We start from the raw sequence: 72,089 nt of genomic DNA on the forward strand, positions 1-72,089 counted from the left end.
TCTGGAGGAAAGCATTTAAATTATGGTTCCCTCGAATCAACCTAAAAATTGCTTAGCGACCCTATAAAGATAAAACTCAATCAGTGAAAACAAATCCGATAAAACCTAGCTAAATAGGTAATACTCTGACTAATGAAATTATCCAAAACAAATCAATTTCAAGAGTACTGATATAACTTCTATAGTGTAGTGTAATAGTAGTAGTAGTAGTGCAGTAGCTTAATTCGAATTTTGAAGAATTTGACCATGTCAACACTTAAAAAGAGAACACATCCTGTTCAATGATTCAGATGATCTTTTTAAACCGAGTTAACCCGAGAAAAAAGTTTACGTTCCCATTTCATAACGCTTGCTAGTATTAGAAGAATTGTATAGGTCTTATAAAATTTTTAAAAATTCATCTCGCATTAGAAAGGAAGCGTATAAAAAAAATTTACGAAAATTCGTATAAAACTTAAAGAAATCAAATAAGAACTTGATTACAACTCAAATAATCTAAAAAGTGCAAGAAGAGGAAGGTGCAAGGAACATGATAACTGTTTCGACTAGCAAATATGAAAGGAACGATGAAAATAGATAACTTGTCACCAATGTTGACTCCCTTATTATCGGACATACTAGCTTCTAGTATACAGAAACCTAATTTAGCAAAAAGATTTTTAACGTTAAAATAACATTTCAAGATGACAGACAGGAAAGGAAACGAGAGCCACTAAATCCAAAAAGGGAAAAAACTTTTCGAAGAAACCAAAACTAAAAAACATCAATGTCTCGAATGATGTTCTAATTGCCGAAAATACGTTCAAAAAGCGTTCGACAGCGTTTAAAGAAAATTCAAAAAAAAATTGGAGCGAAAATAAAAAAAATTGTTGCCAGGAAAAATTTTGAACTTTTAATTCTATTCTTGAGATTTTTAACGTTTCGTGCTATCCGGAGGAAAGCACAAAAATTCTGCTTCCCTCGAATCAACCAAAAATTTGCTTAGTGATCCGATAAATATAAAACTCAATCAGTGAAAACAAACCCGATACAACCGATCCAAAAAAAAATCAATTTCCAGAGTACTGATATAACTTCTATAGTGTAGTGTAATAGTAGTAGTAATAGTACAGTAGCTTAATTCGAATTTTGAAGAATTTGACCATTTCAATACTTAAAAAGAGAACACATCCTGTTCAATGATTAAGATGATTTTTTTAAAACCGAGTTCACCCGATACAAAGTGTAAATTCCCATTTGATAACGCTTGCTACTATTAGAAGAATTGTATAGGTCTTATAAGTTTTTTAAAATTTCATTTCGCATTAGAAAGGAAGCGTATAAAAAAGTTCTACGAAAATTCGTATAAAACTTAAAGAAATCAAATAAGAACTTGATTACAGCTCAAATAATCTGAAAAGTGCAAGAAGAACAAGGTGCAAGGAACATGATAACTGTTTCGACTAGCAAATATGAAAGGAATGATGAAAATATATAATTTGTCACCATCGTTGACTACCTTTATTATCGGACATACTACCATCTAGTATTCAGAAACCTACTTTAGCAAAATGATTTTGAACGTTTAAATAACATTTCAAGCTGGCAGACAGGAAAGGAAAAGAGAGCAACTAAATCCAAAAACGAAAAAACCTTTAGAAGAAACCAAAACTAAAAAACATCAATATGTTGTCTCGAATGATGTTCTAATTGCGGAAAATACGTCCAAAAAAACTTTCGACAGCGTTTAAAGAAAATTTAAAATGCAAAATAGATGCCCTTTAAGCTGTTTGAATTGCTAAAACAATTTATGATTGGCGCTTTTTTGATAAAAATTAACCTAACTTGAGAAAAAATAAATTCCACTTTCGAAACTAGAAATCATTCACAATTTTTTGCGCCATTTCCACGTTCGTTTTTGGAGAGTGCTGTTTACGAAACTTTTAGCAGATGAATTTCAATTGAACTCAAAAAAAGCATATATACCTAAGTGCATTCCTAAATGCATCAATATGTATGAAAGTACATCTGTAGCTATGAGAGCATTTTAAGACTTTTTCCAGGAAAAAAAAATAAAAAAAGAATCAGGCAGACATATATAAGAGTCTTCACTACGTTCATTACTCTGAACAAAGAAAAAATACTACGCAAAATTAGTAGAATTACAAATTGCAGGAGTAAACGACAGATACAAAGCAATTAAAACAAAACTGCATACAGCAAAATAATTCTAATTAAGATGTGGCAACTAAGCCGACAAATCATGAGCAGACAAATCATAATCCAAATTTTTATTTGAAATGAAATATTTCTTCAATTTCTTAGACTTTACAGGGCAGTTGGAACAGTCAGATGCGGGCAGTCTTGTTAATTCGTTACCAGACACAAAATCTATCACTTTCAACTATCCGTAGCTTGAATGTAAATAAAAGTAGACTCGAATGAAAACACTAGCGTTGCTTGTGTAATTAACTAACCAGAACTGAAAAAAAAAAATACGTTGACTTTAAACTCAGTTTTTATGATTTTATCAAAAATCAAAGGTATTCATAACGCGCTAATACATTATTTATAGATTGATTGCTAAATTCCTCTATGAATATTCGAATCTTAGAATTTTTGCCATCGATTCTTGTCATTACTATGTAATTGACCAATAAACCATTTCAGTCAAAATTTAAAAGGGGATTCAGTTCTATGCAATAGGTAGCGACTAATTTGTTTGGCGTCTAATTTACCATTTGCCTCTTTCCGTTCAGTTCACTACTGAATAATACGCGCGCTCAATTCAATAAATGTGTTCGAAGTTAGAGCATTAGAAAAGTTTTGTTTCAGAATATTAGAATCAAGCGGAGAGAGAAAATATACAAAAGAAAAAATTTCATACCTGATAGCTATTTTGGGAGTTGCGATTGCGTGAACTGAATGATTTTTGTATTAAAACTACCATTTATAAAATTGTCAATTGACCGGATAAAATAGCAAAAATATTATGCTCATTGATAGCTCTGAATGCACAAGCGTATTAGTTTGATTTACAGGTAGTGTGACGGCGGCGGTCTAGATGGCGTTATTTTAGTTTCTATGGCCTGATGATTATGGCAATTATTATGCAAATTACATCCGCTTTTACTCGATGGATACCTCGCTTGTCTAGTTGCAACTGGTGAAATGGGCGAAAAAGTGGTCCCAAAAGAGGAACTTAAACTCACCTGCATTGAAGTTGTTCAAAAAGCGGGCAAAGTGAATAAATTCGTTTGAAATTGAAATAAAACATTCAACAGAGGTTGTAATACTCATTTGGATTAGACGCCGCACTTGAATTGATTTAATTTCATTTCATTTCAGACTGGGCTAGTATAGGGATGAGAAGATGAATTAAAAATTGCGTGACATTTTGGCGACTAATTTGGGACGGGAAGAAGCCTGAAATGTTATTAAATTAGGCAGCAGACAGAATACATTTGGAGAGTCGAGTGGCCGAGGTGGATTTGAAAGGAACAAAGTAAAATGCCACAGCGCTCTGCAGAAAATCGCACCGTCGGGTAGGAATTACTATTGGATGACCATACCTACCACCAGGCTAGCACTAGCAGGAGAGAGAAAAATAGCAGCAAGTCAAGTTACCAACCAATGAAGCAATTGAAGACTCAATTGAAAAACAGGAAGAAAAGACTACCGAAAACGGCCAAAATCACCCTTATCTACTTTCATCATCTACGCGTAATCCAATCTCACCAACCCGAATCGCCACATCATTAGTATTCGAGTCAAATAGCAGACACACACGGCCTAACAATCGAGAAAGAGAATGCGTCAAATTAAAACACCCAATTGCAATCTTGGGGTGCAATCACGATACTGAGAGCAATATTGTCGGAAACATTAAAAATTTCAACAATTAAAATGATCAGCAAAATAGAAACTTAGAGTTAAGTGCCAAATCAAATTACTCTAAATGGCAGTTTTTAAATGCTCTTCACTACTCAAATATACTAATCACCTATAATAATCGCCCTTTATGCTGTACCGTAGACTGTGCACACACGTAACAACATTTCAGCTGGGGAATGAAATAAAATCGGGTCAATATTTGTTCCAAAGAGAGTTGAAATTGGATGCAGAAGAGCAAAAAGGGGAGGGATGAATATTTGAAGAGGAAGGTGAAAAAAGTGCATGCGCAAGAAGGCGGGTAGGGGGAGAAGTGAAAAAATAATAGCAATTGACTTGATCACTCCTAATTTCCGCCTAAAATGCGAACAAATCAGGCTAAAATTGGAGCAAAGCCACCACGTGGGATTACGAGGCTCCATTTTTATTGTTCAGGGGAAGTACATGAAAGAAGAAACTAATGGCACCTATAGCACCCCTCAATTAGAATACAAAAGAGTTAAAATTAGAAAGTCAAGCCTGGGAAGGAAGGCAATTGTTTGATCGGAAACATTTTCACCAAAAAGGTCATCGAGGAAATGTTAGAGCGGTCATCCTACTTTTATGTATCATAGTCAGTAAATAAAGCACACCACAAAGATGATGCAACCTAACATTCACCGATTTTTCCAGCCAACACCAACCATTTATTTCAGTATTCCCACATTGATAATAGGTAACCAGCATGCGAGAATAGCCCCTTTTAAGGTAAAATCAGAGAATCTGTAAGACTATTTCCGTTCGAGTTCCATGTCACGCTGATTGTGGCCAGATCTGAATAGTCCTCAGACGCCGGTAAAGGTCTCGTCATCGCATGGAACCCCGCTGTGAACGGAAAATCAATTCCTAATCTAAAGCCAAACCTGACCTTCAAGTCAGAAGCAGCCCGAAAGAAAGCTATCTACATTCCGGTTTTTCGGACACAAATTAAGCCAAGAAGAAAAAAGGGAATGAGGCAAATTTAAGACTAGTTGTTGTTCAAATCCTCAACTCTAACGTCCGGCTCGGTGAGGTCGAGGACTCAATAATGTCTGTCTGGCTTGAAAGGAAATCGGCATCAAATGCAGTACTATAAGCTTGTTGTAGTAGATAGCGATTAGTGCAATTGCAATTGAAGAAGAATGGTCCAAGACTATATATCTGCACTGCGAGACGAGATGTCCTGCAAATGATATCAAGTTCCTCATCAACCAATGAACGATTTGACAGGCAAACAACAACAACAACCAAACAAGTCCAGAAACGAAATGCTACACAGATGCGAAACTGCACTGGGTATATGGTACGAGAGGTTGAATTAAAATCGTACAAAGAAGTATCATATTAGACTTGCTCAAATAAAACAAAGGAAAAAACTTTTGCATATACGAGATTCGGACTCATTTTAAATTTCAACAAGGGCGAACAGCTGCGCCACCAGCTGCGCCAACAAGGCGAACAGCTGCGCCAAAGGGATGCTATCAAAAATATTTGCTCAATTTCAAAGGTTTCTTTTGTCAATACGAATTAACTCAACGCTAACACATTGGGAAAAATGAACACTGTAACTAAAATGAGCTAAATTACATGATACGGGATGAGGTAATTTCAAAAATTTAAAAAAGGCTTCACTCGAAACCTAAGTTGTTCTCTAATACAAAAACAGTGCAATTTATAAAGAACTTGGAATTTTATCATAGACATTTTGTTGTATTTTTAAGGCGTATCCGCGCATGCACTGATAAATCCGAAACCTGTTGCCTCGATTAAACCTTGATATCAGCTTCGGCTGGTTAGTGCTCAAGAAAAGTCAAAAAGTTTCAAAAAAAAAAAACGGTCAAAAAATCAAAAACTAGACTTGTCCAAGGGCCAAAATTTTTTGTGTAGAAAATTTGTTTTTGGTCGCTTTTGCATGGAAGCTTCACACAGATTGAACACAAATTCTCGGATTTGGTAGGATAGTTTTCGAGAAAAGCCAAAAAGTCAGAAATTTCAATTTCCGATGCCGTTACTTTTTGCGTTGAAAATTTTCCGCGTTGCCGCTTTCGCAGAGTCACGTTACACAACCTGTTCTTTCAATTGAAGGACAGTTTCAATTGAAAGATCTGACAGGACAGGTATCGAGAACCTAAAACTTCAGATTTGAGAGGGTAGTTTTTGAGGAAACTTTAAAAAAATCAAAAAACTTCTTTTTCCGAGGGTAGAAAGTTTTCGTGCAAAAACAATCGGATGAAGCCGCCGATACAGAGGCGCTTCTTACAACCCGTACTTTCGACTTATATCAAAAATTTAGATTTGGTAAGGTAGTTATCGAAAAAACAATTTTAAAATAATGGCAAAAAATCAAATATTTGATTTTTCGCAGGGCCATAACTTTTTTGTGGAAAAAATTATGCGCATGACTGTTTATGACCTTCAGTCAATGGAAACCAAAATCTCAGATTTTAAAGGGTAGTTTTCGAGGAAACCTAAGACGTTTTTTTAAAACAGTCAAAAAATTACAAATATGACTATTAGGACAGTAACTTAGGCCACTTATTCATGGGAGTATCACACAATCTCTTCAATCAATTAAAACCGAAATCTCGGACTTCAGATGATAATTTTCGAGACAAGTCAAAACACTTTAAAACACGGTCGAAAATAATATTATTTGACGTTTACGAGGGCCATAAACTTTTGTGAAAAAAAAAATTGCAATTGGCCGTTTACGCAGGAGACATTCACACAAACTTTTCAATTGATTAATCAAAACCTCAAATTGGGCGGGCACTTTTCGAAAAAAGTCGAAAAGTTTCAAAAAAGGATCTAAAAACTAAAAAAAAACTTTTCTGAGGACGAGAACTTTTTTTGAGAAAATATTTGAGCCGCTGATGCATGGGAGGTTCAAACAATCCCTTCACTCCATTGAATCCAAAAACTTAGATTTGGGAGGGTAGTTTTCGAGAAACTTCTAAAAAGTTTGAAGAACGGCAAAAAACTCAAAATATTGATTTTTCCATAATTTGAATTGAGGGCTATAACTTAAATTGAGAAAAACTTAACTTTTGAGAAAAAAGAAAAAAATGTTCGAAGCTTCTGGAAAAAGTAGAATAAAAACACAAAAAAAAAACAAAATACAATTTCATAATACTTGTTTTTATCAAGCAGGAATCAACTAAAGGCATCCACACCAACTTTGCATGTAATAACTTGGAAAGCATCAATCAAATTTATTTTTAAATTATGTATTTCAAAAAAAACTGCCAGGCACATTGAACTGGAAAATTTCTGATATGCAATTTTTATTGTGTACTGTTGTTTGAAATAAAAAAGTTTTTTTTTCAGTTCATTTGATGAATTAAAATTGCATCAGCGGTGTTAACTTATTACTAATCGAAAGTCAACACACATGATATCAAAAAGACTTAGAAATGCCACCAAAGTGGCACCAATATTTGCGGCTTACACTGGAAGAAAAATACTCGTACTCTTACACTACTCTAGCAAAAACTCGCATGCGTAAATAAAAGTCCGAAATCAGCACTCGGCCAGATCTGAAACAGTACTGTTACTGCATTGCATTGTTTCTCTGATTTATCTCTGATCAGAGCTAAAATTTCACTTGCCAGAATCATAAACAGAGCTGACACTTAATTGTTACTCATCCCATACTGATGAAGAGTTGTGGTACCTAATTACGCGTGGAAATCAAAAAAACAGGATAGCCGCTTACTGTGCAAGTAACAGAGAATGTTCGACCATGGACTTTAAAAAAACTGCAGATTTGTTTTTCAAATTAGTGTTATTTATTTGAGCAAGGTGTGATGAAAGGACTAAAAAAAAACCTGAAATTTAGGTATATTCAACAGTAGAGTAAAATAGGCAAAAATGGCAACGGTTTTATTCAAAAAAAATGACTAGAAACAAAAAATTGAAAAATTAATTTCTTTTCTGAGATTTCGGTTTCAAGTTTTTTTTTCTTCAATTTTTCGTGCAGATATTGTTTTGAATTTATCATTCATTGGCAATATAAACTTGAGAAAATGTAACTAAAACTTCATGGCTGATCCTCCTATAATAAGCCTGCTCGCTTGCTTTAATTGCTCTAAATTATACTAAAACTCAAAAATTTCAAACCGTTTTTTCTCGAGACTGGGACAACTTTTTGAAAAGTTTTTCTGTCGTTCGAATCAGTATTGAAAAAGTTTTAATAGGACACATCATTCCCTCCATTACAATATTTGTTTGTGGTAAATGTTTTGGTTGAAAAACAAAATAAGCCTGCTTGCTCACCATATTTGCTCGAAATTGGACTAAAAATCGAGTTTTTCTAAACACTGAATTTTTTCCAAATTATTTAATGTCGTTCGAATCACGACTGAAGGGTCTATAATATGATATATAACTCGATCCTTTGCGATGATTATTTGTGGTACTGATGTTGAATACAAACCCGAATAGAAACTTCCTCCCCATTTTTCAATGGTCGGAACAATTATTATTTTCAAATTTAGGTACCACAAAGAAACGCCGAAGAGGGTCAAGCTTTATATCATATTGAAGACAATTCAATCGTTATACAAGCAGTTGCAAAAATCAAATTTTCCAAAAAAGCTATCCCATTTTCGAAAAAAAACTTGAAACTAGCCAAAAATCATTCCTGGCAGAATCTTTACGCGCTTTCTTCGAAAGCCGGAAAACAAGCATCCAAAAACTTTCGTCGATTAATCCAGGCGTTTCAACAACTCTAATCAAAAGCAAAAATTTCACTCCAGACAAACTGAAATTCAACATGGAAAAAAGAATTTTTTAGAGGTCATTAAAATAGTTTTTATTTTGAACACAAAAGCCGTCGCAAACATCTGTTGAATATTTAAACCCACACATAAAAATTGATGTCAAATTTCTTGTCAGTTCCAACGTTTAAAAAGCGGTTGTTTGACGCAATGTGCAAAGTAAGCAACAATTTTTCACTTTTACGGTCATAGATGTACTATTTTGTGCGACATCGGTATATTAACAAAGAACGATAAAACTTGGACTCAAGTTATAAAAAAAACACTACCATTGCTTCTGATATATTCAGTATTGTACTTATTCCATTCAATAATAAATTTCAATCTTTTAGAGTCTCATTGATCAATTTTATTCTTTCTGAGCCAAGTTTCAAACTTATAGTTATAAATGATCAATTGATGATTGATCGATCAAATTCATTGAGCTAACAGACGCTTTAAAACTTGACAACAACATAAATACTAATGCATTAACAAAATATTTGGCGAAAAGTAGGCTAACAAAGACAGCTTTAGTTATTCTCTATTCAAATCCCCTATTATATGAACAAGATTACCAGGACCACCTCCAGTTTAGTTCATCCTCAGTACAATTCATCCAGTAATGAAATAAAAGTAAATGATTCTGAAGACATTAGTCAACGGATCTCAAAATCGATATCTGAAACTTTCGCAGATACAAATCCAGCTTACCAATTTAAAGGCCAGTTTAGTTTAAAGAAGAGCAAATTTAGGTCACGTACCTTGGTAGAGAGAAGTAACCCTAAAATGTCGACTGAGGAACCTGAAGTTACTTTTCGAGGCTCCAATGATTCCAATCCTGGGAAGAGCACGCACCGAGTAAACAATTCCGACCGCCGAAGAAGCGAAACTCAACTGTCGCCGATGCCTGTAAGCGGTGGCCAATTAAAATTCGAGGTTGTCGTCGATGAAAATCCGAGTCAAGTCCCGGTATCCGAAGGAAGTTCGACGGGAACCAGCGAGATAACCGCGGAGCAAAAGCAGAGCTCGGATTACAATGTACAACAAGTTAAAGACAAGAGTAAGAAACTTGCCAACAGTGCACTTGAAAAGCTGAATAAACTTGGTAAGGAAAGTTTGGGTTTGGAGCTTAGCAAGGGGAATAACTTAGGCTGTTTACAGGAACTCGGAGACTCTCAAGCGAACTTATACTTTGCCAACAGGCTCGACAGACTAAATCGGGCTGGGGATATTATTAGAGATCAACTACTGGATCGGGAGAAAGATGGAAATATCATTTCACTATTCGTGCTCACACTTGTTGACAATTGGAACCACGAGCAGGAGCGAGTGGTAGTGGTAAACCAAAGGTCAATCTGTGTTATCAACTACAACTTTATAACCGAGAAAATAACCGGCTCAAATACCTTCATTTCAAACTCTGCCAGTGTCCACACAAATGAAAGCACGAGTTTCCAGGACAGCATAAAACGTATTCAATATTCTGAATTAAGCAGGGTTATTTTCGGGCCCATGATTTATCCCGCTAAATCTTTGCTATCTGGGAACTGGAAAAAGTTCCCCTGTTTGAAGTTAATAACTTCAGCCGGTGTTGGCAATAAAACTAAATGGGGGGATCTGTGGATACCTTTTAACAAGGAGCTACCGTGGACTGTACTAACAAGTCACCCTCTGGCTTGTAAAGTAAACGGCAATAGAGGTGTGTACCAAATCGAAGAATTGCACCAGACTCTTTGCGGTCTTATTTGCACCGACCTGCAAGCACAACAACGACCAACTTCAGAAACCACTGTAACTGTTGCTAATATAACTACCACAAATAACGCAACGCTAGACCCCTCTCAAACTATCAGTCACAACTCGCAAGGACAACAAAATTCTTATAATAACAGCGAGCAGATTGACAACAAAAACCAAGACGCGGATCACGAATGGGCGCCAGCTGATCCCCAAGACACTGACAAGATTACTTCTAACAGTCCCCATATTGACTCTAGCTCCACAGCACAGCAAGTAGCTCAAATTATAGAGGAGCCAATTCTCATGGAGAGCTACGTTGGCTTCACTTCTGCCATTTTTAACCAGTCTAAACTAGCTTTCGCAATGGACCGAAACGGCATATCGTTTTAGAATGCTGTCCTGTTATAAAAACACCATTACAGAACGAGAAACGTGAAAATCACACCAAGCATAGTTGTAGCCGCTATCTGAATTTAATATTCTACTACTATCGTTTTTGTTTTCAAAACATTTAATGCAATCTGTGCTTTATTTGAACTTGAGCACATTGATTGCATTATTTTCTTCGGTTAGCAACCGAAACAATAAATTGGGCTTATCAATGAACAACTTTGAACAAGGAAAACAAGAAAGAGAACTTTTGCTTCAGGGAATTTTAACAGTTCACTAAGTATCATTAAACGGAGAACTGATTTTGAGCTAAACTGTAGAAACAAAATCATAGCACGAAAATAATTTCAGTATCACAAAATAGATTTGTTAAATTAAACACAAGGGGCGTAGCGGCTAGGTAAGCTCAAACTTATACCTATTTTGTGAAAATCCAGATTACTTTAAAATTGATCAACATTGAATACTGAAGGAGGAACCAGATTGATCCATGAAGATATTTGAAAGATTAATTCAATCAAGACGATTAATTTACAAGGACAGCACGCTCATGGTACCTTAAGAACAGAAAACTTTCTTCAAAAACCAGCAACTTGGGTCAGAAAATAAAACAAAGCCAAAGCGGAGCTTCGCACCATTTTTGACACAAAAATTTTTATGGGAAGGCGCTATTTATTGCTTTCATTGAAGAATGGAAAGAAAAAATTCCGAAAAATGTTTTTAAAAAAATCAGCACCATAACTGGAATAAATTAACAACAGCCAAAAGAAATAGCGGAGAAACAAAAGTCTGACAACGAATTTTTGTCACGCGGAAAAATTTCCTTTTACAAAAAAAAACTAAGTCCTACCAAAAAAAAACAGATCCGAAATTCCAAATATTTAAAGCACGGATCCATGTTTTTGCAGGCATGTAAGTTACATCTATGCACGGTGAACATAAGCGGATTGATGCCCTGATCTTGAGATGTCGAATAATTCAAATGATTTTGTTTCAACTTTTTAATAAATTGGCCATTTAATATTATGCAGCAAATCAACAAAATACATTTTTTGAGAACTATACAGAGATATTATTGCATCTCGGAAGAAACGATTGCCATACACAGTAGCAACGCTGTTCAACATGACCACGGCAGCTAAAGCAAAAGATTATGAGGTGCCTGAAACTAACAAAAACAAAAAAAGGATATCCGGTTGCTGTGGAAGTAGCACAGAATGTTCCGACCACATTAACAGAATCTACAGAAAAAAGTTTTTCTTCTTCAAATTATGGTCATTTCTTGTGCGTAATGCGATGAAAGAACCATAAAACAAGCAAAAATCTAGTAAATTAGAAACAGTTGTCTCCAAAAAATGAACGAAAAAAAGTTTTTCTTTAAAAAAAAATTGTTTTTTCGAACAAAATTTCAAACTTTCTTGGAAAACTTTGATTGCTAATGAAGCGCAAAACCAAATTTCCTAAAGAAGTTTTCGTTAGGTAAAATCAGGATATCGTAGCCTAAATGACAAATTTTCATAAACAGCGAACGTTACTATCGTTTGTAAAATCAAGATTTCGTAGCTTAAATGACCAATTTTCATATACAACGAACGTTACTCGATCTCTTTTCTCGCTCAATATTAGACAACAACTCGAACTAATTTTTATCGACACTGCCCTTCGCTAACATGCAACAAAACGGCAAAAATAGCCTTAAAAAGAGAAAAAAGAAACAAAAAGGCAAAAATAAACCTTGATATATCACCATTTAGCTCGCACATGCCGAAATCGAAACCTGAACTTAAATAATCAGTCTCGCTTCTTCGAATCTGCGCCACGTCCTTTTGAATAAGACTGAAAATAGCCAACAGATAAAAATAAAGATGCCCTTAAAGCTCTTGAATAAAAGAGATGCTTTTGAAGCTCTTTGATTTTCTAAACCACTTTATGAGTGGCACTTATGCGATAAAATTGACCCTATTTGAGAAAACTGGGTCAATACGTAATTTTTTTTATTTCGCTGGAAAATCTGGAAATTAAATTCCACTACTGAAACTAGAAGTCGATCACGTTTTTCATCACTTTTACACATTTGCTGCTCGATTATGTAGTTTGCCTTCCTTTTAACGATTAAAAAGAACTGAACTGAAAAAGAAATCAAAAGTCAAACCGCGAAAAGGTAAATTTGAGCTTGAATAAATTTTAAGACTTTTCCTGGAAAAAAAACGGAAAAACATAATCGCAGCCTATATAAGAATCTTAACTACGTTCATCCACTCTTAAACACTAGCCACCAATAACGCAGATACACATGCTTTTACATTATCAATGCTCTTAATGATGATATGCAGCTAAGTTCCACTCAAACGAGCAGTATTTTCAACGAGTTGGAAGCAGACTCGTAATAAAAACACAAGTCTCTCTTCTGTACTGAAATTCATGTATAAAAAATAGCTGCTTCTGACAAAAAATCATGAAAAGATTCATAAAATAAATTACAATGCATGAAATAAATTACAATACTGAAACCATGTTCTAGCAATATGAAAACCTTGATGTCGACATTTAAAATTTCTGCTGAGAGTAACTGCTACCAATCGAATAACACCATTTGCTACGTATTTGTCAAAAACACGCCTTTTAAGAAAGCCGAACTAAATATTGTTTCAGTTAAAAAACGGTCATTTCCAAAAGATTTCAAATGTCAGAAAAAAACCAACAACATACTCCAGTATTTCAAATTGAAATCATAATTCTTTTCTTAAATTGACGCAAATAAAATACATGCAAGTTTTGGATGAATTATACGCCAATATCACTAGACATACAAAAACATATACCAACTTTTATACAAAAAAGCAAAGGTGCAGTTCGCAAACACAAGCAAGAAAATGACATAAACCAGCTCTAAGAAAAATGAAATATTAAAAGTTAAAAATATGCTTGAAAAATAAAAGTATTGCTGTGTCGCATTCAAAGCCACGGCCTGGTGGAGACTGTGAGTCACACTTCCACTCGGCGGCGCCCCTGGAACTTGAAAATTTACTTGTAATAAGCACTTATAATGCAGTTATAGATTCTTATAATCGCGAGTGCTATGCACCAAAAGTGCCACCAAATAAAAAAAAACTATTGCTAAGCGCGGCATTGAACCCCTACCCTTTAGATTATGATTCTGTGCAAGGCTGCTTGGCAATCTGCAAACACAAGACAGCAATAAAGCAGAGAACAAATGCTATTTACTTGTCAATGCTAGAAATCATGATTATACAAAAAAAACTGCAGCAAATGAGCATTTGTCTTTGCTACTTTGGTTGGAAAAAATGCTTCATTCTATGACACTACGCTCACTAGTATATCGTTAGACTAATCGTTTATAGGAAAAATATATGTTTTCCTTTTTAAGGCTGATTAATCGAAAGCGTAAAATTAACTTACTTAATTTAGAGAAAATGCTTTGAATATAAAATTGACAAGGTTCTTATAAGCAAACTGAAATTTTATTAAATCAAAGTTAACAAATTTACAATCTAGGAATATGTCCATTTCGCAAAAAAGCTCAAAACAATGATGAAAAACATTATTTACTGATTGATGAAAAAACAGTTGCCGAAAGAGCTCAAGAAATGATTCAGCAATTTTGTCGAAAGTATTATATTACTCTCTAATGCTGGCTAATCGCAAGCGCGAAATTTTATTTTGTCTCACGGTTAACTTCTAGCAATCTAGTTTTGAAGCACCTACAAAATTTGACCAATGTGTGTTTTAGCCATCTCATTCTCAATAAAGGGTGGATCGCTATTCCAATTGTAAGCAACCGCATCATAATCTGTGATTGATCTGCCGTTAGCAAAATCTCGCTGCGTATTTCACCATTCAATTCGCCTGCGCGGTGATTATCAAAAACACTGATCTACTATGTCGCTCATGGTAATTCTGAACTACAAACTAAATCTACAGTCATTTTTTAACCTATGAGTTTATTTGAAGTTGGGTACAACGTCTTGATGAGAAAAATTCAAACTTTATTCATTTATATTGGATCAAAACAAAAATACAATTATTTCCATTTCCAAGTCTGTAAAATATACTCTTCGTCTTATTTTGCAGCATTAGAAAACATTGCAACAAAATTCATTGACGTTTTGAGACGCTGGTATTGAAAAAGAACTAGATTATGAAAAATCATCGAATGTCTGGAGGGTGGCTGAGAAGTCGAGTCCTCTCTCTTTGAGGAACTTCTGTCGTGCCTTTTCGGCTTCGATTTTGAGGAGCTGCTGTTGTTTCTGCATGATGAGGATCTCCTCTGTCTTCATCTGGTGTTCCGCACACAACTCTTCCTCTTTCTTCTGATCTACCTCTCCTATCAGCACTACGTTCTCACCCCTCACTATGTAGATCCCTACACAGACATACATAAGGTTGACCATATTCAATAGTCGCTCCATAAACACATCATAAAAAATGGGGAATTAAAATGGAATTAAATTCCCACCTTCTTTTGAACTTCTATCAGTAGAAGCTTACCTCTTTCTATGTCTCCAAACTTCTCTCCGACATAAATTCTCTCTTTGGTGTTGGCAAGGAGCAGATTTGCAAACTGGTCTATCGACTGCAAATATCCGATGAATGTCTTGCCATCTCGCAACAGAATTGTCAGTCTTTTCTCCAGGTAGGAGAGGATACTGATGCAGCCAGGCAAGTAGGGCTGTCCGTCCACTACACATTGCGGGTATTGGCTTTCCATTCACTTCAAGTTTGGGTATTTTCTATTATGACCCACCAGCATACAGCTTATCGCTTATCAGAATCATAATCAGTTTCTTGAAAAATTAAAGCATACTTTTTTGAAATCGAAAGACCGATTCCAAGTAAAACCAATGGAATGTTCAGTTTGCGCCACCATCCCAGTCGACACAGACTCATCGAGCCAATCGAATGGACTAGAGAATGCAAACTGCAATCACGTCAACTCTTTCAATAAAAAAGGGGAGTGAAGTTTTATTTCTGATGGTGTAATTCAGACGAGCAAGAAACTCGACAGCGACTTACTGAGAACGTGGTAATGACACGAACCCAACATCAGAGAATAAATTAAAAGCAGGGTGGATCAATATAAAATCGCTTTTGAAAATTTTGACCGAAAAAATGGCGTTTTTTTGGCGCGCTCCCCCCTCAAAATTAGTCATATTGGCACCAAAGGCGCCTTTAGAAAAATTTTGAGGTTGTTCAGCGAAAAATGGATGTCATAAAGTTATACCAAAGAAGGGAACCCTTTGGCAACCAGAATTGAGGGGGGAGGGGGGCGGTCGCTACTATATTTGTCTCGATTCGCCAAATGGGACATATTAATTGACGTAGAGCTAATAAGTCTTGGGCTATTATTACGGTTAGGCTATCGTGGAATGCGATATACTACTATGGGATAGAAAAGCAGGGGATAATATGTCATACAAACGGACTATTTCACCTGCAGAGAAATTTAAGCTTTTCAGTCAAAACGCTGAAATCTTTGTTGTTTGGAAAAACGTATTTAAGAAAACTTTATTCAACAAGATCATTTTATAGCCATTTTATACTAGTCAAAATTTACATTTGAGTTCATGGGAGGTCTGAGATTGTATTTATTTCAAGAAAACCTTGACGCGTTTATAGTATTTAAAATAAATAGATGAAAACGTTATCTAGTTCATTTTCTGGGGATAAACATGAAAAACTCGTATTAGAAACTGTTTTCTATTATGGACTTTGAATTTATAAGATGAATAAGAATAACAAATTATATCCGGAAAAAAATCAGAAGTTTGTCTCCAATTATGTTCAATTTTAGGTACCCATTCCGCAAAAAAAACATTATCGTTAGCGTTTAATTACTATTCACAAATAATTATCGAGCACCACTTAGCGCGACAAAACGTTAGTAGACGATAGTTCAATCGAAAACAAACATTTAAGGCTATATAACTTTGTGACTAAGATCTACCCCCATCTGAAACACACAAAACCTATAAACCTTTTTTCCTATGAAACGACGCTATTTAATGTGACTAGGTCCATATCGCATTTGCCGAAACTATTAAGCCTGAAAAAACCTTTTGAGCAAAAAAAAACGAACAAAAAGAAAGAAAAGGAAGTAAGCTTTACAAACTCAGAGGTCACAAGCTTACAAATTACAGAAACAAATCAAGATGGCTAACAATTAAAGCAAAACTTGCTTCAAGCAGAAAAAGTTTGCGTAATTTGGAATATAAGCTGACATAAAATAAGAAATCAAACAAAAGCCCGATAATTAAATTTTACGCAGAAAAAAACACGCAAAAACTCATCCTAAGTAGTATCGAACTCATAACCCTTGCAGTATCGATAATGAGTGTTGACTTCAAAGTAAGCGAGCCAAATTAAAACCTCAAACTTGATATACTATCAAGAAAATTGAGCAAGTGGTTCAGTGATCTTGTAAAATAAAACAAGTGGTTAACCCGAACAAAATATCTAGATTACGATTGTATAACTCAAGCTAATCGATTAAAATTAGTTTGCAACTATTAGAGTGCAACCAAGGCAAATATCCAGACAAATCATTAGCCATTGTTTTTATCATTTCAGTGTCTATAAAATATACTGACTACCGTTCCGTCCAATCTCTGAACAAAGTTTTTCATGGGCAAAAAGTCTAGTACCCGGTTGCTTGCAACAACCTTGCTCATCGCTTTGCTTGGATAAAAGATTGAATTGCCAGAGAGAACACAGCGCACAAAGAATTCGAAAGCGTCCGTGAACTCGCGAAAACCAAAAAAAAACATACGTGGAAATCAATCTCATTCTGACTTTTTTGGAAGATTGAAGTCAAGTCAACTTTTGATACTGAAATTCTTCCACCGTTTTCACGCCATTCAAATGTTTTGATTAAAGAGTGTAATTTGCTTCCACTCAGCATATGCAATTGAAGTGTCCTCAAGAAGAAATCAATTAAAACTTGGGCGAGAACAACTTTTTTGAATTTTTCCTGAAACAAAAAAAATCACTACAAATACGATCGACACCAAAAATTACCCCTTTTTGGAACTAAAAAGAAGAAAACTTCACATCATAAATTCAAGCACTATGCAAAACCATTACAAGGATACCCGGTTGCTGTACAAGTAGCACAGAATGTTCCGACCATTCTCAGAATTTTTTTTCTTTTTTCTTGAAGTTAGTGTCTTTTTTTATACGTTGTGTGATGATACATATATACGAACACGTAAGAATTTAGTGAATTAGGCATAAACGGCTCCAATTGTCTTCAAAATTTAAATAAATAAAAAACACGAAAAAAAAACTTTCGAAAAACATTATGGCAATAAAATCAGGTTTTTTCAGCCGAAATTGCTAATTTTCATATATAACAAACGTTACTCTATTGCTTCATTCGTTCAAAATTAGACGAAAAATCAAAAATTTCAAACCGGTTTTTTCGGCAATAGAAAAAATTTTGGGGATTTTTTAAGTTGGTTCAAAGCAAGAGTGAAAGGGCTTTAATATGATATATCGCTCAACCCGTATTATTTGTGGTACCTGATTTTGCGTCGAAAACAAAAAGAAAAACTAAAACACACCCGAACACAAAGTTTCTCCTCATTTTCAATGGTCGCAACAATAATTCAGTTTTCATTTTTGAACAATGCGAAACCATTGAATCGATAGAAAGCACAATTCTTAGAATTAACACATAGCTTTCGAATTGAGCTTTATGATAGCTCTATCTATACTTAAACTTTTTCATCAATTAATAACGGCTTCTTTGAAAATCCAAAAATGTTTGTGAAAACATCTATAACACAGACGCGAAGGTACGATTCGCAAACACTAGCGAGAATACGAAAAAAGAGCATCTCTATCAATTGCAATAAGAAAAAGAAGAAATAAACCTCGAAGTAGTAGAAATTTGGCTACGTCTCGGATTCGAACCGTGACCTAAAAATTATCAGTCTCACGCACTAACCACTCAGCCAGAATTAAGGCAGAGAACAGATAATATGAAATTTCCAATTCTAAAGAGCGTGATTATAACAAAAGTGCCACCAAATATGTCAACACTTTTATTTGCAAGTTAGGTTGGGAAAAAAGATTCATACTAATACACTACGCTGCCAAGCTTGCTAGTGTAAGCACAGGGTCAAAGCTGATTTCGCGCCACCTGCAATTTAAAAAAAACTTCTTCCTAAATACAAAAATGTGTTTAAAAACAACTATAAACACAGATTCGAAGCAGGGCTTTCGCGCCACCTGTAATACATAACTTAAAAGCCAAAATAAAAAGCCACCTGCAATAAAAATAAAAACCAACATTCAAGAACCTTGACTATGAAAAATGACTTCAATATCTTCAATAGATTTTCATTCATTTTATAATCACAGCATTCAACGAGAACAACCACCCATGCTCGAGTAAATTTACAACTCAAAAAAGCGCAATGGAAAAAACACATTTAAATTATTTATTTTGAAACTGGTTCAAAACTAAAGCGTCGAAAAGACTAGCATTATTCAAAACCAGTTTGAAATGCTGAGTATCTTTGACTGAATCAACCAAAAACTGCATCATTTCTTGGAAGTGTCTTTGAAACTCCAGTTTGAGAGATCTCTTTCTGTACTTAACAATACATGCTCCAATAATATGAGATTGAATCAACTTCCCTTCGTCTGGTAGAATCTTTAACAAATGCAAAATCGTTCTGAACGTCGAGATTGATTTCTCCAACTGCTCACACTCCGGAATTTCTTCATTTGAGTTCATATCAAGTTTTTTGAAGTTCTCTTCCAGATTATCTTTCTTCTGTTCATCTCCCGACGATATGTCATCATTTAGATTAGCGTCTTGCTGGTGCTTTCGTTTTCTTTTACGATTTTCTTTACTTTTTTTGGGGGCAACTTCACTCTTTGAGAGCTTCTTGGTCGAGCAAAGCGTGAACAAGTAGTCAAAGATCCGACAAAGTGTGATAGAAAATACAATCGGAAAGATGAAATTTGGGCGCTCTTTCAATAGGTTGAGCAAAATGATCATCTCAGCGTCTAACAGAGCCTTGTCGACTAATCGGGACTTCGAATTCTTGATGTCCATGCACTGCATCACCAACCTCGACTGATCAGCTTCGAGAATGAAGTTGCCGTATCTATAAACAGGTCAAGAGTATAAAGCCGGTTACCCTAAGTAGCTCAGGATACTGCTAGGATATAGTTGTGTGAAATAATAGCTCTGCCTCCTAAGAGTACAAAAGTAAATGGACCAATAGATAAATCTCTCGTGCCCATGGGAGAGGGGTTCCGCAATAGGTAGTTGAGGCATGTTTATAGCCACTTCAAACTAGTTTCAACACAAAGGCGATACTAAATGGAATAACCATAGTTACGCGCAAATGAACCAACAAATCAAAAAAAAAAATCCATCGTTTTATTTAACATTAAACTCAATAACAGGCACCATTAGAACTTAACCACAGAGCAATTGGAACGTTAGAAAAAAGTCTGTGGGATGTGGGAACCAGGCCGACAAAAAAAGCTGACGAACCATAGTACAAAATTGCAAAAAAAATTTCAGTTTGCAACAAAACAAAAAACTGGTTACGACTGGAATAGAACACTACGCCTTCTCGTGTCAAGGAGGTTATTTCCACAGCGCCAAATGCGCAGAACCATCTTTGAATTTAGAATTGAAATTGTCGTTTTACTCGAAATAAAGCAAGTAAACCGAACAAACAATTTTTTTTTCAAAAAAATATCGAAAAAAAATCAAAAAGGCGCTAAAACACATCAACTTAAATTCCTGCAAGCAATTTAAGATGTGAGCAGCATGAAGCTCAAAAAAATAGCTAAAAGGATATAGAATTACTTATTTTTTCGAAAATCTAAGAACGTGTACCAATAAAAAGTTTAGGTTTGGTATTCTTCGATGTTTCTAATAGCTGAGCTGTCAACAAATTGCATGCCGAGGGAGCTAAGCCGACAAATCAAGAAATTGCCTGATAGTCAGAAAATGTGATTTTTAAAACATTGAAAAATCATTACTTAGAATCATTACTTTGAATCAAACTAAAAGAAAATTTCTGAAACTTGTGATTTAATGCATCATTTTGAATCAAACTTATAATTTCTAAGATTTAGTGAGAATTAAAACGCTTAATTACAAGAAAGAAAAAGCCAAATGAAGACAAACAATTAAACCCAAGCAGTGGACTGAAAAATAAAACATCTATTTCGATTTTTTTCTTCACTAACAGAGACGTTTGATGGGTAAAAATCCAAAAATGTGAATTATATTTACAATATTCAAGATAAAACAAAAAGAAATAGGGCATCATAAAAAACCACAGAAAAGAACTCTTTATTTTAAAATTATATTGCATTATATTTTCATTTCAAAACAATAAAATCTCATAACTTAGAAAAATTTATCCAATTTTTTTTTGATCTGATAGCAATTAAAGCTTTCTTAACCCGACAATAGCTTAAAACGGTAACCGTTGCAAAAAAAATCAGCTACAAACACTCAAACCAATATAAAAAAAGTTCACAGAAGCTTGATCGAAAAATTATACCAAAAAAAACTGCAGACAAGCTCATGATTACATTTAACTTCACCAACTTACAGCATAACACAAAAAATTATCGATTGAACTTTTGAGCCGACTTGAGCTTTGTGAAAAAGAATTAAGTGCACAAAAAACTTTATTCCAAAAAAAAACTAAAAAATACAAAGAGGGTCGGAGATGGGGATTTCAAGGTTTTTATAATACATTGTTTAAGTTATGACCGTTTCATGAAAGTTCACCAGAAATAAGTAGAAAAAATTAGGCAAACAAAGCTACAGCATTAAAGGCAACATCCAATTAGCAGAAAATCATCCGAAACATTTTCGGTAAAAAAATCTCATTAGAAAAACTTGTAGGTACCACTTATGAACAGATAACGAACTTAATATAGGCGGTACATGAAGCTGATACATAGATGGATGCAGGTGCGGTATTTGTAAATTGACCATTTTTCAGTTCCTTCCTAAGTGCCTATTGTGTGAACATAATTATTTACGGGAAAAAAGTGTATCACCGGTTGCAACACACTCGCTGATCGCAAAATTATTAATTACGTAAATTATTAAGCTGCTACACGCAGAACTATTGCATTTGGATATCAAAGTAGAGCTCCTAGAATGGTAATTTGCTCTCCCCGATACAGTGATCTCCTAGATAAAAAAAACCTGGTTTTCCCCAATACTAGAAAAATACTTCTAACGGCCAACTGATTGCGTGCTGGACCAGCTTGCGTTTGATAACGCCTTTTGATGTGTTTTGCCGTTTTTGCTCAGTATAAATTGATCCTAATGAATTCAAAACAAAGATAGCGTACCTCGCTCCAGCTAGCAAGATTTTCATCCACAACATTTTCTTGTCACTGGTCAAATATGGACTTGCTCCATAAAAACTGGCGACTAATTTTCTGTAAAAGCTCTTTAAATGGTTCTTCCCGAATTTCGATATCAAAGCTTCCAATAAAGCCGCATAGTATTCTTTCGCTGGACAACTTGCGGATTGGAGGAGTTCTTTTTCAGTGAACTTTTTGAAACAGTTTTCAGATATACTTCCAATCTGATCTACGCTAAAGCAGGAAAGCAGTTTGTTCGTAAACTTCCGACACGAGTCGTCAATCGAAATTTTCGCTAAAATTTCCATCACATCTCCAAGACAAGACTGCGTCATTTCCTTGCCTTTCAAAGAAAACTTCTTTTTGAAAAAGACAGTTATCAACTGAATATGAATAAGACACACCTTGGTAGAACTTTTTGTAATTTCACCACAGATTTTTTCAAAACCATCATCATTCGGCAAATCATTTTTGAGTATTAAATCGCACACTACACCCAGTAAATGTTCACTTGCGAGAAAATGCGAAGACTCATGTATCACATTTTCTCTTTTAGTTAGAAATTTAAGAGACTTTTTGGACAACCAAGTGTCCTTTTCCAGGTTTTTTTTCTTTAGTTCCATCTTCAGCAAAACCATTGCAACTCCTATCTCAGCCCGCAGCCTTACACTTTCGCTGTTATCTTCACTCTTAATCTCTTGTATAAACATCGCTAACAACTCGTCAATTTTAGCGCTCAAATGAAGGTCGTCAAATTTCATTGTAGCTTCAAGAACTTTTTCAAAGGATTTCAAGAACGAGTCTTCGTCTACTTCAGTATGTTTCAAAACAACTCTGGTCAGAAAAACGAGGTCAACTGCAGACTCATTGGCTTTCACAAAAGCATCATGCAAAATAGCTCCCAACACTTTCAATGGGAGACTTTCAATTTCCAAAACCTTGGTTAAGTTTTCATCAGTCAAACCAACAGTATTTACAGACTCTAAAATCACATGTCTAGTTTTTGTCAAAGATGTTCTCGATTCTTCTTTTAACTTCCTAATTACAGCATTGTGAACACTGGGGTCACTGAAAACTCGGGGGTGTTTCATGAAACATTCAGCTTCATTACAACTCAGTTCATCAATTTCATTCAATAGCTGCTCGGCCAATAATTCGAGCATGGTTTTCCGCTCTTTTTTGCTACTCATACGACAATACTGCTCATATTTCGCAAACAAGACTGAATTACCCAGACCTTCTTTACACTCTGACGATAATGCAATCATTTCAGTCAGATGATTACCACAATTTTTGACGACAGTGTTTTTTGATTGCGAAGTAACAATTGTAAAAAGTGTCACAAATTTCTCCAATATTTTGTTATCTTCAATATCAATTCCATTTAGCAACTCAATTTTCTGTATAACTTCTGTCAAATTTTCCTCATACGCATCGACAATGGTCAAGTTTTCTTCACGTATGTGCCCAAATGACAAATTTGATAACTTAAGGACAACCTTCAAAACTTTTGGTTTCGTTTCCATATTCGCATTTACAAATGCATCAAAAAGAATGTTCACTAAATTGAATGTGGTTTCCATGTTAACAGAAGTAACTTTATCCGACCAGTATTGCTCTATCAAAATGAACATTTCATCTTGAAACGCGTCAAATCCGATTTGCTGTAGGCTTGAGATGAAGAATGATTTGAAGTATTTGTTAATTTGGTAGATACTGTCGTAATAGCGGAGCGAAATTAGGATAAAGTTAGAGTGCTTCATGAGTAATGCACAGGATGTCGTTTGAATCATGGCTTTCGACATGGCATGTCCGTCCAGGAGCATCACCAACGTCATCAGGTCAAGTTTGGCCTCTGCGAACAGACAAGTTGACAAATTATAATATGTGGACAAAAAAAAAACACGCGCCACAATCAGATTTACACGCAAAAAAATTACCAAATTTTAAAATAATATCCAGAAGACTGCAAATTTAGCACAGAGGCGAAGTTTCGCTTAGCAAATACTGTCGATAACACGGCAAAAAAGCAGTTCTATAAAGTGCAATAACAAGAAATAGAAATAAGCCTCGAATTAGCAAAAAATTCGGCTACGTCTGAGATTCGAATCTGTAACCTAGAGATTAAGATTCTCGCACCCTAACCACTCAGCCACGGAAGCTGAATAGTTGCTAGCCAAACACTAGTCACAAATAAAGCAGAGAACAGGTGCTATGCAATTTCCAATGATAGTGAATTTTCCAAATAAGTGAACACTTATAATGAACACTTTCATTTTCGAGTTAGGTTAGAAAAAGAAGAAGATTGGTAACAATAAACTAACCTGACGCTAGCGTAAGCAAGGACAGCCAGTTACTGTGCAAGTAGCACAGAATGATCCGACCATAGTCATAAAAAATTACAACCAAGTTTTTTCAAATTATTGCCGTTTTTTTTGTCGTGGTGTGATAAAAGGAGCTGAACAAAAAAACTGGGAATTAGGTATAATCAACAGTTATAGTAAAATAAGTAATTGAAAAACATTTCTTGAAAAAAAATACTTTTTGCAGTTTTTTGAATTTTTGATTTCAAAAGGGCCCTAAAATACTCAGAGTAAACTAATGTTACTCAAGAAAACTGAGTTTTTACATTTGAAAATAAGCAATTGTAAGCGTTTAAGCATACAATTGCTGATTTCAAATCGGTTTTTTTCGACACAGAGAAAATTTGTTTAAAAATTTCTAATATGGTTCGAATAACAATTTTCAGGGCTTTAATATGATATATCACTCAACCCAGTCCAATGATTATTTGTGGTACCTGATTTTGCGTGGAAAAAAACTAAAACACAACCGAATACAAAGTTCTTCCTCATTTTCAATGATCAGGACAAAAAAAATTCTTGAAAGTGACACATGAAAAAAAAGAAAAAGAAAGAACATGATTATCCGAAATCATGTTGAAACAAGGATAGAACAAATGAAAAAAGTAGCCCAGAATGTTCCAATAAGTATTTTAAAAAAATAAAGTTTTTTGAAAACAGTGTATTTTTTTTCTGTGTGGTGTGATTAGAGCCCCTAAGTAAGAATTAGGCATATTCTACAGTCATGGTAAAAAAAGGCAAATTGGGCAACAGTTTTTGTAGAAAAATGACCGGAAAATTTGACCGAATTTTTTCAATTTTTGATTTGCAAAATAGTCCTAAAAGTCCAACAATTAACTTTACTCAAGTAAAACTAAGTTTTCACCGCTCAAATCCAAAAATAAGCTATTGTAAGCCACCTCGCTCCCTTTATTTGCTCAAAATTATCCTAAACTTCACAAATTTCAAACCAGTTTCTTTCGACACCGGGACAACTTTTTGAAAATTTTTTCATGTTCGAATCAGGACTGTAAGGGCTTCAACAAAATATACCATTCAACCCAATCAGCCATATTTTTGGTACCTAATTTTGCGCGGAAAACAAAATAAAAACTGACACATCCGAAGACAAAGTTCCTCCCGATTTTCAATAGTCGGAACAACAAAGTATATTTTCAACTAGTTACAATCAAATGATATCAATACGTTTAGTTATGTCTATCCGCTGGTATAATTTTATTTAAACTTATATGAGTGACAAAGTCTATGAAAACGGAATGAGACGGAAATCGGAAAATTAAAAAAAGGGGAAAATGAAAATAATTTCAGAAAAACAGTGATTATCTGAAAAAATCACTTTCGAAACTAGAAGTCGATCACGTTTTTCTTGACCTTTAAACTTTTGCTGTTCAATAGTCCAATTTGCCTTCCTTTCAAAAAAAGAACCGGTTTTAAAAGAAAATAAAACTCAAACCCCGAGAAAGTATATTTGAAATCATTTAAAAAAAAAATCATCACGACACCTATATAAGAGCCTGAACTAAGTTCATATACTCTTAAAAAATTTTGAGCAATTAAGTTTCAAAACTACATGAATTGAAAAACAAACTTTCAGTTTTTGCTCTTGATGCGACACAAAAATATTTAATGCATCACAAAAATATTTTGATGCGGCACTTGACTTGATGTGGCGAGCAAGCCGACGAAAGATAAGCAAGCTGACAAAAGTCCGACAAGACAATTTTTCAACAGAAAAAATATGGTCCGGCGTTACCTCTCGGCCAAATGGAAAGAGCCTCGAAGTTGCTTAGGTTCTCTAACAAAGTAACTTCAACTTCAACTTCTTCCAGATTTGTAAAAGTTGTTTACGGGATAAAAAGTTTTGTTCCCGATTACAAGACACTTGCTCGCGTGGGTGTAATTAAACTAAAATGAATTGTGAGTGGTTACACAGAGGCGAAAACGTATAAATATGATCACCAGCAAATGAAGAGCTTAATCAATCAATGAAAAAAAAACTTCAAAATAATGGTTTTTATTTGGTCAAAAAAGTAGTCAAAATTGAAAAGGACAAAAAATCCTGATAAAATTTTTTTTGCACCTTTAGAAACTTTACAAAGAGCTTTTAAAATGCTAAACATCAACCGAACCTTTCTGCGGGACCTTAGGAAGAGAAAAATTAGCAGACACTAAAGTCTATAGAAAATTCGAAAACTTTCAGTTTCCACAAAAAAAAAAACAGGTCCCAATTGAAATCGAATTTCTGAGAATTGTCGTCTGAAGCATGGGTATTACCACTGCACTAAACGCTCAGAACACTCCTTGATATTATTTAAAAAAACTTTGAAAATTTTTCAAATGAACACCATGAAATTTTTTTAAAAAAAAGCAAAAAAACAGGCAAAAGCAAAAAAACTTCTTGGAACTCAATTACTTGTCAAAATCGCAATACATTGAAGTAAATTTTTAAAATAAAATCGAGTAAAAATTCTCAAACTTTAGGAAAATTAGGAGCTGCTGTAACTAAGTCGACAAAAAAGCAGACAATCAGAAGTCCGACAAAGATGGTTTGACGCGCGGATAATTTTCCGCTGACAAAAAAAAACAGGTCCTGGTCACAATCGAACCATTGAACTTTGTCTAATTATATTTTTTAGAGATTTGGCACAAGTCAGTAGCATCCGGCTATGCTACTATCGAAGACACTATACGATGTTTCAAATACTACAATAACCAATGGATAAACAAAAAGGAAAAATAACCAATAAAAAAATAGAAATCGATTTTTTCAATGCAATTATTTTAAAATTGCAAAAAAAGCACAAGGAATAGCAAATTTACATAAATAAACATCTGGCAAGAAAAATATGCGAGTAAAATAAGCTTTTTCCAAAATAAAAATAATGATTTATCTTAAAAAATACAAAAACATTTTTTCAGGCTAGACTCGCAAACTTAAATTGATTATCTGATAGCATCTAAATAATGGCTAATACTCAAAAACTACAAAAAAGCAGGTTCATTTTTTTCAGGCTAGATTTTCAAACCTAAATTGATAATCTGATAAATATAAATAATGAGTAAAACTTTTCGAAAAATTGAACATCTAATGAAATATGTGCTGTACGAGTTCGTGATTATCAAGTACGAAATTTTTTATAAATTTATGAACAAAAATATGCGGAATATTATTAACTATTCCCCCTTGCAAACAAGAGGGGAAAGAGATTCGTTACTAGGAACAAAATTCACATAGATTTTACCGTTGAATAATTTCATTAATGGGGCTGCTGGCAATTCGTTACTAGGTACCAAAGGGGGAAAATCACTTAAACGATCCTACCTGCGTTAGCATCCTCTTCAAACTTGGAGTGAATTCCCATTTCGGCAATGATACGTCTGAAACTCTTCCTCAGTCTAGAAGCTGGTTCGAAACTATCACTCCACCTATTGGCAAAGTGAAATGATTAAAAAGGTGACTTCGAAAATCTTTAATTTGGGTAGCCAAAGATTCAAAGAATAATACATGCAAAATACCAAAATCACGCGGTTTTGACAAATAGCTGACAATTTCGCCGTTGCACTTACAATCTTTTCGATTGGAAAACTTGGCTGCATATGTGTTGCCTTATTTAATGTCCATTTCTGTTTCTTCGGCTACCCACGTAACACACCCAAGTAATAAGGCAACATATATACTTGCAACATACCGAAATCACGCGGTTTTGACAAATAGCTGCCAATTTCACCGTTGCACCAACATTCTTTTCGATTGGAAAACTTGACTGCATATGTTGCCTTATTTAATGTCAATTTTAGTTTGTTCGGCTACCCAAGAATTCAAATGTGCCATGTCGATTCAGACACACCTAGACTAATGGTATCAGGGCAGATGCCTGAAAGTTCCGACTGTCCTAAAGCGTTTCTGGGGTAAATCGATGAAGTTTAAGAAAAAAATTTAAACAAAAAAATCATATTTACTGGAAAAATTTCCCCTCATCCCCATTATGATGTATCCTCAATTTGCAACATTCAACCCCCATAACTTCAAGAAAAAACAATCATATGTAAAATATCGTTTTGAATTTGAACGCAGTGCATCAATATTTTCCGAGTATTTTCTAAAAAATCCATTAGAAGCGCTTCCAAGCATAAATATTCCGTCACTTTTTTCAAAGTCGGATCACAAAATTTCAACAGAAAAAATTCATATTTTTCATAGCAACTTTTCCCTATCCTGATGAAAAAAATGAAACACCTTTTGATTTTATGTTTCAGGGTACCTGTATCTTCTAGATGGCATAGAAATCTAGCAAAAATATCATTTTTAATTCAGGGTAATTGCCCTCTTTTAACCTATTTTTTTCTCAAATCGGAGAAAAATACGTTTATATGAAAGCTGACAAAGACAAAACTTGCTTAAACTTTGCTAGTCTTGAGATAGTACAAGATTTTATGACAAAGATAAGACCTGAAGTGCATGAAAAGCACGTAATGCTATAATTAAAAATTGCTATCAGTGAAGTGCTGATTGTTTTGACGCCCTTAAAGTTGTTCGAACATTTAAAAAATATGCGATAACACTATATGTATTGTGCAGAAAAAATCAGCCCACTTGAGCAAGAAAATTTTTCTCAAATTGGAGAACACGAAATTTGCTTAGAATTGAAATAGTGCAAAAGTTCATTTATTTTAAGGTTGACTCATTTGATTTGAAATTACGCCGAAATTGCAAGGTCAGTTTTTGAACAAAACAAATTATACACAGAGGGGAGCTCCGCTTCAAACACTAGCGAGAATTTGACAAAAAAGCAGCTTTATTAGGTGAACTAATAAAAGATAGAAATGAGCCTCGAATTAGTATAACCTTGCTCCGTATGGGCTTCGAACCTGTGACCTCAAGACTTGGAGTCTCTCGCTCTACCCTCTCGGCCACGAACTCTTAACAACCGACAAACACTTGTCACAAAAATCAGCTACATCTGCAAACAAACTGCCAATGCTATGCTGCAAAAGTGGTACCGAATATAAATACACACAATTTTGCAAGTAATCGTTTGAAATATAACAAACTGAAGGCACGCACACTATCTTTTTGCATGTAACAAATCGCACAGCATAAAACCACATTAAGCATAAAATATGCATTTCAAAAAATTGCGAGAAATTTTTTGTCAGAAAATTTCTGAAATCAAGTTTTCTTTATTGTTACGTTGTTTGAAACAAATAACTTTTTTCGGTTCATTTGATGAATTAAAAATGCATCAACTGTGTTAACTTAGTAATATTCGAATGTCAAAGCACATGCTAGCAAAACCCGTAAAGGTGCCTTAAAAGTGGCACCAATATTTGCGACTTAGGTTAGAAAAAAAAGAATATTCGTAGTATAACACTAACGCTGACTAAAGTAATTAGCCTCTTAATATATTAAGATCACCAATTCGGTTTTCTCGACTAAGAGTTTGGCTTCTTCGCTTCAATTAAGACTCACCTTTCAGTTTATTCGTGCATAAAATCTTTACCTAGCACGGAGGATCGTTTTTACTATTTGTCAAAGACTTTCGAGAGCCCTATTAGTAATTTCCCAACCTAGTTCAAATATCATAATTATATTTCCGACCTAGCCTAAATATCATAATTAATTTTCTTACTGCTTTCAAACATTCTACTCTCTACTATAGTTCAGGTTTCTCTCAACCCATTTTCCTTGCACAGAGGGGAAGCGGAGCTTCGCAACACTTGCGACGCAAAAAAAACATTGCGCTGAAAAATAGTGAATGAAAAAAAAAGACAGTAGTAAAAAAATCATGGTTGTTGGAAAAAATTACTTGAAAAAAACAATTTGACAAAAGTTGAAAAATTACAGCAGCAAAAACTTCATATTTACATTAAATGAAAGTCAAAAACAGCCCTTAAAAAGGTAATTATCTACCGAGCGGAAGCAAAGGCGACAAACTTAGGGTCGAAACCTGTTGAGCCGAAAACAAAACTGTTGTCATAAAAAATTGCATTCCATTTAAAAGTTTTTACGACCCATCCAAACTGAAACACATAATCCCAAACGGATATATTTTGACCTCGAAATATGCAAAATAAGTTGACTGAATCAATATAAATACACAAAATCTGTTTGAAAATTCAAATAATGAAAAAAAAACTCAAAATCAGACATGGTAAATTAACAAATTAGTGAAGTTTCAGTTATAGTAAAAACTGTTTAAATTGAACCAAAACCCATACTTTAAAAATTAAACCAATAAAAATCCTTGCAGATAAAAATGGCGTTTAAACAAAAACGGAAACTGAACCAACGTAAACTAAGACGAAAAGCAGGAACCCGAAAAAAAACTGAGAATTTTTTTTAAAAAGGTCATTACAACCTGAAACGGACTTGAAATAATGACTAGCTAAGTGATAGTTTTTTATTTGATATTTCAAGAAATTCAGCATGAGAAGCTCTTCAAAAAGTGAAGATCCTGTGGAAAAAGTTGTTTACGAGAAAAAGTCCAGTACCCGATTGCAATACCCTTGCTTATAGCAAAGGTAATTACTGACTACTTGGTACATGTGGTTTTCTACTGTCAGGGTACCTGCATACTCTAGATTGCAGAAAACTCTGTTAAAAATATTGTTACTCAGGGTACCTGAATCTTCTAAATGGCGTTATAACAAATCAACGATATTCTTCGACCGATGAAAATGATTTGAATAAAAAAATAACATCAAGCCTATATATTCCGTAATTTTCTCCAAAAACTGGAAGAAAAGAATGTAGTCAACGATGCACTGAAAATGAGTTCTGGTTCCCTATGATTACACATTCAAAGAAATTTGAGACCAATTGCTCTTTTTCACGCGCAAAAGCAATTCAATATCATTACTGATCAAACTATTGTTTTTTGGACAAATTCAACTTAACGGTCAGGACTTCACGGCGTTGGACAAACCTGTTATCAGCAATCAAGCATACTTTAAACACAGGTGAACCAAAGTGAAGAACACCTAGGGCACCGCTACAACTGGAGGCATGTGTCTGATTTTTTGAATTTCGTTATAACCAAAACCTTAGTTGTTTCTCTACTAAAATGAGTGAGAAGAGTGAAAATTTTTGAAATTTTCCTAAAGACAAAACAATTCTCTTACAAAAAATTAAGGAGTAGCCTAGAAGAAACTATGCATGGCAAATTGTAAAACTAAGCTTCCAACAAACTTTTGAGTCGATTAAACCCAGGGGCGGATCTAGGATTTTCTCGAGGGGGGCGGATTTTCTGACATCTCCCAAAGCGCTACAGGGACTCCTGAAAGACCCGGTTTTGGCCAAAATTTCTGCGCTGCAGGCAAAATTTTGAAAAAACGGCTAAAAAAGGCGTTTTTCGACACTTTTTGGAAAAACTTGAAAAGTTTTTTCGGCCGCGCGCTCCCATCTCAAAATAAGTGTAAGTTGGCGCGCAAGGCGCCTTTAGAAAAAATTTAGTGTCCGTTACCAAAAATATATATCTCAAAATAGTACAAAGGGGCCGGCAGAGGCTCGAATCCAAAAATTTCACTATTACGAGGGCCATAATTTTATGAGTAAAAAAAACTTTGAGCCGGCAGGGGTCGAATCCAAAAACTTCACTATTACGAGGGCCATAATTTTATGAGTAAAAAAAGTTTGCGCGTAGACAATAATGGGAAGGGGAGCTTTCAAATCCCTTCTATTCAATGAAACCAAAATCTTAGATTTGATGGGTTAGTTTTTGAGAAGTGTGCACACGCACAAGGGTGTAGGCGCTCTTTTTATGGACTCCCCTTTTTTGGAAATCGGAACAAGGGTTTTTGAAACTAAATTTTTTGCAAAAAGTGATAAAAATTTACAAAGCGTTTTAAAAAAATTAAACAAAAAACCCAATCCCATACATTTTCAAGAAACCTGTTTTTATCAGACAGAAATTCTAAAAAAAAACATTACAAGCAAGAAAATTGAAATTCAAACTAGCAACTGAACAAAATTTACGCAGCGGGAAACAGGCCGACAATCTTTGAGCAGACACCAGTTGAGCCGAAAAAAAACTGATTTAAAAAAAATTCAAAACGTTTCAAGTCGCCCCCTGAAACTGCCCTGTATTAATTAGCACCCACCCAGTAATTAAATTTGAATTTTCATGATAATGAGCAGCTCAGCGGCCTAAAGATTCAAAAGTGTAACAATGCCGAAAATACCTGAGTAGAAACAGTTCAGACAAAAAATTCAATTTCAAAAAAAAATTTCAAATCATCTGTACCCTCAGAACACACAAAAGCACACAAAACATTTTTCGGACTTCCTAAGACGCAAACGGAGGCCAGTAACTCGATCGAAAAAATGAAACCAATTAAGCCAAAAAAAAAACGAAAAAAATGAACACCTGAGAAATGCCAAGCTATCTACTAATAACTATGAATAAAACCTATCATAAAAGGTTGAATTAGAAATTGGTTACTTGATTAGTTGCATAAATAAAGCATGACAAAACTGTAATCTTTCAACAGTTTCAATAGTGTTTAGATACTTTATGAGTGGTGGTTGGCGGGAGACCTGTCCCGACCTTGACCTTTAGTATCACATCAAATAACATACATCTAATGGTCGGCTCAATATCACCTTGACTGCCGTACCACGTTTACCCCTTTTCAAAAAATTGGAATGACTTGATATAACAAATTAAATAATAGCACTGGTGGAATGTTTAACGAAATATAGCTCAGAGTTTCAGTTTTCATTTTTCATTATAGCTGCTCGTCTACTCCTTTTTAATAGATCTCTTAAATATCCTCATGATTCCTTTCGGGGTTGGTGGAGAAGATGAAAGTTCCCCCCTTAGATGTTTACTAAATTGAGTGGCGTTTTAGGCGATGGTTCGACGAATTGGTCCTGAGAGATTTCTTTCACCGCATGTCTGACCGAGCTTCCATAGAATTGTGTTTGTTTCTTCGTCCTTCCCGATAATCTCGAAGAATTAGAAGTTGAGTCAGTCATCCTCTAAGTCGTCTGTATCTGGGGAAGGGGTCTTTTTTTGCTTCGTATGTTTGGGAACCTTTATCTTGCTTTGTTGTGGCTGTTGTTCAATTTAAGGGCTCAGGTCGTCTCCTTCCGACGAAACCGGAATCCATTCCTGAGCACTTGGAAAGATCTGTTTCAATTTTGAGCTCGTAGGGGCCTGAGGGAGATTTCGGCATCTGGCTTTGGTTTTGCGGGACGGTTGCCTTTCCCGTTCTTTTTGGGCTGAGTTGGACCAGTTCGCTTTTCTCTTTTGTTTCAGGTTGAGTTACGGTTGTTGGGTGATTTTCTGCCGTAGATTGTTGTGATAAAGTTCCAGCCCGGACTGGTGGTCCAATCTGAGGTGTGCGGGAGATGACATTGCATTTCTGCACAGCTTGTTTTGAGGAGCTTTGTTTGCCTGAAAGATAACTACTTTTCAACCTAAGTGCTATATGGTTTTTCCGGATAACCTTGCCCGATGCTGTCGTATAAGTGTTTTCCGAAAACTTTACAATATGTTCATTGAAAGGTCTAAAAAAACTCTTTGCTGGATCTCCTGTCAACAATTTTACGAAATACCTCTACTTTAGACCGGTCCGAAAGTAATAAATTATGAAGATTAATCTGGGATTTCGAGTTTGTCAATTTCGGGATGTCGGATCTAAATCTCAGTGTTCCCGACGTGAGATTGCTCCGAAGGGATGCAGCCAAAATCTGGTTCCTGTCCATCAAGATCTTCAAAGCTTCTGATGCCTGTTCTTGCGTCAATGCTTTCTTCAGTGTCATCCATTCTTTACTTGACTTAGCTAACTTCTCTAGGGCCTGATAGTAAGGTGTCTCTGAGATTGTAGTGGGGCCTCTGAATCTAGGTGTGACTTCTGGGCTACTAAACCCTTTCTTTACGAACTTAACCCTAGGTCTGCTGTCACAGTTCTCCCTTCATTGTTCCGCGGTTAGTACGTCCCTTTCTAAGTATAAGTTCCTGGAATCTAAATTTAATTTGGATTTTAAGTTTTCCGACTTTAACGACCATTCGGAATTGGGTTTTTTTTCCGAACTGTAGCTCGAAAGGCGAAGAATATGTGACACTATTTTTATTGATTCTTATGTCCTCACTAATGATTTTTAATGCAGTTTCTATACTCTCGGAGTTTTTCTCCAGTTGCATTACTCCTAACTTCCTTTTGATAGTCTGAATAGTCTTTTCAACTAGGTCACAAACTCGGTGGTCACCTAGTGGGCAGTAGATGTGTTTTATCCCCTTAGAGACGCAAAAAGATTTGACTGCATTGTTTTTATAACCTGAGTATTGGTCCGTTCTAACTGAGTTTGGAATAGAGAGAATAGTGATATAGTCCTTCAGAAATTTCAAGATCTTTTTGGCACCTGTTGTTCTAGTTAACATAACAGAAGGGTAATTAGAATAGCGGCCGATAGTGACCAGAAAGTAAATTTGACCACCTCCTCCATCCGAATGTGGTCCCGCATAGTCTAGTTGAATTTTTTTGGTTAGATTCATTCAATAAAGGAAGAGGCTTCCATGAGTTAAGCTTGTTAATGGATTTCAGGTTGTTACCGAATATTGTACATTCCTTACACATTCTGACGATATCTCGGTTGATTCTTGGCCACCAGATGTACGGCTCCGCGTCTACCATGGCTTCCTGGCCCGGATGAGATCTGCGTAGTCTTGATAAAACTGCTTTTTGCAAGCAGGAAGGAAAAGCGATGCGGTCGCCAATAATGATGCATCCGTCCTTGATTGCTGCTGCATTCTAGAATGACTTGATGTATGGATCTATTCTCGAAAACCCCTCGTAGTCTTTGCTGAGGATCGCTTGCTTCGTAAGACGGTAGGTTGGGTCCTCGTCGACCAGCCATGACAAAATGTCCGCGTCGAGAATGCCCGTAAGTCCTGGGAGTGAATTCCTATCGTCAGCTACAAAGTTTTTTGGTTGAAGCGTTTATTCTGTTTACTTGGGTCTTCCTCCTCTGGATGGTTGCAACCTTTCCCCTTTTTGATCTCAGATTTGCCAGGATTTGGGCGTATTTGAATTTCAGTTGGGATCTCCTTTCCTTCTTCTGTGTAGGTTTCTTTCTCCTTATTGCCCCTGCCCTTCTCATTGATCTTGTTCTTGCGAAGAGGTCATCCGATATGGGCGCTAGTTCGCTGAGAAGGAGTTCGAAACTGTCATTTGTCTGAGATACTCTTGATTCAGCCACATATCTGAAAAAGGGATGTATTGGTTAGAACTCGGTCGGATTGATTTGATTGGCTGATATTTGTTGGTACTCGACGGTGGCAGAGATTTGCGGAAAATGACGAGAGAGTTGGATGAGGATTTCGCTGAGTTAATTCTAGCTTCTGATTGGTTGCGAGAAATGGCGGGAAAAACGCATGAAAGTTCGCCCTCTAGCGGTTGTGCATAATTTACATTGGAGTGATTTGATTGGTTGAGGAGTGAGTATCCTCAATTATTTGCTTATATTTACATCTATTTTGGCGAAAAAGTACGTGCATGATCGGTCGCCCTCTACCCTTCGTGCATAAACTAATTTGGAGAGATCTGATTGGTTGTTCGGTTCTGGCTGAAATTTGTCGCCCTCTTGTGTAAAATCGTTTTCAATGAATTTGATAAATCGACACTTCCTCTTTCCTGAATCTAAGTTTTCGTGGGTGAATAAAATACTTGTCTACCTAGTTTAGGCGAATAGTTGAAGGGCATGGGTGGTTTTTTCCGCGTTGGAAATTTTTTCCTTCCACAGTTTTTCTATGTTGTCAAGCGCTGAGAAAAATTTATTGATTGATTTGACTACAAACTGTTCATCAAAATTAGAAGGGTCAGGCGCTTCGAAAGTCGGATAGCGGGATAATCGACAATTCCTAGTTTTGATCCAGATATGTGATATATATCGCAGTTAAAGGGTAGGAGTCTATCTGCCCATCTGGTTAGTCTTGATTGATAAGATTTGTTGCCACGGTTAGTTTTCAGAGCAGAGATTATTGCTTTGTGATCGGTAAGTAGTTCAAAGTTGTTGCCCAGTAGGTAATTAGGTGAGTTGTTGTTCTAAAGCTGCCCCACCCACTGTGGCTGGCGTCACACTTGATTTTGATTTTCTCTTGGGATCATAATGGTGCATCATGGTGTTATCCGATGTTACTTTCAACGTAGCTTCGAAAGTGTCTTGTTGGCTCTTGTCCCAAATGAACATCTCTTCTTTGGAGGCTGTCAGAGATGGACGGAATTGCTCCGTCTATAACTGTAGGTTAGCGTTGGAGATGGTTAAGTACACCCATAAAGGATCTTAATTGTTTAAGAGTTTATGGGAGTTTTTAGCTCTAGAATAGCTTGGACCTTGGAGTGTTTTGATCTATAGACTAGGTGATCAATGTCGACACCCAGCCAAGAGATCTTTTTTTACTGAAAATTCACATTTCGATAACTTCAATGCGAAACCCTCTTTGTACAGTCTTTCGAATATGTTATTTACAATTAGATGGTGGCCGGAGAGCGACCCTTTTGTAACGATTAAAATATCGTCTAAAAAGCAAATGACTCCCGGATTATTGTTAAGAGTAATGTCCACTGCCTTTTGAAACTCTTAAGACATGTCTGAAAGCCTATAAAAGCCGGTTTTGAAGCGGTAAGTGCCTGTAGCGTCTCCACATACAATGTTAAAATTGCAGTGGTTACTGACCGAATCACTTAATTGGAGCTGACTAAAAGCGTATTTAAGATCTAAAGAGGAAAAATACTTCATCCGGAGAATAAGAATTGATTGTTTGGGCTGCTACGTCCAGTTGTTCCAAAAGATATGGTATTTGATGTTGGTTTTTAAAGATCTGAGCATTCATGGGTTTTGCGTCCATCGCTATTTCACTGAGCCGTCCTGCTTTGCCGTATTAACCACCGGTACTACAAAAATTCGCTGGTACACTTGTTCAGTTTCACTTAATGACCTTCTTTGATAAGGCGTTTGATTTCCTTTCCAATTTTCTTTTGAATGTGAATCGGTATTCTCCGACCCTTTTCCTGAATTGGGATTAGAGGCTGTTTGAAGACTGTGTGTACGCGATGATTTTTTGATCTGCCAAGCCTCGTAAAAATATCTTTGTAATTATTTGAGTAAAAATTTTTCCAGTGGGTGGATGTTTACGCCATGTCGTTTTCTTCGACTTCTAGAATCTCCTGAGAGCGGGATTCGGTTGTTTTGACTCCTATTGCAAACTTGTAGGATTAGACCTAACAGACATCTCGTCCTGTTTTCTGATATTCGAAAATTGGCTGATTTGCCTTTCCAGCCTAATGATGATTACTAGAGTTCCAAATAATTCAATCGGTTGGTGATTATAACCTACATAGGATATGTCAATAGGCAATGATGATTTCGGATCCATTTTTACATTTTTTTCCTGTCCTTAAGAGGAGGTCCTCTGTATTTTATTTACAAAAGAGGCTGGACTGCCCGTATCTTATGTAGCTTTTAAAAATGAACTGTTTACCCTTAAGGTAACTTGGAGGCCTTTGATTTTTCCAGACGATGAGTTTATGACATTCAGCTTTTATATTGAGATTAATTTGGGGACTGTTATGATATGTATCCCTCTGAAAAAAATTTGGGTTAGGACGTTGGTGATAAGTACCTGAAATTTTCATGACACCAAACTCTGATTCGCTGTTCAACGTTATAAAGTTTATATCTTCTTCTACTGTAGAATCAGACTCGTTATCTACATTGTTTACATTTTTGGTAGAATTACAACATCTGGCGAAATGTCCCTTTTCCTTGCATGATTTGCAGATTAAGCCCCCAGCTGGGCATGATGATTGTGATTGGGAGAATAATCCTTGCCGCAAAAATAGTATGCTTTCTGATTATTGGTTTTTTTTTTGGTTTTTTGAGAACTCTGATTTTAGAATTCTGATGTACAATTTTGATTTTTCTGCACGGTTTATTCTATTTTGTAAGTTCTTTGTCTTAACTGATAGTGTAGGTTCCTGTTTGACCCTGAATGGATTATTTGTTTTCTGATTTGAATAATTTGAAATAAAGTTGTTTTCCAGTTGTTTTTGAAGTGTAGATGCTGTTGCGTAACCTGCTTCCTTTAACAGTGCATATCTAAGCGTTTCCTCTGGGGAATTTCCCGGGCGAAGACAAAGTTCTCTCTGGATATCTTTGAATTTCATTTTCGCATTAAATATATCTCGGACTACCTCTTTCTCGATTGTTACTGACCTGCGTAAGGCTGCTTGGCCTGAGAGTCTTAAAAAGGATTCTATACCTTCCCTGTCAGCTTGGTTGGCGTTGTAGAGGTGCATGCGTTCGACTATAAAATTCTCTTTTTTGGATAGACCTTCACATTGGGCGAAAAACTCCTTGAAATTTTATATCAGAGAGAATAGTATGGGGTAAGCTTTGGAGAAAACGTTTCTTCCCTTCGGTTTCTAGGGCAAAGAATAAACGTGATTTGACTCGTTGGTCAGCTTCGTGATAGAATATGTTTTGTCCTAACTTGGGACCTTTCTTTCTCCTTTCGATATTTATTTCGTTCACTTTCCTGATTTCTGCTTGGTCTTTTGTGACCCTGTTGTTTCTTTCGGTTTCGTTTTCTGAGTATGGAATCCTTTCCGGTCTAGGAGGAGGGTCGTGAAATACCTCCGCGGGATCGAATAAGAGGTCTTTAGGATCACATGTTCTCTAAGATTAATTGCTAAAAAGAATTGGCCAATCCAGATTTCCCATGTAAAAAAAGGGGGATGGCTTGGGCCAAAATACAGGTACCCCTGAAAGTTCAGTCCGTTCCTCATGGGGTCAAAACTGCAGGCTGCGACATGAGAAATGCCAAACTATCTACTAATAACTAATGAATAAAACCTATCATAAAAGGTTGAATTAGAAATTGGGTAATTGATTTGTTGCATAAATAAAGCATGACAGAACTGTTATCTTTCAACAGTTTCAAGGGAGTGTTTAGATACTTCATGAGTGGTGGTTGGCGGGAGACCTGTCCCGACATTGACCTTTAGCATCACATCAAATAACATACATCCAATGGTCGGCTCAATATGACCTTGACTGCCGTACCACACCACCCACGGCCTTTGACGTCCCAGGCATATTCGTTACCTCCTGTTAAAGTAGTTGCTAACCGAAAAAAAATCCATACTCCGATTTGATAAGGCTTGCTAATCGCGAGCGTAATAATATATTCTCCCCACCTGTTGGCCATGTGACTCGTGTAGAGTGCAGATAGCAGATTGTGCAATACGGCACACTTGACCTCAGACTCCATATGTTGCTGGGAAATGATGCGCTCCACCATCGAGTCAACGACAGCAGAGGGGTCAACTAGCTCTTCGCTGATCAGCGACAACTCCCAAAGCCAACTTCCTAAACATTGTGCTGATGAAATCAGAAGACGAGTTGACACCTGCGATATGCCAAAAAAACAAATGGCAGCTTGCCGAAAAAAAAATAGAATAAAAGCCACTAACTCAATTTTTTTGAATGAAAAAATATTGATTTATTTCTCTGTCTCGAAAAGGTCGTTGCTTTTGAGGAAAAATACAGAAAAAAAATGCGAGTATGGAATAAGTATTGAAAAACAAAGTTTACACAGGCGAAGCACACACAAAATTTACTAGCGAGAACACGACAAAAAGCAGCTTTATAAAGTACAATAAGAAAAAATAAAAATCGAAGTGAGAAAAAAAGAAAACAATCAGCGAAAAAATAAAAATTGTTTTGAAAGCAACAAAAAAATGCGAAATAAATGCAGCTCATTTAAAATGCAGCCATGCTCAAAAATCTGTTTCCTGGTATTCCATCAGAACAGACATGACAATTCAGGACGACCACAGTGTCTGAGAAATCGCAGGCACTGACGGCTCTGATACTCGTACTGATAAAAATAAATGCCAAGCACTGACATTTTTTGACTAGCCTTTTTTGGCTTTTTGACCCAACTTTTTTTGACCCAACTAATTTCTTTTTCTCATAAAAAAACCATGATACTACCTCAAAAAAAACACTGTGTAAGTCTGCTTAGATTTTTGATTTTGAACCATTCAGTAAAGGTGCGCTAAGAAAAAACACTGGCACTGATATTCACTTGCTGGCACTGACAGATCACGCTTCGCACTGATTTGGCACTGACAGCACTAAACGCACTGATACCCCCTGCTATTGATTCAACTGATTTTGTTTAACTAGATGTTAACCCAAAAAAATCTTAATTCCGGTTTGATAATGCAAGCTAATCGCAAGCGTAATAATCCGTCGTATATATTTAACAAACCTAGCTTTTTTATACAAGGAAAGCCTTAAAATATCCAAAAAAAAAGGTAATATTTTCCACAAAACAATGCAGAAAACAAAAAATGGTTATATTGTTCTGGTTTAGGGTTAGATATTGTCAAGATCTGATCAACCTTAAGATTTCAATATGAAAATGCTTCTTTACCTCACACAATGAATCAACTTTTGTAAGTCTCGTAGAGCTCAAAATTTTAAATCACAATGAACTGATTTAGAATTTTAAGGAACTTCACTATCTTAGGAAAAAATTGGACTCGAGAAACCATATCAATAACTATTTTTCCCTGGCCTTATTAAATCATTTAATATGATATACAGAGCGTATCTGAATTATCCGGACAGAACAACTAAAAAATTAAAATTTAAAACGCATTTTTCTCAGTTTGGTTGAGTTCAGATGGAAAATGATGGAGACAAACTTACTGAGAGGTTTAGCAGAATTAACATGCTGAAATTCATTTTTACGAAATTCGGTCTCAGCTTTTACCCCCAAATCGATCATCTTTATTAATTTAAACGATCAAAAGTTACGCCAAAGCACCGAATCAATTGCTGACCAAAAACATCAAACTGAGTCTCTTATGTAGCCTATCAAAGTTTAATAGTAGAGTCTTCTAAAGTTTCTATTAATCAACATTTTTATTTTTCTTTAATAGCCAAAAAGCGCCATTTTTACTACATGAAAAATGAAAAGTTTCCTATAATTTAATGAGTTACACAAGAGGCTCACTTTGATATAGTTTTCTCAGTAATTGAACTGATAGTTTTGGTATAATTTTTGATTGACAAAAAAAAATTATCGGTTTTGGGGTAGAATGTTGGGACTAAACAAGTTTTGTTCATTTTGCTCTGATAAATAAAATCAGCACTGAACAGTTCGAATTTGAATTATCCGGACGAAACAAAAAACTGGTAAAGTAAAGTTGATTTGAGATGAAAAAGAATGAAGACAAATTTTGCTCAGAGGATTTTTATGGCGCTTATAGTTCTGCGAAATTCGGGCTTAAATACTGATCATTTTGAATTAATGGGGTCAATCAAAAAATACACCAAAACTACCTGTTCATTGGCTAACAAATTACAAGAAAGTGAGCCTCTTATCTTTAAAAAACATTTTGGAAAGAATATGAAATTTTATATAGTAAAAATGATATGAAAATGGATTATTTTCTTCAAATACTAGGAAATTATACCCTTCATTAACTTTGTTGACCTAGACAAAAGGCTCATTTTCATGTAGTTTGTTAGCCATTGACATCTTAGTTTTAGCGTGTTTTTTATTGCCTAAAAGCCAAAAAAGATCGAAGTTTGCAAAAATTTTTGCACCATATGAATTTGAGAGTAACGAGCTATAACTTTGAAGATTTATTCGTTCATCCGGATAATTTAAATCACAATGTATCGGTTAACCCCACTTGAAGTCTTGTGGTACCTTATTCTGCGTGGGGAAAAAGTAAAAATTCGTGATCAAAAAAATATTGAAATTAATTTGTACGTAAACACTTAAGATTTACAAAAGGCGTCGTTTTTCAGCTTTCCAGGTAATTTGCTCTAACAAGTTTTTTATATCAGCATTGTTGTTCATTTAAAGTCATTTTACATGAGAAATAAGAGGATAGCCAGTTCATGTGCAACTAGCTTAGAATGTGCCGACACGTTAACGAGCCGACAAAGTTACCCTTTTTTTAAAAATTAGTGCGGCCAATTTAGTGTCGTACAATGTGTGATGAGAGAACTGTATGAACGCAGAGAAAGCTAGCGAATGGGACAGAACCGATAACAGGGTGATATAGTACATAGGCGGTCTATTTTCATGTAAACGCAAAGGCATTTGATCTTTGATACATTTAAAACACTATTTTTAAACTGTTGTCTAAGAAAGAGTAAAAAATGAATGAGCGTTTCATATTCCAATTAGGAAAACGATTACTCAAAATGAAAGTATTGTTTATATTCCATTCTGTTCATTTTTTGAATAAATTATACGCATTAAACGGGCAAATTTTGTGCTAGCAAAATAGCACTTGCATACTTACCAATTATTGTAATAGTGCCTTGACAACGCTTGTCTTGGAAAAAAGAACACAGTGGCGAAGCAGAGCTTCGCACCACTTGCAATGCAAACATTATAAGCCAAGAAAAAGTTATCAAAACATCAGATAACAAAATTAATTCATAAAAAATTTTTTAAATTATAAAAGCAACAAAATCAGCCTACCTCCAACATAATTTTAAACCTGCCTACTATACATCGAAGTATTCCGAAGACACGCAATCGAACCAGGAGTGAACTGCATAGGTAAACTTCAATGAAAGAACCAAAAACCACTAACTCTGATTTACTTCTTAAATTAGTAAATGAAAGACGCATAAATACCGAGCAATATTATACAATTTTTCAGGAGCCTAGACAAATTAAATTAGAACAGAACAAATGTGATCTGAAAAAACTAAAAACACTGCAAAAACTTTCGAAAAGTAATTCCAAAACAATTCAAAAAAATCAAAAAAATAGATTAGACCAAAAAATAGATTATAACAAAAACGAATGAAACAAAAAAACAAGAACTAGACACTGTTTGAAAAATCAAATGATTTTAAGCAGCTATGAAGCCAAAAAACGCCGATTTTCATTTCCAAAAATTCCGATGAGAGAAGACCAACAAGTTGACCGAAAAAACGGTTTAGTGAAAAATTTCGATTTTATTTATTTCTGACTTGATGGCAATTCAGACTTGCTTGGATCTCGTTTTTGAATTGAAACAGCTACTTATCAAAACAATATGGGCTAACAAGCAATGAGAACACAAACAAACGCTTAAAAGATTAAAACCACATTTATTTTGCAAACTGAAAACAAAACCGAAAAAAAAATTTGAAAAAACCTTTTTAATCTTTTTCATTTTTAAAACTTTCATTTTTATTAGGAAGGGTCTGGCAAAGTGATCAAGATTTGATTAAACATTTTGTGAGACTTCAACTTATCTCATAAAAATCAACAATTTAATTGATAAAAAAATCATTCGGAAAATGAGCCGACGGAATTAAACCCGACACTCAAATGCCGAAAAAATACTGAAAATTTAAGGCACAAAAAATACTATAAAAGGAACTCATAACAATCACACAAGTCCCATACCTAACCTAAAATGCACATACTACAGATACCTCTACAGTAAAACACGTGCGAATTCACGTGCAAATACTGTGGACAAAGTTGTTTACGGGAAAAAAAGTCTAGTACTTGGTTGCAAAACCCTTGCTTATCGCAAAATTTTTTCAACTTTTGGATCTCTAAACTGTCCCCCCCCTTTTTGCAAAAGGGGGGAGATTCGTTACTAGGTAAAAAATAAACATATGCTTAACCATTGAATTATTTTTTTATGGGGATGGCAATCCGTTACTAGGTTCCCTAGGGGGCGGGGATAGTTGAAGAGATCCCAATTTTTGTAGAACAATTTTTTTTATTTAAAAAAAAAACAAAAACACACCCGAAGACGAAGTTCCTACCCATTTTCAATGGTCTGAACAAAAATTTTACTCGTTTTATATAGCGCAAAATGGGTTGGTATATAAATGAAAGAACGCAGATGCATTTGAAAAATCAGAAATTAAAGTCTAATCATTTGGGAAAAATACTCGTAATTTATAGCTTCGTGTTTTTTTCTTACCGTAGCAATGCGATAAAACGAAGGCATCTTCTGTTACTCTGTTAACTAGTTGTGACAGGCTCACAAGCAGAGCCGTTTCCATATCAGTCGCGTCAATCTTTTCATCCTCTGCCTTCGGCTGTTTTACTAACGTAATAGCAGAAACAACTTCTTTGAAAAATATGGCATTGCAAGTTGCTGTCATTTGGCGTCTCCAAGTTTCTGCTCCTTTCGTGTCCCAGTTTTCGAGATTCTCCTCTCGACCTACGAGAATGTTGCGAATATCAACGTGGAAATTTTTACCCCATGTCAGCAACCGAAGTGAAAGGTCAGAACTCTCGAACTCGTCAACATAACTTCGCTCTTCACCATCTGTAGAAATACAATTTTGAACTGTACCGAAAACGAATTCTAAAGTTTCTGCCTTGAAATTCTTGTGACTCCGGGTAAACACCAGAAATTTCAACATCGAGGAGCAGAAATCGAACAACTCTGAGTTGCTCTTTAGCAAAGTAGTCGCAGAATCCAGAAGCACTTTCATGAAGTCTATACTAGGTGTCTTTCGAATTAGTCTGAATTCGAGAATATCTGCAATGGCTAAAAATATTTTCACCCTGAGTCGCTTTTCTCGAACAAACGCGTCAGAGTACGTTAAGACAAGCTTCTGGAAAATATCCATGTATAAGTTGCACTCCTCCAATGCATTTCCAGATTTACAAAAGGCGACCTTCTTTCCCAATGAGAAAGCCATTTCTATTTCATTCTCTTTCTTCCCAATGTAGACCTTGTTTTTATTGTCCATGACAAAAGACTTCAGCACTTGAAGCTTCTCAGCCAGCGTTCTGTCTTTCGACACCATTATCTCATGATGCAGAGTGTCCACTATTTCAGTTGATATTGACTCGGCAGACATGGCAAAATCTGGCACAAAAAAATGATTTCGTAAAACACACTGCATGTATCTCACTCAAACCATTTTAATAAAAATTATGCAGCTATCAATTTGATGACAATTGCATCGGGTATCATGTATTCACCAAAAACAAGACTACTGGGCTACTGCTTAAGTATCATAAGTTTTCACCGTTCTTCATAGAGAACGTGAAGTCAGCTACAGATTCGATTCCAAAGTTTCACGCCTAGATAGCTAATTAAAAAAACTTGAATATATATTACCTTCAAAGACGTTTTTTGTAATATAGATTTTTCATGTTTGATATGAACCATGCAACAAGAATTGCCGTGAAAGTTCCGACCACTAATAATTTTGATTTTTTATTCATTTTTCAAATTTAGTCTGTATAAATTCCTAAAATTTTACACAGAGACGAAGATGCACTTCGCATACACAAGCAAAAATATGACCGAAAACGCTACTGGGAAAAACTGAATCAGTAAAACTGAGTCTACAAAATTTCTCCAGTGACGGACACCAATTATGAGTCTACATAATTGCTAAGTGACTCAAGCCAATTATGACGCATTAGCAGTACCAGTCATTTTGAAAAAAACAACCAACTAACATGCCTCAATTTATAGAGCGGACGCATTTTAACTCATATACGAAAAAGTTCATTAAAAAGATCCGACTCTGCCCAGGTTCGAACCCTCTTAGTTTGCTGCTGGTCTTCTTCACTACCTCTACGCTACAGAACCATGATACCTTGAACTAAAATGCTATTTGTAATATAATAGTCTGTGTTCATATCCTTAGCATTGGCTGTACTTAATAGCTGGATTAAAATGAACACTTTCAAAATGAACACATTTTGTCGCAACAATATTTACGACTTAGCTTGGAAAAAAAGAAAAAAATTCATACTATAACACAAGCTATGCTTGAATAAATAAGAATTTCATTGTAGCAAAATAAACACAGGAGTGAAGCTGCACTTCGCAAACACAAACGAAAAATCAGCTCAAAAGAGAGAAATAAAAATCAGCTCAAAAGAGTGAAATAAAAACGTTAGAAAAAAGTTGTAAAAATTTAATTACAACCTGAAACAGTCTTTATTCAAATACAACTAAATTATGGTAACTTTATTTTGATTTTCAAGAGCTTGAGCATGTCAGAAGGGGAAAAGTCCTACTATTCGGATACATTTTACCATTTATACTAAAATGATCATTCTGTAAACTGAACAAAGTTGTTTACGGGAAAAAAGTCTAGGACCCGATATCAATACATTTGCTTATCGCAAGGGCAAACAAGTTGTTACAGAAACTTAATTGAGAGTCAAATCATTTCATCATGTGGTTCTCCAGCGGTAAATTGACCAATGATCGCAACTGACAAGAGAAGATGTATTTTAATAGCAAGTTTTTAAAGCGAAAAAAATGTTGATTAGATATCTCGTAGCCCAAAATACTGGGTGCTTACTCCAGCACCTCAGTTTAGAGCAGTTTAAGGTTTGACGGACGATTAAGTTGGAAAAAAATTGAGGTAACATTTCAATTAGTACTCTGCATAATCCTGCTTTGCATAAACAGCTTCTGGCAGACACATTTTGCCAATAATCCGAATATAGGAGAAATGGTTGTTTTAAAAACTATTGATTGAAAGTATTCAACGTTGTTTGAAATTTCATTTAAAAAGACCTGTCCTTCATCTTTTTTGAAACATTGATTTAATATGCTTTTGAAAACATGCGAAAAAAATTACACCTACTCACTTCGAAACTCAAAAAGCAAGCTTATTATGAGTGCATTTTTCTTTTCTGTTAGTTCTACAATACTTAAGAAAATTACAAAAGAGAGTATTTGTACACATGCAAAGAGAACCATAGCACCAAGTTTGATGATACAATAGGAAAGACACTAGTTGCAATATTACACAATAGCAATTGAAAATTTAAGAATCCGGTAAAGGTAAATTGGGCACGTTTTGTAATTTCAGAGAGACGAATAAATTTCTTTATAGAAAAAATCTACAAGGTTACCACAGGATAGAGACAATAGAAAAACTTATGTGCATTTATTACAACCAATTTTGGCTTTTATTTACAGCTTTCTTCCATAACTCATACATTTTATCGCAAGCATCTTGGTCAATTTTTGGACTGAAAACCGTTTTTCTTTCACTGATTTTAACATCAGCTATGCTTTTCATAAGTTGAGCACCAAATGCGGCAGCTAGCGCTGCTCCGTATGCAGTTAGCTCCACGCTGGCAGGCCTTATGATTGGCATGTTGAGGATATTAGCTTGAGTTTGCATGAGGAGGTTGTTCAGACTGGCACCCCCGTCCACTCTCAGTTCCTGAAGACGCAGACCACTGTCTTCACTGATGGTATCCAAAACATCTCGTGTTTGGTAGCACAAAGAATCCAACACAGCACGAGCTGAACAAAATAAGATTAAATAAATCTTACAATTTCTGCCATTGCACAGCTGAATAAAACTTTTTCTCGTTACCATGAATTTTCTGGTCAACTCCTAGAAAAAAATGGAGCATAAAATTCTATGGAATCGTGAGCACGCTCTTCACGACAAGATCAAAAAAGCGCAAGAAAAAAAGCATGTCAAGCCACATGACTGACCGATATGGCGTCTGTTGGAGGTGTGACTCATGCCACAGATGATGGCCCTGGCAGTGGAGTCCCAGTAGGGCGTGAACAGACCAGAGAATGCCGGCACAAAGTACACTCCCCCACTGTCCTCCACCTGGGAAGCCACCCACTCTACCTCGTCAGTTGAGGAGATCAAGCCTGCAATAAAAAAAAACATTTTCTACTACACTTGATTTCATGGTTTTGTTTTGTTTTGTCGATTAGTTGAGTGCGTCAAGCAGTATATATCTCTGATCGACTTTGTAAATCCACTTGAGAAATGAAGTTTCAGGCAAGAATACACATTAACATTTTTGGTTGTAAAACTACCCGGAATCTCCATAAGCCAGAACTTCTACGGCCCTGAAAATTTACTTGAATTATAGATTCAGCATCTCGTGCAAACGGAGAAGGTTTCCCTATTCACCTTTTTGTCATCCAGAAATCAATTATACATACCAAGACTATCTCTCAGCCATCGGATTGCCGAGCCCCCAGAAGCAATTGCTCCCTCCATTGCAAAACACGGCTTCTCATTCTTTCCGAACTGGTACCCAATTGTAGTCAGAACTCCCTTCTTCGAAAACTTCAACTCATTTCCAATATTTGTTAGCAAGAACAGACCGGTTCCATACGTGTTCTTTGTTTGTCCAACTTCAAAGCAATGATGACCGACGAGCGAGGCATGTTGATCGCCCATGCATCCAGTTATAGGCACACCCTCTAGCGTTTTGATTGACGAGATGGTTCCGAAATCCTCCGAGTTGCTCTTGATGACTGGAAAGGAGATGTTAGGGTGGATCTGAAAGAACTCGATAATTTTGGCATCCCAATCCAAGGTGTGCAGAGACATGAAGTTGGTCCGGCTTGCATTCGATACATCTGTTGAAAACTCTCTACCTAACAAAACAGCAACATTAATAAAAGAGCAGCTGACATGAACAGAAAAGCTTCAACTTTCGAATTTCAAAGTAAAAAATATCTGGTCTTAAAGCGATTGGAATTCAAAAAAAAGTTTTGACCAATAGGTAAAATTTTTATTCCGCTGGGAAATCTGCAAAATACAAAATCCGTTTTCGAAAATAGCAGTCAATCAAGTTTTTCGTTGTTTTTACACTTACGCTGTTCGATAGGTGGTTAGAAAAAAGAAGTTTCGTAATAACACACTATGCTGGTCGCAAGTGTAATTATCCGGACAAACCGAAAAGAATGGACAAAACGCGTTTTTCTTAAATTGGGTTGACTTAAGAAATCAAAACTCAAACAGCGAAAAATCAAAGTTGAGCGTGAACAAACTTTTCTTTAAAAAAATTATCACGACCTATATAAGAGTCTTCAGAACGTTCAACAACTGTTAATAAGTTAAATCTAGAAACGTTCAAACCAAAACATTAGCTTATTGATTGACGAAAGTGCCGAACCTTTAGTAAGTTTCCATAGTAGCCAAACGTCAACAGTTCCAAATAGAACGTTTCCTTTTTCGCTCTCATTTTCCAGATCATTTTTTAGCTTTTCGTTGTGTTTCAAGAGCCATGCTAATTTAGAGCAGCACGAATATTCACTCATCACCAATCCTGTTTTCCCATGTATGTTTCCCCCGTCTAGAAGCGAATCTCTGATTTCGGCCTGAACCTCTCTCTGCTTGAAGTGCTCTATTATGTCTCGAGATCTGCCATCTTGCCAGCTGATTGCGGGTGCGTATGCTTCGCCTGTTTTCCGGTTCCACACTAGAGTAGTTTCTCTTTGGTTTGTGACTCCCACGCATGATAGCTGGTTTAGATTGTGACCCAAACTAAAAACACATGTTCAAAAAACCATTAAACCCATATACAATTAATTGGCTCATTCGATTTTTCTGGAGATCTGTACATTAGTTTTATAACTCAAAAATTTATAAACTAACACTCTTTGGAAACTGATCTTTTATGCCACCCTCAATTTAATTTTGAATCACCACAAGAGTCTTTACTATTAGCCCTCTGTCAGAATACAATTGCTGCTTCAAAAAATTCAGTTAAGAGAAGTAAAGTGAAGCAAATAAAGTGAGCACCTTAATAAAACTTGTTGATTTTCGTTGTATTTCACTTTACAGAGCGCATTTAAATACTGCATCTCTATTAATGGAAAAGCTTCAATCACAATAACTCACTTTTCTAGCTGAAGGCTCACTTCCTCTATGGATTCCACAACTGACTCGTAGATCTTCTCGGCGTCCGACTCCGCCCAGCCGGGTTCAGGGTATTGCACTTTTAGTTCCACATTCGAACTACACACTGGCCCCTCTCCCTTCTTGAGAGCATCGAGAGTGAACACGAGGAAGCGGGAACTGCTCGTACCCTGGTCGATTGCCCCCACCAACACCACCTCGTCCCCGCTTTTACCCATGACTCAACTGAAGTCGTATTCTTCGAGTTAGCGATAAAATGAGTTAGAATTTAATCTCAAATGGTTATAAGCTTTTAAGACTCAAGTGGACTGATCGCGCCGCAAGCAGCAAAAAACCAACAACAGAAACATCAGCGAAAATGTAATAATGGACCAAAAACAGTAAGTTTGGCGTAAATGATCATCTGATTGATAGCGAAATAAATAGACAAAACGATGGTTCGAACGAACTTCATAGTTCAAACAGTGATCTTTTGGTCGACTTATATTTCTTTGATCTCAAAAAGTTGGCCAGGATTAGTATGTTTAACTTGGTTAACACCTCCTGAAGGGTTCAGTAACCACCTGTCAAGATAATACAAAAACAAAGATGAGAAGAATCTATTAGTGGATATCATCTGGTTACATGACAAAAGATCCCTTGCCTTACAATAGATCCCTTACCATTTGTAGAGAAATAAGGCAAAAACTAAATCAAAATTTAATAGGTTAAATGAGCAAGTGAACGGATATAAGACAATATGTTTGAGTCTAAGTAAGAACTAGTTATCTGTTGAACTTTTTCATTCCGATCACGGTACTTTTTCCGAATAAGTTGATAGTACCGCTTGATGCTTTCAAAAAATTGAATTTTTGATTATAGGATTGCAGTTGAATTTTTTCAAGAAACGTATATATTGAGGGATGGCTGTCTTGAAACATATTTTCTCAATTACTAGGTCAAACGCTATTCTCACTTTTGAATCCGGTACAAATCTAAGACCAGGAATCATATTCAGCGCTAAGACTGTCTCGCTGTTTGATTCGTAAGTCTTTTTAAGGCTCAATTCGGATATTATCCGCATATAGCTCTGACAGAGGCGAAAACAGCATCCCTTATTGTAAGTTTGGTAACGAGACGCAAAAGCGTCAACGCCGCAATTTCACAGTCGATCAAAAATCTTTCAGGGGTTACGTCACCGATAAGCGATTTAAGTGCGGTTAAGAATCTGTTATAAATTGATGAGCTTTTATTGCTGAGCAAAGCGTAGACGCACGGTGGATAAAACCCGCCAATCTGGATATGTAGAGTGTAGAGCTGGTACAACTGACTGGGACAAATTAGGAAAGAACCATCTACAAACCAGGTTCTGTTGAAAATTAGAAAGCATTGAGGCTCTGGATATCGCTAATAATCAATCTGCGTTCCGTATCTTGCTTTTCGCTACCGAAAAGACAAAATTGCTTAAAACGATCCGGTATTTCGAAATGACGGTCATCTGTGGCAACAGTGGGTAGGGATGTCGTTTGTTTACTTCCCTTTAGAGTTCACGTTACCGCCGAGTGGTAAGGCAAAGACAGCTTGGTGCCTTTTCGTCCTGCACCAATTGGAAAAAAAGCTGCGATGATCTGGCTGCTTACTGGATTTAGTTGAATCCTAACTGTCTTCTTCATTTGCTGAACTAGTTGTCGAGATTCTGAGCGTCCTGCACTGAGTTAGTGACACTGCTCGTTGCTGTTCCAGATTATTTCGCTCCCAGAAGTGATTAAAGTTTTCGGGTACTTATATGATCTCCATTTGGTGCCGCGCCACTGTGTTGTTGTCTTTATATTGCGTTTCTTTTGAAATTCATGGCCGTCAAGATTAACAATTGTTTGAACTTTTTGTGACGTTCCCCAAGCCCCAAGTATAAAAATTTATTTTTACTATTCAACGAGTTAGAGAGTGAGATAGTGAATGCAGAGTGTATACATTTTCAATTGAGTTTGTCTAATTCAATGGCATATTAACGACTTCTACTAAAGCGTTTCTTGTCCGTTTTCAAATTGTGACGGAAATAAACACCGGGAAAACGCGTAAGCAAGGGTTCAGATGAAGGAATTCTGAATAGCATTCAAGCTATTAGATGTAGATAACACGTTTTTCCATGCCATTCGATCAACACAATCTGTTGTAGCGCATGGTCATTTTCCTTTCGGTGAACCTGGTAATAGCATTGTAGCCGCGACCACACTTGTAGCTTGTCCAGATCTACGAGTCCTGCAACTTCAATTACTGCTTCGTTGGTTACTCTGTCTTTTTAAGTGACTCCTACAACCCTACAACCAAGAGAGCTGGATATTGCCTTGATTTGTGCTCAAGTTAAGTTTCAGAATAGCACATCAGAATTATCCGGAGACAATCTCCGTAGATATGACGACTTGTAATTTGCCGCCATTTTTGTCCAGAAAGCTGGAATTCTGACCGATGCTGCACTTATTGCGTCATTTTTAAGGGAAATCATATCAACCAGATAGCAGAACTCTTTGACAGTACTCATGGTTTCAAATTGATTAATCCGTAGAGAAACAATTAAGTTTTAGTGATAATTGGAAGGATTATCGCACCTTGGACAAACACAATAAGTATTATCTTTAGATATTTTTCTCAGGCTACTGCATTTTTTTTGCAACCATTGAATACAGCATATTGCAGCATATTGAATTGGCGCCGACTGCCTTCAAAGAACAAGCGCATGGACATTTTCCGGTTTTATGAGGAAACTTTTGGCCTGAAATCAAATGCTTTGTCTTATCCACGCTACTTATCAAACCGCGTATGTACAAAGCCTTGTTCCAAGCATTAAATTTCTCAAAAGACTGGGATTCCGTTTCAGCGGATATCATTGGGTCATCTGCATTAGCAGATCATCTGGTACCACGGAACGACAGTTTCTCGTAGCCTCTTCCATTACTATTATAAATAACAATGGGCTAATTGTTGCTCCTTGATCCACGCCTACTTCTATTTCGAAGAAATCATTGCATCCTTGGGGCCGGCGAACTTTGGTTTTCGAATCGGTGTACAAGCGCATTATAAGTCGTACTAGATTTTCGGGATCTCTGTTGCCTCAGAGCCCATGGGCCCAGTTCAAAAAATATGCGACGCAGGGGTTTTTTCCGCAAACAGTTCCTTCAGTACTCTAATAAAAAATGGTACCGGTAGCTGATCTACCACACATGAAGCCAAATTGCATGTCATCTATTTTTATCAACTGTCTCAGACGTTTATCTAGTACTTTTTTGAAAATTTTAATTGCGTGTCCTAGTAATCGGATACCTCTAAAAGATCCACATTCTAACGGATCGCCTTTTCCTTTGTAAAAATTAACAGGTTTATTTTCGCGCCAGTCAGAGGGGATTAGACCAGAGTCCCAGACTTCCTTAAGGACTTCAAAAGTCCAGTAAGTCCACAATCTCCAGCAATTTTTATCATGAAACTGGGGGGAATATTTCACGCCGTGTCTCCGTTTTTGACAGATCTTGACACCAGAACTCGCTGGATTCAATTTTTTAGCTTCCGCGACTAGCTGTTTCGCAAGTGTTTTCTGCCTCCGATATATCACCCGGTCTTCCTCATTTCCAGTCCTCTGTCACTTTTTTATTATATATCTCTTCCTGCAAACTCGTTCGCCTATTTTTTTCGTTCCACCACTATGTTCTTTTTCTCGCTGGTTTTCCGGTTGTTTCGTCACATACGTTTTTCGCAGCTTCTAGAAGTGTCGATTCAAAATTTTCCCAGTGGACTTGTATTTGATTATTTTTTTAGCTTCTTTCTTATTGCCTCTTCGTACTTGATTTGATTATCTATTTCATTTTATTTCCACGATTTTATTCTTCTAGCTGGTTTTGACTTATGGCGTTAATTGGAAACATTAAGATAGAAATCACACACAAGTCTGTGCTGAATACCATATTCTTCGCCCTTGATAACCTTCAAATTTTTGATACACTTTTTCTGTGACGATCGGTGTTAGAATGAAATCAATCTCGGTGTAGTTTTCTCCACTCTTAAACGTACAGTAATCATTGACGCGTTTTTTAAAGAACGGCTAGGTTTTGTGACTGGCAGAAATTGAGAAAACTCTGGCCTTCTGAGTTTTTATTACCAAAGCAACATGGGTCAATTTTGCAGTCAAATTACTGGCGCCAACCTTCACTGCCAAATGACACTAAATTAAACACATGCTGCCAGTATAATAATCCAAAAAATGAGTCGTTTGAATTTGGTTATCTTAGATTTGCGTTATTCATTAATAGCGCGAACCCTACAGATATCATTACTCTAGATTTTTTTAAATTATGTTTTGATATTGACTTTTGTTCATAATTCATGGGATCTTTTGAATTGGCTGGGGATCTTATGGTATGGGCGATTTTAGTACAAGGGCTCTTTTGGTTGGTATCTTTTGTCCTGACACCTATAATCTACCCACACACGTAGCAAAAATGACACTAGCGATACTACAAACAAAACAATCAAAGCTGGGACAGAAAATGAAAAAGCCATTGAATCGATAAAAAAAACATTTGATCAAAAAATGTGAAAACTACATCTACATAACCTTCATATATTTGCCTCGAGATATGATCGATTTGCGGCAAATAAAAGTGTCCAGAAATGCAAAAGTCACGTTCAAATTGCGTTCGGAAACATTTAGTGTCAATTTAGCCGATAATACTGTGGTACGAGACAGTTGAGCCGATATAAAATTGATGGCATGAAAAAATTAGAGCTAAGACCATTTGAAATTTTCGCGACCCCAACAAACCACCTTTTTTGCAACAGCGTTAAGAAAACATTCGGAAAATTTCAGGGGCAACTAAGTCGGAAATACTGGATAAACGCCAGCTGAGCAGAAAAAGAACTGTAGGTATGATAAACTGAGCTACAAGTTTTGAAAATCGAAACTTATAGGCCCCCAATATCGGAAAACAAAAAATGAAAAATTAGTCAAAAAGTCGATAATTTTAAGAGCCTTGCAATTTTCTTATATACATTATTGCATAAACAACGCATTTGAATAAATTCACAAAAATTAAGCCCAGTCTTTAAATCGAAAACAATGAACCCAAAAAATACCATTATATAAACTTAATATCGACTTTCGGCCCTTTTTTTTCACCCCATAATTTTTCGCGTTGAAAATTAGGGCTGAACTGCCCAAAGCATAGAGCTTCACACACCCCGTTTTTCCATTAGAACCCAAAATCTCAGTTAGGATGAGAGTTTTCGTAAGTCAAAAAATCAAAAATTTGGCTTTTTCGAGGTCCATATTTGTTTGTGAAAAAATTTGGGTTGGTATAGTATCTTAAGCAAGGCAGCGTCTCACAGACCGTTCTATAAATTGAATCAAAATCCTCAGATTTGGTAGGGTAGTTTTTGGGACAATGAAAAAACCCATAAACTTTTGTCAAATGAGTTTTTATGAAGGCTGTAGAAAAAAGGGCAAGGTAAAAAGAGACTGCTGCATTATTCACGCACACACGAGAGCAGGCCGATTTTGCATTGGTACAATTATTTGAAAATCGAATGAATAGTTTTTGAGAAACCTGTTTTTTTTAATATAGAAAAAATTTTGCATAGCGTCTCAAAACCCGATCCCAAACTTTTTAAATAAAATCTTTCTTTATCAAACAGTACTTAACTGTTTTTATCAAGCAGGATTTGTATCGACTTCACAGCTAGCAATCAGTAGCAAAAAGAAATCCACGAAAAAATGGAAAAAGTATTCCTAAGTAAAGCTTGGAAAACTTTTGGTTGATAGTTTTTCATAACAAAGTTTCCAATTAATTTCGACTCTTTGATAGCAAAAAAACACCACGGCAACCAGGATGACGCTGATTGAAGTAAAAGCCGCAAAGCATAAAACTGTTTTTTTTAAATACAAAAAAAATTTATATCTTTTCATCGAAAAATTGGGGAAGGAAATCTGAGAAAGAAATTTTCATCGAAAAAACGTTCCATGGGAGGTTATTTGAAAAATGAAATGAAAGTCTGAAAACGTTTGGTCCCAATTAACAAAAAATTATTACAGAGAGACGCAGCAGAGCTTCGCACAAATGGCCAGTCCACACTACCATACAGTGTTGGGGTGTTATTAACATCAGTGTTATTTACACTGTTATTAACACATGTTATTAACGTTATTTACACAGCCGTGTTATTAAGTGTGATTTACTTCAGTTTGAAATGCCTGGATCGAACGCTGGTGGAAGGCCCGTGGACGCTATTTGGGAGCATTTTGAACGACTTCCGAGCAACAAGTCCAAATGCAGGGTCTGTGGGCATGAAGCGGCCGCAAATCCTGAGAGGATGAAGAAGCATCATGCCAAACACGCGGATTCTGAGAATCGACCACCGCCCGCAAAGCAGCCCCGAATCACCGATTTTACCGTTTCGACGTCCAAAGACGATAAAAACAAGTTTGATATTTTAGTTGGGCGGTTCTTTTTCGAGAACAATATCGCATTCAACATTGTGGAATCTACAAGCTTTAAAGAGTTATGCCATGCATTACATCCAGGGTATAAGCCACCGAATCGGAAAATTCTTGGCAATGAAATCCTCGACACCGTGCACACACAGTTGGAAAGCAAGTGTTCAAAGAAACTGAATGGGAAGGAGGTTACTCTTTGTATTGACGGATGGTCGAACACCTGCAACGATCCTATTGTGGCAGCTTCGATCCAGCATGAAGGAGACAACAAATCGGTGCCGCCAGTTTGGTTTCTTGCCAATATTCTACATCCTCAGTATGCTGGGAGAAGATTGACTCCAAAAAAGCTCAAAGACGCCAAAAAACTGGTGGAAGAAAAGTATACCTCTTTGTTGCCAGTCTATGTTGATTTCGTAGCGGAGGGTAAAACTGTCTTCATGGAAAACTGGGCTCCTGCATCTGGATGCAAAGTTGAAAACTTCATCAAGTTGAGCAGAGACGAGCAAGAAATTAGCCAAGGACTCGCTGAACTGATGATCACAATGCTTAAATTGATCCCAAGCACGGCTGGTTTGGAACGGGTTTTCTCAACAATGGGTTTTGTACACTCGGACTTACGTAATCGTCTTGGTTCTGAGAAGGTCACAAAACTTGCATTCTGTTTGCGTTCGCTGAAATCTCAAGACAATTGAATTTTTCGCGAATGAATTCTGTTTTTTGAGTAAATCACAGTTATTAACTGTTAAAAACGTTAATAACGTAAATAACGTTAGAAACTCGGGCGAGGGTGTAATAAACCCAACACTGCTACCATAGCATTGAAAGCTAGCGAACAGAAATAGGGACGGAGGTCTATTATAAAACTTGATTGTAAAATATCGAGTTTCTGCAACTACAAAAATTTGAAGCGTTTGTCTGGACTTGTATTCATTTTGAAGAAAAAATTCGAGAAACAATAGTCAGCATTGAATAATCATTTAGAAAAATTTATGGGGCGTCAACTGAGTCACTAATACTTGGATAGACGCCAGTTAAAAATAATTGTTTTCATCGAAAACGTAGGAACCTCTTCCCCCTTGGTAAACGCAAAAAAGATAAAATGTACTTTTTGATAACAACAACGCAATATTAAGTGACAAAGTCAATATCAAACAGCTAAAACGATTTAACCCGCATAAAACTGAACAAAAGACTTTATACAAAATAAGGATTGGTACACTAGCAAACTGCAGAAAAACTGACGTCTAACTACATTTAAGACACCATAGGAAATAATCCGAAAACAAATCATATTCTTAAAATCAGCCGACAGAGTTATAGCTGACACCCAATTAGCCAAAAAACTACCAATATTTTCGGCAAAAAGTAAAACGCTGAGCGTAATATTTTCGGCAAAACTACAAATATTTTCGGCGAAAAGCAAAACGCTGAGCGTTAACATCGAAATAACATTCATGCACTGCCTACATATTATCTACAAGCACGCCTTAAAAAAATCAACTACAGTGAAAAAAAATTAACGGGAAAGAACTCTAGTGCCTGGTTGCAGTACCCTTCTCTATCGCATTATGATTTAACTTGGTTAAAACTAAAGGCTGATTGGTTGACCGCATTTCCGCATATGACTAACCAGAAAACCGATAACAAAATTGGTTTCGAATAAAAAAAACATTCTAGTACCTATTTACACAAACTGTGCTATCGGCAGGATAACTGAAATCCGTTTTCAAGAGTAAGCTACAGTGATTGAAATTTCGAACGGCGAATTTCTCTATTGAGTGATGAATAGCTGTTAAGACTTTTGCTCTCGAAATGTGAATCATAGCCAACAGACAGTTGGAAAAGAGTCAATGAATGCTGGGAGTCAGGAAAAAATACTGACTTGTTATTTGAAAAAAAAAAACGAAATTCGAAGAACAAAATATATGCCCTTAAAGCTTTTTGACTTCTAGAACAATTTATGACTGGCACTTTTTGATTAAATTATCCCAATTTTGATTAAATTATATCAATAGGTAAATGTTTTATTTCGCTGGAAAATCTGAAAATTAAATTCCACTTTCGAAATCAGAAGTCGATCACATTTTTCGTGCCCCTTACACTTTCGCTAATCGATAGTGGAGTTTGCTTTCTTTTTAACAAAGTGAATGAACTGAACTTAAAAAGAAATCAAAAGTCAAACCGCGAAAAAGAAAACTTGAGCCTGAAGCAGGCGCGGATCTAGGAATTTCTCGAGGGGGGGGGGGCGGATTTTCAAAATAATTTTGAAATTTTTCTCGGCCTTTTTTTATAGGCCGACCAAATTGATTTTCTGAGCTCTCCTAAATCACTATGAAGACCCTAGATTCACCAAATTTTCTGCACCCCAGGCAAATTTTAAAAAACAGGCCAAAAAAGGCGGTTTTATGCACTTTTTGGAAAATTTCGACAAAAAAATTATCGCGACCTAAAGAGTCTGAATTGCTTTCATCGACTCTTAAACATTTTTTCATACGGCTGAAGAATTTTTTCAAAATATTGGTTACGAAAAGACTGAATTGAAAACTTGCACTTTAAATAAAAGACAATTAAATTAATAAATAATGCGTATGTACAGAGGAATAGAAAAATTTCGCTGTCGATAAAACAACTGACGGTCAATGAGCAAGTTTTCAAAAAATAAACTTGAGCAAAATTTTTCAAGGAGACAATTCAAAATCAGTTTTATTGCACACACATCTGAGTTCGAGTCATAATTGATTGTTCACGAAATGAAATTAAATAGCTACAGCAATCGATTGTCTTCGTATTTGAGGTATGGGGAAACTTTACACGACGAAGAACTGCTCAGAAAAATGTATTTGGAAGAAACAAAAATTAGCTTGTATTTGGAAGAAACAAAAAAGTTAATTCCTGATAGAACATAGGCAACATTCAAGGCTCCAATAAAAACTATTGGTGCTCCAGAAATTTGTAAATTCATAGGCAAGAGTAGCGCATAATGATGTAAGGCATTTGATTAACAAGATTGTCTGAGAGTTGTGTGCGGAATTTGGTTCAAATCCATTAAGCACAAGAAAGAAATCTAAGCTAAATGTGGTTTAAAATACCAATTCAAACTAAGAGAATAAAAATATAGTTGTAAAATAAAATTTAGCTGGAAGAAAGAAGTGCTAACTGTACAAATAAAACTGGCAGCCAAGCCAGAACGGAAATTTCCGATAGCAAGAGGGTAACAAGGAACTTATTTGTTCACTGCTCATATCTGCTCAGTGTTGCTCTTGCTAGAGAAAACGTTTCTTTCCTAAAAAATTACAAACGAATGAGAAACCGCAAATGTCGAAGTTTGAATATTAAAATCGCAGAACGTATATTTCAATCTTCAAAAAAATAATCGCTAGTCTTCTTTTTAAGATGAAAAATAAGATAATAGTTTGCGTCAGCTAAGTGCAATCTTATGAGTTCCCTTCATACTTATTTTTCAAACTTCGATGAAATTAACTAAACAATTAACTTATCAAGGCATCATTTCGCCGTCTGCATTCTTTCTGGAATATTTTAGTACAATCCTAGTCCTCGCAAGTTGCTCGCAATGATTACGTCAGTGACTGAGTCAAAGACAAACTGCACGTTGCTGGTATCCGTCGCACAAGTCATGTGTGAGTAAACCTCCTTGGCTCTGGATTTGTTCATGCTCTCAAACTGCGTCTGGATGTAGGCACTGGCTTCGGTAAAGTTGCTCCGTCCAGAGTATTCAGGGAATGCGATAGTCAAAGGAGACCTGTAGAAACGCAAGAAATAATTAAACTAGGCTTCTGCCTTGATATTTGATCCCAGAGCTGAACTTAACTTTCAGTGCCGCCACATATGTAACAAGAATGAACTCCAACCCCTCCCATGCTCATGAACATTGGCATTAACGCGAGCTATGTTAAACTGTCGAATGCGAGCTATTTAAAGCTAAAAAATCTGTCAACCCCCCCCCCCCCCCGGAAATATAGTTTTCCTAAGAAATCAGGGTATTCTGATTTTCAATAACGAAAGCCCTCCCGATTTGAAAAAATTTCGACAGGTGCGAGGAATTTATCGTTTTAAATATAATGTTGATTTCTCTCATATTTGTCTTAATACTTGTGATTTGAATTCAATATCTTGAACATCTAGAAACAAACACACCCCCCATAATTTGGGAGCCCTGATAACTGATTTGGTGGTACGTAATCAAACCCCGATAATTATGCCCACCTCCCCCGATTGCGAATCACCTGAAATTACTTTGTATTTTACTAAATTTAAAAACTTCTCACACTATTACAGACTCACTTTGGTATTTTAGCTTCGAAGAGATCCTTCTTGTTTAAAAACAGAATAATAGACGTGTCTGTGAACCACTTGTTGTTGCAAATGGAGTCAAAGAGTTTCATGCTCTCGTGCATTCTATTAGTTGTCTCATCTTCATATAAAACTTGGTCATAAGCTGACATCGCGGAACAAAATATAATTGCAGTCACGTCTTCAAAGCAATGAATCCATTTCTTCCGTTCCGATCTTTGCCCGCCAACATCAAAAATTTTGAAATTGAGGCTTTTGTAGTCAAAGTGTGTTTCAACGATTCCAGTGGTTTTGACTCGAGTTCGCAAAACATCTTGCTCTGTTGGCAGATAGTTTTGGTCCCCAATTCTATTTAACTCGTCCAGAAAATACCCAGCTGAGTCATTCAACTGATATTCATTTGATCTGGCAAAACAACGCTGCACACCTGAAACATTTTTGATTTGAAACAAAAGAATTAAGCATATCAACCAACACAGGGACTTCTTAAACATGCAAAAAGTGAATCGCCAATTATATCAAGTATAGATAGATAGATAACAGTTAAAACTTTCGACAGCACAAAAAAGTCGAAGTCGGTGATCAAGCAACTAAGACGACAAAACGATTTCAGACAAACAGTAGGCCGACAATTTCTTAAAACTGCTTATTTTCCGTTTTTGAAAAAACAATTCCGGGCCGGATTTGAGGGTATTCGCACATTTCGCCCCTCACGGGTTTCGCCCCTCTTAAATCTAATGGCATATTTCGCCCCTCATGAATTAAACACATTTCGCCCCTTAAATGTACATTAAGAAAGCTACGTTAATTAACTGTGTGATAAGTTAGGGGCGAAACGTGCCAGGACGAAATAAGTGAAATTATTAGGGGCGAAATGTGCGAGGGGCGAAATGTGCCACAAGATTTAAGAGGGGCGAAATGTGTGTGGGGCGAAATGTTTGTGGGGCGAAACGTGGGACATTCGGATTGGAGCCGATGCCCTTGGACGTCTCAGGCTTAGTCGTTACCTAAAGAGCAAGTTTGCCGAAGTAATTAAGAAGTTTGAATATATTATCAATCAAGCTATTGAATGATTCGAAAGATTTATTAACTTAATTCTCAACCTTACAAAAGTGTATCTTCCGACTTGATAACGATTGCCCGTCACAAGCATAAAAATCCTATGCCCTTGGACGTCTCAGGCATAGTCGTTACCTCCAAAGCAAGTTTGCCGAAGTAATTAAGAAATTTGAATATATTATCAATCAAGCCATTGAATGATTCGAAAGATTTTTTAAACTTAATTCTCAACCTTACAAAAGTATATCTTCCGATTTGATAACGATTGCCCGTCATAAGCATAAAAAATTGAACACACCCGATGAAAAAATTAATCCCCACTTTCAGTGGTCGTAACGAAGCAAAAACAGAGCAAAAGAATAGAAAATTGTTTTTCGGGGAAAAGTTTAGAGAAATATATATTACGAGTACATGCAAGTTGAGTTCTAGTTCAAAACAGGGATAACCCTAACTTTCGGGAAGAGACATGCGGCGGCAACTAGGCCAAAACAAAAAAGCAGACACGGTAGTCGGATAATTAAATTTCTCGGCTCGTTTCCACCCCCACCCCCCCCCCCCCCCCACATTTCAAAATTCCAATTTTCTTACGTGTTATTATGGCTGAATTCGTGATGCTAGTAGAATTTAAGTTCTGAAGAATAAATCTGTTCACAAACGTTAGTTTGTTACCCATACAAAATTTCATTCTATTATGACAAGGCAAAAAAATTCAATGCGGGAGTGTGTGTGTGTGTGTGTGTGGGGGGGGGGGGGGGGGATGGAGTGGAAAAGAGCCAATTTCTCGTCGGGAGAAATTTTTTCACTACCGGGCTTTTGCTCTCTCAAGCATGGGATAACTTTAAGGCCAAATTGGCGAAAAGGTCTTCTGATTTATATTGATGAAAAACACATAGTCGGAGCTGCGCTTCGCAAACACTAGCCAGAACACGACAGAAAAGCAGCTCTATAAAGTGAAAAAAGAAGAAATAAGAACAGAAGCAATAATATTTCCAATGTTATAGATAGTGATTATATCAAAAATATCACCTAAGAAGTGAACACTTTTATTTGCGAGTTGGGTTGGAAAAAAGAATGTCCGTACTAATACACTACGATTTTAATCTTATTAGTGTAAACAAGCGATCACTGACTCTGTTGGCCAAGTTATATACCTGGAAAAACGTCAACCTTCCGATTTGACTACTGCTCAGAGCAAGCGCAAATTTTTTGATTTCCGAAAGAAAACCAAAGAAATTGAAAAAATTAAGATTTAAGAGAATCAAAAACCAAAATCGAAGACAGCAATTGGTAAATTCTAAAGACTTATTACTCTCAGGATGCGTATTATCGGGCGCCCCTGATGCCTAATTTCGCGTAAAATGTCGATTTAGATGCGTATTTTAACTGAAATAAAAGACTACATTAGCGTGGGAAAATTTTGAAGCATCAAATTTCGGGCATTGTTAACTAATTAAAATTAATTTCGAGTTCGCCTCTTAGACCCCGTGATAGGGGACCGACCTTTTACCAGACCGACCTTTGGTGGAAACCCTCATGCGCGAAGGTCCGAATGCGCGAAAATATAAATTAGATTTCAGTACTCCAAAATTTGGAAAGAAAGTGAACACTTCCAGGGACTGGGGTATTGAGATTGGCCGAATACAGTGCTGATTCAAATTAACCGGACAAAATGCTTTAAACTTGAAATTTAAAACGCGTTTTTCTCAAATTGAGTTGAGTGTATGAGAAAACTTTTGACGACAAAACTTGCTTAAAATTTTAGCAGAATTAATATGGTGTAATTTGTTTTGCGAAATTCGGCCCCAAAAGTTTACCACAAAAATGGGTCATTTTGGCTTTTCTTATTAAATCAAAAATTACGCCAAAAATACTCAGTCGATCACAGCCATAACTATATCAAAGTGAGCCCTTTCCGTAGCCCAACAAACTTTAAGAAAGGTATATTCTCCAAAACCTTGTATAAGTTAATTTATTTTGTTTGATAGACAAAAAAGGTCGTTTTTACTATATAAAAATAACAACTAATTACTTAAAAACAATTTTTAAACGGTTTGCAAATTTTTTTTGGAGAAATTACCCTTCTTAAAGTTTGTTGGGCTACTTAAGGGGCTCACTTTGATATAGTTATGGCTGTGATCGACTGGGTATTTTTCAATTTAACAAGAAAAGCCAAAATGACCCATTTTTGGGGTAAAATTTTAGGCCCGAATTTCGCAAAACAAATTACACCATATTAATTCTGCTAAAATTTTAAGCAAGTTTTGTCTTCATATATTTTCTCCTGAACTCAACCCAATTTGAGAAAATTGCGTTTTAAATTTCAAGTTTAACGCCTTTTGTCCGGTTAATTTAAATCAGTTTTGTATAAAAAACGGCAGAAATATGCAAAATTTTAATATTGCCATTGACTGCCGCAAAATTAGGACAAATTTTACATTTCAAGGGTTTCGTAATGAAAGCGGCAAAATGTTTCTTCATTTTCTTCTTTTTAATTGAATAGCAACTGCTTCTTTTTAAAAATTGACTTTCGGCTTATTTTGTTTTCGATTTTTCACACATAATTTTTTCGCGCATTCGGTCCTTGCCGCATGAGAATAGCCCCCCGACCTTTTACCAGAAAAGTTATAACATGGACCTTTTACCAGACTCGATAAACAAATTTGATTGACAGATGCAATGACGACGTTTAGTCTGGTTAAAGATGTTTTCACGGTTTCTCAGCGAAGTTTTGTTTGATGTAACCGCTTCCGTTTCGGATTTCCCACTAATTTAAATGTATCTCAATTGAAATAATACATTGTGGTCTGGTAAAAGGTCGGTCTGGTAAAAGACCTAGCCACCCCCCCCCCCCCCCCCATCCCGTGAGTCAAAAGAATCAGGTCTAAACTGGTGACATCGATACTTAAATACAAAAAGATAATTACAACCTGAAACTTGAAAAGATTATTAAAACCTGAAAGAACAAGCTTTCAAAAGATAAAACCAGAAGATGCTCTAGAAGTGAAGATCATCTAGAAGAAGAGATTGTCTAGAAGTGTATACAAGTTTGTTTACGGGAAAAAATGCCTAGTACGCGATTGCAATACATTTGCTTATCGCAAGGGTATTTTTATGAACAGAACATAAATCAAGTTTAAGATCTTCAAAATACCAGCCTGAATCTTTCCACAGCATGCTCATAGCTTGTAGGGTTTCAGGAGAAAAAGGCTCGGTATCTCGCAAATTCTGAACAACTTCAAACACATTGTCTGCATCTCGATATCGTTCCTCAGACGAATATTTGATTCCAAGTGCATCCATAGCGCGCAGCATAGCAACCATTGATTGAATTGTGTTGCTGTATACAACAGGCCGGTACTGTAAATACTCTTCTTTGGAATAACCTTCCATATGAATAATTTTCATTTGTTTCACAACCGTTGACTTGCCACTCTCTCCAGCTCCAAGGAGCAGTAATTTAATATCTTTAGCTGCTGCAATTCCTTCGTTCCTCAGACCTTCTTCAATTTTCTTACTTCTAGCTATAGCTTCCCGCTCTTCTTGACTCATTGTACAGCCCATCTTGTTTAAATTGGTATCAAAATCTGAAAAAGGCGATCGAATACAAATGTGCAAGTATTCAGTGTTTTGTACATGTTATACGATACTAGAAAATGGGCCCTTCCGTCATGCGACGGTACGTGCACAGGTTGGATAGGGCCATACCAACGCTATATAAATACATCGACAAAATTTTATGAATAAATCAAGTCTATTTTAATGCATCAAGAGAATTGTCAATTAAAATTTACCAGAACATACTAGAAAATAAATATAATATATATTTACTAGAAAATAAATATAATCCAGTTTGAAAACGCTTGCTTATCGCAAGCTTGATGATGAAACTAATTATTCCGAAAAAAAATCTTTCAACGTTAACTGCGTAAACTTAGACAGACAAAACTTTTTCCCGATCTATCATGCAATGACCTCCTACACATCGTTACGTTACGTTTCAAATCGTTCGGTGAGTCAAATTTTTCACGATTTCAATAGCGCAATCCAATTGTTTTTTGAAGCGATAAGCTCAAACGTGTACATTTTCCTTTTGAACGAATGGCTGGATTGTGTAAATGACTTATCACGAACGCATTCTTGAGTAAGCTCAAAATTGTACCAGTTCCGTTCAAACGAATGGCTGGATAGTGTAGGTGACTTATCACACACATTCATGATTAATATTCATGTTTCATTTGGAGTAGTTGTATTGAGCTATTGATTTTTCTAAATTCCCCACATCTGTATAATTTAGCTCATCTAATCTTCTCCGTATTTGCAGCACACTTCCAGTTAATGTTGTGCAAGATTCTCATCTTGTTGTTTACAGAACACCATTGTGTCTTTGCCATGTTGTACAGTCTTAAAGCAATCGTTTCTCAATCAATTTTTTTATTGTTTATTATGGTCATTCTTATAAGACTGTTAGGGCCAGTATTCTTCATTACATTCATCAACGATTTACCGTCATCACTCACCAACTCGTGCTATGGTTACGCAGACGATTATAAAATTGTTGCAACGAACCCTTCCCTGCTCTAACATGACCTAATCACGATCAACTTATGGTGCAAAGATAATTCCATGAGTCTTAATTTGAAAAAATGTCACAATATAATATTCAAAGACCCCCAACTTGACCTAAACATGTATCTCGGTGACCATATACTTGAAAAAACCTGTTCAGAAAAAGACCTTGGTATACAAATAACCAACAACCTAAACTGGTCAGCACACGCAAAAATAAGAGCCCAAAAAGCAATAGATTGCTTATTTTTAATTAAAAGAAATATTTCAAAATCAGCGAGCTTAAAAATGAAACTGAACTCCTACTGTGGATATGTAACCCCAATTGTGTCATATGGCTCACCCATATGGAAAGCAAATAAGTGTGAATTAAAAATTATTGAAGATGTCCAAAGAAAAGCTACACGTTGGATACTGTCATGTAACAACATCAACTATAAAGACAGACTGATTAGATTAAACCTGCTTCCACTGTCTCTCTACCATGAAATGCACGACATTCCCTTGCTTCATAAAATAATAAACGACCAATACAACTTCCATTAATGTCTCTACCACCGTCTGTCTCTTGTTATTTTTGTCGTTGTTCTGTTTTTTGTCACTTTTCGGTCAAAAAGTGGCCAAATTTCGTATTTCTCAGAAAAATTCATTGCTTATCGAAATTTTGAAAATTAAAAATTCCGGAATTTCTAGCCTCCTTTTTAACAGTTTTCAATCGCTAAGGCCTCTAATTCTTTTTTCGTGTTGTGCCGGAAGGTTACGATGTGCGGAACGTCTCCATCAATGTCTCCATTGATCGCATAACACCGGGTTATTGTCAAGTAGTGTTCCACATCTCTTTAATCAATTTTACAAATCGCATCAGAAAAGGAAATTTATCCATTCCACCTCAAATCACTACGTGTCACAAATGGCATCATACTACATCTCACTGCCTTTCAACATTTTCACAAAATTTGCACCATGAGGAGTGTCCTAGATAATTTTTTTTTCTGACTACTTACGTCATCTCGCCATAAAACTTCTTTTCGCTATTGCTGATTAAAAAGTTGGTACGTGGCACGGCCACGCACCCACCAGAATTAACTTAACGTCACTCTCCAAGTATAATCAGTTATTTATGCTGTCGTCCTCAATATTAAAACCAAGAAACTTTGTGGCTAAGAAAGGTAATGAGGTACTCACCCTCTTCGAGCGAGCGTACCCAAACCTACCAGGTCGTCACACAGTGAAGACGTGTCATACACAGGTTAAAATTTCAGTCGTCTTTAAATAGGTAAATATACTCACCTAGGCTCTTTATATACATATAAATAGCATCGACTAAAATGTTTCACTGTTATTCAACAGTTGCAACAATTCACCAATTCTCAAAGCCTGGTTCAACCAAACTACAGCAAAACAAAAAGGTTAAGAGCTTCAATAATCAAACTTGGTTGATTGCTATAAGTTTTAGCATACAAAGACAAGCAAGTTTTCCTCCTTCTTTCTTTACTCTCACTCCATCTCATGTTACATTTTTGTCTTCATTCCATTGCTTCTTGCCCTTGTTCTTCTGGCTCACTGTCTTCTAGGACTTTCTCCAGCATGTCCACGGAGTTGCGGGCCGTGCCCCAACTCTCCTGCTCTAACAGCCTCGGTTTGCATCAAGGCAGTGAGTCCACATTCATTTTTTTGCTCCCAATTTCTGCAGAAGCTGTTGTGCAGACACAGGCTCACATTCCGTTCTAGGTCAGCTCGTAAGACCTCTCTCTTTTCAGCTTCAGTAACACAAGGCGCTCCAGCTACTCGCTTAACCGCCGTGGTAACAGCGTTACTGTGCGTTAGGAAGGCTCTCATATAAGCTCCCGGTCCTATATCTAGATCGAAGCAATGATAGGCTTCCGTGTTCCTAGACATATGACGCTTCGAACATTCATACGTCCATGACGTCATCACTGCACGGAACCAAGGCATCAAAGTTTGCCTTGACCATATCCTCTCAATGGCTTTGGGTAATCTCAGAACACTGCAGGTGGTTCTGAAAAGATCTAAGTTGTTGTTCATCTTCACGTTGCTTAGCTGCTAAGGTGTTGGCACGGCCGTCTACTGCTCACTCGTGCCGGCGTTAGTTTCTAACCATCTCACCGCCAGCATGGCACTAACCACCATAATTGACACTAGTTGATTTTGGTCGGGCAACCCCGTGGAGTACAACTCCTCCAAGTCCCACACTAACACCACATTCCCTCGTTTGGGGTACCATAACGTCTGCGCCAGGCAGTGACAAGGATTTTCCCCATGGGTCATCAAGTTGTTCCTTCGGGTCCGGTACCGTGAATTTCCCAGCAACAGTTTCACTTCTGTCATGATCCTGTGTACGTCATCTCTTTCATCCATGATTGGGAATTCGGTAAGCAAAGCTCCGCTCGACTTCTTCTTCTGGAGTTCAGTCACATTGCCAACACTCAAACTCATGAACTCTTCACCCACTACGTCCTGCAACTCGCCTTCAGATCTCTTCGGGACAGCCGAATGATCTTGTCAGTAAATCATATGACCTCACCGACATCCTGGCCAACCTCACTCACTTTGGCACAGAGAAGAGTTGGTCAACCAACACCTGCTGCGTCCTCGCGTCCATCACCACCATGTGCGTAGGGTACCTACTATGGCAATATGGCGCAGAGCTCGAACCCACCAGATGTTTCGAACCAGTAGGTCTATGATAGGCCTCATTGTCTTTCAAATTCATGTTTTTCTCTAGAGCCTCTCACCAACCTCCAATCTTCTGCTCAGTCTGCAATGCTTCAAGGAACACTTCCACTCTTAGGGACGTAACTAGCCCATGGGCACGCTTGATGCATTCCAGTGGTTCGATCGGCTCGTCGCACTGTAAAATACCAAGGCCGTGATCAAATCCACTTCCGTTACTCCGTGACAGTCAGCAATCAACTCCACCTCACTTAGTCCGACACGCTCAACCTCCCAAACAATTGAGCTAGTTGGCGATGCTCCTCACTCAGCGTGTTCAGACAATGACCCGAACCACATACATGTCCATCCATTCCACTACTGTAGGCAAGACAGATGCCCTGTCTCAACCAATAACTCGATGGATTTCCCTCGGACAATTCCGTGGATGGGTTGCTCTTCTGCTTCGCTATTCTCACGGCCAGCAGATGGTGTACCATGGCCAAATCGTGTACACTCGCGTGATCATCCAAATCCAATGCGACATCTGCCGTCATATGCCAGATTAATCCGGCGTTTGGATGTGGACACCAGGAAGGCTTCATGAGCTCCCACATGGTTACTAAGCTGGTCTTCAAGGGACCATCCCAAGAACTACAATCAAGGCTCACTTGCCCCATTAGCTCGGGAACTGAGAGTTCGACCAATCGTTCCTCCAAAATGATTCCCGGCTTGGGTTGTTCCACCATCAACATGCCAGTTTCCTTGACTCGCTCGACCCAGAAATCAAGTACCATAACCTGCTCATAGTCAAAGTATGCTTCCCTGGCTTCCTCGTCCACGAAGGGATTGTACGCCATCCCCGGTATGCTTGACACATATTGGAATGACTTCAACTTCCCCAATGTTCCAAAGTCCTTCTGTGTGTCCTGACTGCTTCAATTGACTCCCGGCTCACAGGAGTCCTTCAGAAAGTTTCGTTCACAATCAACTCCCCCTTGCCGAATGGTCGGTATGCATTCTTCCAACACAGGAGTGGGGATACGATCCACCACGAAACTCACAAAGCAAAGGGCATCTTTCGCTTAGCCCAGGCTACTGCCAAATTTTCTCTAGAAATCAACACTCGCAGGGCTTCCATTAATTCCAGTTCCTCTTCCTTTGATTTCGAGTAGTTGTTGGTCTCATATTCCGATTTCTTGATTTCCATTAAACACCAGGCCAGTAGTACCTGCAAGTCAGTTCTTGCACAGGGATAGGCCAGGTATGTTACCACCGTCGCAGGTGCATGAATTGTCTCGTCGAAGTATCTTTGGAGGGCCGCCCTCCAAGAGATTTTTAACAGCTTCTCCAGCCAGATTTCATTTCCGTACCAGCCTCGGTTTGCAACAACGTAGTAAGTCCACATTCACCTTTTGCTCCCGGTTTCTGCAAAAGCTGTTGTGCAGACACAGGCTCACATTCCGTTCTACGTCAGCTCGTAAGACCTCTCTCTTTTCGGCTTCAGTAAAACAAGGCGTTCCAGATACTCGCTTCACCGCCGTGGTAACAACATTTCTGTGCTTTAGGAATGCTCTCATATAGGCTCCCGGTCCTATGTCTAGCTGGAAGCAATGATAGGCTTCCGTGTTCCTAGATTTATGACGCTTCGCGTTTTCATACATCCATGACGTCATCACTGCACGGTACCAAGGCATCAAACTTTGCCTTGACCATATCCTCTCAATGGCTTTGGGTATCCTGAGAACCCTGCAGGTGGTTCTGAAAAGATCTAAGTTGTTGTTCACCTTGACTTTGCTTAGCTGCTCAGGTGTTGGCACGGGCGTTTAGTGCTCACTCGTGCCCCCGTTATTTTCTAACCATCTCACCGCCAGCATGGCACTAACCACCACAATTGACACTGGTTGATTTTGGTCGGGCAACCCCGTGGAGTACAACTCCTCCACGTCCCACACTGACACCAGATTCCCTCGTTTGGGGTAACATAACGTCTGCGCCAGGCAGTGACAAGGATTTTCCCATGGGTCATCAAGATGTTCCCTCGGGTCCGATACCCTGAAGTTCCCAGCAACAGTTCTACTTCTGTCATGATCCTGTAAACGTCATCTCTTTCATCCATGATTGGGAATTTGGTAAGCAACGCTCGGCTCGACTTCTTCTTCTGGAATTCACTCACATTGCCATCACTCAACCTCTTGAACTCTTCACCCACTACATCCTGCAACTCGCCTTCAGATCTCTTCGGGACGGCCGAATGATCTTCGTCTGTAAATCATATGACCTCTCCGACATCTTGGCCAACCTCACGCACTTTGGTACAGAGAAGAGTTGGTTGACCAACACCTGCTGCGTCCTCGCATCCATCACCAGAATGTGCGTAAGGTACCTACTATTGCAATATGGTGCAGAGCTCGAACCCACCAGATATTTCGAAAAAGTAGGTCTAATGATAGGGCTCACTGTCTTTCAAATTCATCTCGTTCTCTAGAACCTCTCGCCAACCTCCAATCTTCTGCTCAGTCTGCATTTCTCCAGGGAACACTTCCACACTTAAGGACGTAACTAGCCCATGGGCACGCTTCAGGCATTCCAGTGATTTGATCGAGCTCGTCATACTGTAAAATGCCAACGCAGTGATCAAATTGACCGTGACAGTCAGCAATCAACTCCATCTCCCTTTTGTCCAACATGCTCAACCTCACTAACAACTGAACCAGATGCTGCTCACTCAATGACCCGAACCACATACATGTCCATCCATTCCACTACTGTAGGCAACACAGATGCCCTGTCTCAACCAATAACTCGATGGATTTCCCTCGGACGATACCGTGGAT

At 36.7% G+C, this 72,089-nt stretch overlaps 6 protein-coding genes across 9 annotated transcripts in view; 1 reads left to right on the forward strand and 5 right to left on the reverse strand.

Moving 5' to 3' along the window:
- The window catches only part of LOC134848497 (sodium/calcium exchanger 1-like), a 49,922-nt gene extending 40,399 nt beyond the window's left edge, over positions 1–9,523 (reverse strand). Inside the window, exon 1 of one of the 4 annotated variants that reach the window (XM_063865974.1) lies at positions 9,410–9,523. The gene's annotated coding sequence lies outside the window, so the exon portion shown is untranslated. Of the gene's footprint in view, positions 1–2,866; positions 3,031–3,191; positions 3,945–3,982; positions 4,185–9,409 lie in introns of those variants that run through there. The other 3 variants (XM_063866033.1, XM_063865991.1, XM_063866000.1) reach the window with 3 other exon arrangements.
- On the forward strand, positions 8,813–10,846 carry LOC134848541 (uncharacterized). Its single transcript, XM_063866052.1, has one exon. It carries the CDS (start codon positions 9,210–9,212, stop codon positions 10,776–10,778), a length of 1,569 nt encoding a protein of 522 aa, XP_063722122.1. The 5' UTR covers positions 8,813–9,209; the 3' UTR covers positions 10,779–10,846.
- A 4,089-nt stretch (positions 10,847–14,935) lies between these two features.
- On the reverse strand, positions 14,936–15,507 carry LOC134839687 (U6 snRNA-associated Sm-like protein LSm1). The gene is made up of 2 exons (XM_063855312.1): positions 15,288–15,507; positions 14,936–15,162 (listed from the first exon to the last, which is right to left on the reverse strand). Exons 1-2 carry the CDS (start codon positions 15,505–15,507, stop codon positions 14,936–14,938), a joined length of 447 nt encoding a protein of 148 aa, XP_063711382.1.
- Positions 15,508–19,160: 3,653 nt separating this feature from the next.
- Positions 19,161–45,390, reverse strand: LOC134848552 (uncharacterized). The gene is made up of 5 exons (XM_063866062.1): positions 44,495–45,390; positions 39,725–39,896; positions 27,846–27,949; positions 22,146–24,015; positions 19,161–19,915 (listed from the first exon to the last, which is right to left on the reverse strand). Exons 1-5 carry the CDS (start codon positions 45,384–45,386, stop codon positions 19,237–19,239), a joined length of 3,717 nt encoding a protein of 1,238 aa, XP_063722132.1. The 5' UTR covers positions 45,387–45,390; the 3' UTR covers positions 19,161–19,236.
- A 1,776-nt stretch (positions 45,391–47,166) lies between these two features.
- LOC134848617 (glycerol kinase-like) overlaps positions 47,167–72,089 on the reverse strand; it is a 124,701-nt gene continuing 99,778 nt past the window's right edge. The window contains exons 2-6 of the mRNA XM_063866139.1: positions 50,169–50,412; positions 49,441–49,811; positions 48,479–48,919; positions 48,011–48,178; positions 47,167–47,812 (exon numbers count right to left, since the gene is read on the reverse strand). Of these exons, the coding sequence (XP_063722209.1) occupies positions 47,451–47,812; positions 48,011–48,178; positions 48,479–48,919; positions 49,441–49,811; positions 50,169–50,404 (1,578 nt within the window). The 5' untranslated portion in view covers positions 50,405–50,412 and the 3' untranslated portion in view covers positions 47,167–47,450. The remainder of the gene's footprint in view (positions 47,813–48,010; positions 48,179–48,478; positions 48,920–49,440; positions 49,812–50,168; positions 50,413–72,089) is intronic.
- LOC134848559 (guanine nucleotide-binding protein G(o) subunit alpha-like) lies at positions 60,023–65,593 on the reverse strand. Its single transcript, XM_063866075.1, has 3 exons — positions 65,169–65,593; positions 60,946–61,381; positions 60,023–60,403 (listed from the first exon to the last, which is right to left on the reverse strand). The coding sequence occupies exons 1-3, from the start codon at positions 65,572–65,574 to the stop codon at positions 60,181–60,183; spliced, it is 1,065 nt and encodes a 354-aa protein (XP_063722145.1). The 5' UTR covers positions 65,575–65,593; the 3' UTR covers positions 60,023–60,180.

Source organism: Symsagittifera roscoffensis, chromosome 1 (assembly GCF_963678635.1).
Source record: "Symsagittifera roscoffensis chromosome 1, txSymRosc1.1, whole genome shotgun sequence".
NCBI lineage: Eukaryota > Metazoa > Xenacoelomorpha > Acoela > Convolutidae > Symsagittifera > Symsagittifera roscoffensis.

Bases quoted from the DNA above. Each gene is read 5' to 3' on its own strand.
- LOC134848559 (XM_063866075.1), bottom strand. From the start codon at position 65,574: ATGGGCTGTACAATGAGTCAAGAAGAGCGGGAAGCTATAGCTAGAAGT. The intron at 61,382-65,168 runs GCTGGTATTTTG...AAAATGTTTCAG, and splicing joins CATGCTGTGGAAAGATTCAG to GTGTGCAGCGTTGTTTTGCC. The intron at 60,404-60,945 runs GTGAGTCTGTAA...GCGTTTCTACAG, and splicing joins TTCGAAGCTAAAATACCAAA to GTCTCCTTTGACTATCGCAT.
- LOC134848541 (XM_063866052.1), top strand. From the start codon at position 9,210: ATGAACAAGATTACCAGGACCACCTCCAGTTTAGTTCATCCTCAGTAC.
- LOC134839687 (XM_063855312.1), bottom strand. From the start codon at position 15,507: ATGGAAAGCCAATACCCGCAATGTGTAGTGGACGGACAGCCCTACTTG. The intron at 15,163-15,287 runs GTAAGCTTCTAC...ATGTCTGTGTAG, and splicing joins GTTTGGAGACATAGAAAGAG to GGATCTACATAGTGAGGGGT.
- LOC134848552 (XM_063866062.1), bottom strand. From the start codon at position 45,386: ATGTCTGCCGAGTCAATATCAACTGAAATAGTGGACACTCTGCATCAT. The intron at 24,016-27,845 runs GTAGGATCGTTT...GTCTGTTCGCAG, and splicing joins TGAAGAGGATGCTAACGCAG to AGGCCAAACTTGACCTGATG. The intron at 19,916-22,145 runs GTACGCTATCTT...ACCTGTTTATAG, and splicing joins ATCTTGCTAGCTGGAGCGAG to ATACGGCAACTTCATTCTCG.